The sequence below is a fragment of the Xenopus laevis genome, chromosome 3S (assembly GCF_017654675.1).
Source record: "Xenopus laevis strain J_2021 chromosome 3S, Xenopus_laevis_v10.1, whole genome shotgun sequence".
NCBI classification, from domain to species: domain Eukaryota; kingdom Metazoa; phylum Chordata; class Amphibia; order Anura; family Pipidae; genus Xenopus; species Xenopus laevis.
Window position 1 is genome coordinate 120,743,503 of NC_054376.1, and position 72,089 is coordinate 120,815,591.

Sequence of the window (72,089 nt, forward strand, 5' to 3'; positions counted from 1 at the left end):
GGGTGGAGTATGGTAACCTTAGGATTGTTTTGCTTTGTAGCTAAAAGAGAGAGTTAAACAGTGCTCCTTCCAAATCATTTCAATGCTTCATACACAGGGCCGCCATCAGAGGGGGACAGGGGGGAGAGTTGTAGGGGGCCCCGAGGTAAAGGGGGGCCTGGCCACGCCACACTTACCTGATTAGCCGGGCCCCCAATCTTTCTGAGAGCTGCTGACTTCGGGAAGGCATGGACGTTTAAGGGGCCCTGACCACCAATTTTCTTATAATGTGGGGGGGCCCTGGCCACCAATTTTTTTTTCTCATGTGGGGTCCTAGCCACCAATATTTTTTAATGGGGGGGGCATGGACACAAATGTTTTTTATGGGGGAACCCTAACCACCAATATTTTTTTGTTTTTTTTACTGTGTGGTGGGGGGCGGACCTGTGGGGAGGGCGGACCTGTAGGAGGGGCTTGCGGTGGGCACAGCCCAGGGGGCCCAGGAAATGTAATCGTATGGGGCCCTGCGATTTCTGATGGCGGTCCTGTTACATATATAAAAGTTACTTGTTAGATGTTAAAAAGTTCCCACAGTTCTCTTGTCACTTATGTGTGCATGAGATATCATCTAACAAGGAACTTTTATATATCGTATATACTCGAGTATAAGACGAGTTTTTCAGCCCCCAAAATATGCTGAAAAACTCTACCTCGGCTTATACTCGGGTCAAGCGCAAAAACGGTCGCCGGCGTCTAAGAATAGTCGCCGGCGTCTAAAAATAGTCGCCAAGAATATTCACCGGCGTCCAAGAATGATCGCAGGCATCCAAAAACGAGACGCCGGCACCTCCAATGGGAGCAGAAACCCTCAATTTTTTGATTGAAACTTACCAGAAGCTGCTGCATTTCTCACCCTAGGCTTATACTCGAGTCAATAAGCTTTCCCAGTTTTTGGAGGTAAAATTAGGTACCTCGGCTTATACTCGGGACGGCTTATACTCGAGTATATACGGTATGTATGAAGCATTGAAATGGTTTGGAAGGAGCGCTGTTTAACTCTCTCTTTTAGCTATTCTTTTACCGAGGTATATTGGTACAATATATATTTTGAGAGTATAAGTGAACCTGTTGTCTATAAAAGAGGGGAACACACACAATTCTTAGAAAATGTAATTTGTTTTGTAATCCAATCATGCAATTCATTAAAATTAGTACTGAGTTACTTGAGTCTATATGAATATTTATTTTACATTGGGGAATGTGTAGGACAACTCCAGCTCATATAAAAATATATAGATAAAAAGGCTCTCTGTGCACATATATACCTGGGTCTTGACAGAAGCAACAGACAGTGTTTAACATTGGGTGGGTTTGGTGGGACCCCCCCACGCACGCATCAACACAGTCATGTCATTTTAAAGCTCTCAAAGGATACTTGCATTTTACTCGGACCTTCTTCCCCAACCGGTCGTTGCATACAACCTCGATCATCATTTTCCTTTGAGAGATGGGAAAACTTAGTTATTTCTATACTAGTCAAACAAATGTTTTCCCATAATGAAAAAAAATGGTCTCTATTCATAAGTTCAACATTTGAAGTAGTGTTTCAGTTTAGTACAGGAATTTGCAACTGGAAGCAGCATCTGTCCGGCTGTTCACATTCTCTGCACTGTTGATTCTGACTCCTGAAACACAGTACTGCCGGAGTCAGCTGATCAACAGGCACAACACAAGAGTCGGGACCTAATAATAAGATATAACCAAATAATGGTTTATACAGCAACTAAAGCATTGTATCAAAGGGGTTGTTTACCTTTAGATTAACTTTTAGTAGGATGCAGAGAGTGATATTCTGAGACAATTTTTTATTTTATACAGTTTTTGAGTTATTTAGCCTTTTATTTTGCAGCTGTCCGGTTTGCAGTTTCAACAATCTAGTTGCTAGGGTCCAGATTCCCCTAGCAACCATGCATTGATTTGAATAAGAGACTGGAATATGAATAGGAGAGGCCTGAATAGAACGAGGAGTAATAAAAAGTAGCAATAACAATACATCTGTAGCCTTACAGAGCATTTGTTCTTTGGATGGGGTCAGTGACCCTCATTTGAAAGATGGCTAGTGTCAGAAGAAGGTGCTAAATGATTCAAAACCAATAAATATAAATAATGAAGACCAAGTGAAAAGTTGCTAAGAATTAGCCATTTTCTAATATACTAAAAGTTAACTTAAAGGTGAACCACCGCTTTAAAGTATAATCTGTTATGCCAAAACAGTTTTTTTGGTGGAAAAATAAGACACAAATACACAGCAATGTCCCATTGAGAGAAGCTCAGCCCCGAGGCCTCCAGCCTTACCTGCTTATTAAGGAGAATGCCCGCGTCGGCGGCAGTAATAGTGAGAGAATGAGGCCGTTTGTACGGGACGAATAATCACAGCAGAGATTGAATCAGGACGTTACCGGATCAAAACATTTGCACATAACCTGCTTTCAGCTCGGTAGCGTTGCCTGCCCACCAATGAAAAGCGTGAACACTTCCTCCCTCACTTCCGGGTATTATCTATACCCCCAGCCTGCTCTCTATGATACGTTGTGGCTTCTCTATAGCACGTGGCGGATACATAGTGACATGACGCTACGTCACACGCTTGTCATCGTGAATTCCTAGCTCGGCGCTTTGCATGTCGCTGTTCTCTGTCGCTTAAACTCAAATAAACGTCCCTTGCTGCGTACAAAGATCCAGTGGCGCCCAGCGGTTTCTTTGTTCTGTTAGTGTTTCCCATAGAAACAGAAACTTCTGGAACTCGGTTTCAATATCGTCCGTGCAATTTAGCGCACATGTTTAGGGACAGAGAAGTGTGTGGTTTGCTCGTGGGGACAGTCTTACCTTTGTTCAATGTGTTTGAGGCGTGTGGGGACACAATCTAATAGTGGATAGTGTGGGCTTCTGGGGAATCACGTGTAATGCATTTTAGGGGCAAAAACATAGTCTAAAAGTTTGCTTTTAGACTATGAAGATTTTCAGATACACAGAGGCCCAAACAGCCCACTAAATACTGACTTTCTATGGCATCTTATAGCAGCCCCTCTGGCATTTGCCAGAACCTACAGATTGCCAGTCCGGGCCTGTTGTACTGTTACTGAGGGTTTAGGGCTTGGGCAGGAATTAGAGTTGCCACCTTTTAATAAAATTTCCACCGGCCGGTGGAGGGGGCAGGCCGTGAAGGCAAAGGGTGGGTTGTGATGACAAATGGGGCAGAGCCATGGCACACAATTTGATGGGGCGGATTGTGCCTTCAAAGGCGGCGGAGCCATGGCACGCAAAGCTGTCAAAAAGGCAAGTTTTGCCCAGACTGGAGGCAGGCCAGGGGCTTTTGTTTGGTGTATTACAAATTTACCAGCAGTTACATTGCCGATAAATTTGTAATACCGGCCTCAGTCTTGCCAGGTGTTTTACCGGTTAGGCCGGTAAAATAACGGCCGGGTGGCAACCCTAGCAGGAATGCTTGTTGCCTTTTGCCTGGTCATTGAGTCAATCCAATATGGAGCTGCGGAAAAATCAGATGGCACTTACGTGTAGCAGTTGCGCTTATATTTTCCGTGCTTTTATTGAGATCTCCCCTTTATTGAGATCTCCTCCCCCCGAAACATTGTGTGGAGATCTCAATAAAGCACTAAAAATGGCACAACTGCTACGTGAGTGCCATCTACCCGGCCAGTGGTATTTTACCGGCCTAGCCGGCAATGTAGTTGACAGTAAATTTGTAATATCCCTAACTAAAGCCCTTCGCCCACCCCAACCTGCTCAAAATTTACCTTTTCTTCGCCGCCTAGCCAACCGCACGCTGCAACTCCGCCCCATCTGATGTCATGCCCCACCCGTTTTGAAGTCACACCTACCCCCTTTGATGCCCCGCCCCTTTTACCATCCCCATCACTGGCCGGTGCAAATTTTATTGAAAGGTGGCAACCCTAGTGCCATCTGATTTTCCATAGTTCTTACTGTCTAATGAAGCTGTCCTATGCAACAGAGCTTCCAGATTGAGCACCACATTATTTGCCACATGGAAATTGGGACTATATTATTGTGTCAATGTGGAGCTGCTGTCACATAGTTCTGAAGTAGACCTCAGAAAACATGCATCTCATTCCAGTTAGCAGGGGTGCATGTAGGGTCGCCACCTTTTCTGATAAAAAATACCGGCCTTCCTATATATTTTTCTTTTTTCCCTATTAATAACATTGAGATCAGCCATCATTTTTACTAGCCAGGCTGTTAAAATACCGGCCAGGTGGCAAACCTAGGTGCATGTTATTAGCACCCTACTTCCCGCCTTTCTCTCCTGGTAGAAATGGAACTGGAAAAAATGCAGACTAAATAGCACATTATACCATTCAGACCCAAACCCACCCACTGTCCTTCAAACCTCACCTTATGAATCTGATCTCTGCAACTGTCTGGGCACCCACTGCTACAGGCAGGGACCAGTGGTGTAACAAGAGGACAAGGTCTCCCACCCCAGAGGGGCCTGGCAAGAACCTCTATACCCACCTGCTTGAACCCCTTACTCCCAGCCTGGCCACTCGAGAGGAGGAAGGGAGAGGGGATTTCTCTACCGGTATAGAGGAAGCAGTCCCTTTGGTCTGGGCCCCTCTTTCCTCTGGGCCCTCCCGCGAACATGGGGTCTGCTTCCATAATTAATTTGGGTTGAAAAAAGAGTCCATCAACTTCAACCCCTCCATATGAAACCCAACATCCACACATAAACACACTGACCCCTCCATACACTCACATACACTATATATACTCATACTTTAGTATCACAATAGCCTTGGATATTATTCTTGTCCAAGAAATCTTTCAAGTCATTCTTATAGTCATTAACTGAATCAGCATCACAACATCACCCGGCAGTGCATTCCACAACCTCACTGTCCTGACTGTGAAGAACCCCCTACGTTGCTTCAAATGAAAGTTCTTTTCTTCTAGTCTAAAGGGGGGGGCTCTGGTACGGTGATCCACTTTATGGGTAAAAAGGTCCCCTGCTATTTGTCTATAATGTCCTCTAATGTACTTGTAAAGTGTAATCATGTCCCCTCACAAGCGCCTTTTTGCCAGAGAAAACAACCCCAACCTTGACAGTCTCCCCTCATAATTTAAGTCTTCCGTCCCTCTAACCAATTTAGTTGCACTTAGTCTCTGCACTCTCTCCAGCTAATTTATATCCCTCTTAAGGACTGGAGTCCAAAACTGCCCCCATACTCCAGATGAGGCCTCACCAGGGACCTATAAAGAGGCATAATTATGTTTTCATCCCTTGAGTTAATGCCCTTTTTTATGCAAGACAGAACTTTATTTGCTTTAGTAGCCACAGAATGACACTGCGCAGAATTAGACAACTTGTTCCACTATTTGTCTAGTGACCCACAGCAACTTATCAGCAAGTAGAATTACTTGTCACCTAGTTACAAACAAACATCTGATTGGTTGCTATGGGTGATAAGACCTGGCTTAGCTTTGAGTTTTTTTATTTCTCATTCTGTTAGACCATTGCTTCTATGTGTATGTATGTATATTTCTATTTGTATAGCGCTCCTTTAGAGCAAAACACAGTACAGCAGAACATTACATTAGTAGAACAAGCAGGGGTCATTGCAATAGTTAATACAAAGAAGAACAAAATACATGCTTTTTTTTGTAAATACCCTATGTTGCAGAACATAGCTTGTCAGCTTTCACCGTGAGTGTGATATATCCCAGAGACTATCTCTAGATTCCCCAGGTCACAGTATGTTTGGGGAATATGACAGAAAAATGTCAACAATGCAAAATTCAGTGCAAAGGGAAAGAGGGAGGAAAAGAACACAAAGGACCTAATCCAAACTCCCTAATGATGTATCATCTCCTATCTGAGCTTGGCAATACCACATGCAGTGATACACTGGGGCCCAAGGGACACAATTACTTTGCTATGATTAGAATGTTGTGGGAGTAAATGGTGCAACAGAAGAAAACAATACTTACTGATGTTTAACTCATATTATTAAAGAATGCTGACTCTTTATAAGTATTTGCCTTGCAAATTTTGTATGCTTTTTGAATTAACGCTGATCCTATTCTGCCAATTTCCCTCCTGCAATTATAAAACCTTTTCTGTTGCCAGGGTCAGTGATCCTGGCAACCAAATCCAGAACTCTGACTCTCTACACTAAACTGACTCTCTAAACTGTTACAGTTTGATATAATAGTTGGAGACTTGGAGCAGAAGCATATAAAGTACATCCCTACTGAGTATGCTCAATGAATAAAAACTTGTCTGCAAATAATTCATCAAAGCCCGCAGGTTACCAGGGGCAGCAAAAAGCCACTCCTATTAACTTAAAGGAGACATATTGGATAAATTAAAAAACCCTAATTCTGTAGGCAATTATAAGTAATATATGGTGCTAAAAATTTATATTATCTTTAAAAATGTGCCCCTTTATTAGAGCTCCCTATAGATGTTCTCTAGTCGTATCCTAGCAGTCACGGCCAGAAGCACAGTAGGAGGGGGACAGCCAATCACAGCCCTGCTGTCACACAAGCACAGACAGACTTCGGTTCCCTATCAGGTTCTGCTAGCTGCTGATTGGTTCCTGTCCTACAGTACAGTGAGCTGAGAGCCGCCGGCTCCCCTGCACAGCCTGGGAATTCAGGGAGCAGGAAGTGGAAGGGAAGGGAGAGATTATTAGGATTTTTGCAGAAATATTCAATAAATCAGCCTGAAACACTACTTTTTTAAGCACAATTCTTCTATATCTAAATGAGTATAATGTACTAGTACGTTCTTATTTTTTACACAAAATGTCTCCTTTAATCATTTATTATTTGTGGCTTTTGAGTTTTTTCGCTTTCAATTCAGCAGCTCCCCAATTTCAGGAGGGGGAGGGAAGTAAGCCAATATCATATAGGGTAACATCCCACTGAAAACTAAGCTATTCATGACCTAATTATGCTAATTTATATGGTAATTTATTAATACATTCCTAGCTAAATTCATTTTTATTTATGAAGAAATGTACAACTCTTATTGTTATTTAATGCTACTCAGCATAGGTGGTATACTCAGTTTTAATTAAAATGTGCTTTTCAAAAGATTAATTTAATAGGAACACAACTTCTCCTTTCCTTAACTCTCCCTCCTAAGCCCTCCCACTAATGTAGTAACAACCAATGAACACTCCCTACTAAGGGAATGTACCTAGCTCAGCCAATCCCCTGCAAATGCTACAGGTAAGCTGCTGCCTACCAATTAACTTTATTACTGCCACTAGAATCCCTTCAAAACCTCCTTAGTCCCTGGCAATATCACTGTGCAAGTAATAGATGACCAAGGCTTGCCTTGGGGTGGAAAGTTTAAAAAAGTTTTATATTGTTGGGAATCAAATTTACCAACAATGTCCTGGAATTAGCCAAATAAGCCAGGGTGGGGCAACTGCCCCTCTTGCCCCCTTCTACAGATGCCTTATATTGAATGGCCACTCCATATTTCATAGAATTATTTATTTATTATTGTTTTCATTACAGAGCTAGGGGGAACAACAAACTCAACACAAGGAAAGTTTCAGGTAATTTCATTTATTTGGACTACATCATTCAACACTCAGAATAGAGATATATATTCCCTAAAGAACTCAGTGCCGTTGTTGCATTTACAAAACCTTTTGGAATCTTGAAGCCAACCACAGACAGAGGCAAAGCCCAAGTCCAATGGAATGCTATGAGGCTTGCCAGGCAAGATCTGTCTTGTATGAAATGATGTTGATTCACGTTTTTAGTTTCGTTATGCAAAACGCATTCCTGCTTATTATTGCTAAGTACCCTGATACATTAGTTTATTGTTATATTTGTTACACACTTACCAGTAAATCAGCTGGGGGAAGGGCAAATACCAATTTAGGATCAGTAAGGAATATTTTTAGAAAGGTTGAACTTGATGAACTTACTGTATTTCAGAGGCTGCCAAACCCCCTACATGGGTTTTTTTCTGGACACAATGCCACCTGAATTAGCTGACAGTTTGCTACCTCACTCCTTGTTTACCTCCTCTGAGCTCTAACCAGGGCAAGGGCCACTGCAGAGAGCACTCAGTTTTTATAGGTTCTAGGAATGGCTTTTTGGTAGCGCAGGTGCAGGCTGATGACTTTGCAGCCAACTCTCTAAACGGTTGTAGTTTAAGCCAGAATTTTGATTTAAAAATCGGAATTTGAGCTCTTTAAGGGAGACATTTTGTGTTAAAAATAAGAATGTACCAGTGTGTTATACTCATTTATAAGAATTGTGCTTAAAAAAAGTAGTGGTTCAGGCTGATTTATTGAATATTTCTGCAAAAACCCTAATAATCCCTCCCTTCCACTTGCTGCTCCCTGAATTCCAAGGCTGTGCAGGGGAGCCGGCGACTCTCAGCTCTCTGTACTGTAGGACAGGAACCAATCAGGAGCTAGAAGGACCTGATAGGAAACTGGAGCCTGTCTGTGCTTGTGTGACTGCAGGGCTGTGATTGGCACAGGGAGACACCGACAGGGACCACAGAACATCTATAGGGAGCTCTAATAAAGGGGCTATTTTTAAAGATAATATTAATTTGTAGCACAATGTGACACCAACACCACATATTATTCATAACTGCCTACAAAATGAGGGTTTTTCCCTTTATCCTATATGTCTCCTTTAAATTGCAAATTGTCTCAGAATACCACTTTCTACATCATGCTACGGGGGAGGAAGATGTATTTTCTACTTCTATACAAGTTGTTCTGTGCTAACAACTCAACACTGCCAGTAAATCAAAAAATAAAAAAAGGAAGAAGAAATTCAGCCGAATCTCTGCAAAACTTTTATTCTATGCTGTGGTTACACAAATATACAGTAACATAAAAGTTCCCCTTTACAAACACGCAATGTAGAACTTAAAAGGAAAACTAAACCCTAGAAATGAATAGGGCTAAAAATGCCATGTTTTATATACTGAACTTATTGCACCAGTCTAAAGTTCCAGCTTGTCAATAGCAGCAATGATCCAGGACTTCAAACTTGTCACAGGGGGTCACCATCTTGGAAAGTGTCTGTGACACTCACATGCTCAGTGGGCTCTGAGGAGCTGTTGAGAAGCTAAACTTAGGGGTCGTCACTAATTATCCAGCAGAAAATGAGCTTCCCCTGTAATATAAGATGATGCTACAGGTTTGCTGATTATTAAATTCTGATGCTAATTGTACTGGTTTCTGTGCTGCCATGTAGTAATTATCTGTATTAATTACTAATCAGCCTTATATTGTGACATTTCTATTCTATGTGTACTGTATATTGTGAGTGGGTCCCTAAGCTCAGTAAGTGACAGCAGCACAGAGCATGTGCAGTGAATCAGCAGAAAAGAAGATGGGGAACTACTGGGGCATCTTTGGAGACACAGATCTTTAGTGCTTAAGGGCTGTGGTTGCCTTGGGCTGGAACAGAAGCACAAAACATAATGTACAACATTTCTAGCTACTTCTTTAGTTCTTTCCTTGTCCTTTAAAGGGCACCAATCATAACTAAAATCATTTCCTAAGTAAATACACTATGTGAAATTTCAAGTAATCTGATTTTTAAAACAGTTAGAATTGTTTGTATAATGTAAATCATCAGCTCACTATCCCTTCTGCAAGATCTCCCCTATCTCCACTGCAGTTCTAGCTGAGGCAGGCATCTTGGATTTCACTGGCTCCTCCTACCTTTATCTTCCCAGCCAACTGCAGCTCTAAAATCTCCACACATGCTCAGTTGAAATTCCTTGTTCCTTATCAACCCTTCTAAGCTATTTTCAAATCAGCCAAACCTGTGTGTTAGCTGCTGTTCAGTAGTGCTGCCACCTGCTGGAAGTTAGTGTGTGCCCTTCATTTGCATAATAACATCACCAGCAGGGGACAAGATAGGGAAATCTCCTGATACTTCTAGTGGAGGAGTTTACTAAAACAAGGCATTCTGGGTAGAATACTCAAAGCAGTGTTACAATCTGAGCATGCTCCTGAAATTTGCATATTATAGTCTCTGTTATAGTCTCAGTATGGCCTCCCTCAGTGAAAGAACCCATTTGACAAAGTAAGGGATTTTTTAAAACCTGCAGTTTTTTTACAAAAAACTGTATATGTAGTTTGATTAAACGTGTTTATGTTGTACTGGTCAGATTGTTAATATATGTTTGATTTTGGCTATGATAGGTGCCCTTTAAAAAAAGTCTGAAAACCACTGGGATATCCTTTGATTCTCTTTGTTTCTTTGCTAAAAACATCGTCTGCATTGCTGCCATGGGGGCCAAGAGAGCTGGAGGACAACAGAAGTAGTTCACTTTTAGAAAACAGGCCAGTTTTCTTTAAGGGCAGAGAAATGCTCAGATTTGGGGAGATTATTCACCAGGCGACAAATCTCCTCTTCTTCAGGGCAACTAATCTCCCGAACTGCCTTCCCGCTGGCAAGAATGTAAATCGCTGAAAGGATGGCTCTCCGGTTTCCAAAGTCGCCCGAAGTTTCCTCGTGAGGCAACTTGCGGAGTGCTCCGAGTGCCATCCCACTGGCAATTTACATTCTAGCCGACAGGAAGGCAGTTTGGGGAGATTAGTCGCCCCAAAGAAGAGGAGATTTGTTGCCGGGCGACTAATCTCCCCAAATCTGAGCGTGTGTCTCTGCCCTAAGAGTGTTTCACTTTGTGTTTTGAAATACTAAGAAAAAAGGAAGTGTTAAATGACAGCTCTTAGCTAATGCTTAGCTTGCACTTTATAGTATCTATTATTATCTGCACCAATGCACATGCCTTCATATGTAGAATTTGTGGATTTTCTCTGCTTGTTGGGTTTCATCCAACTAACTACATTTTTCATAGCCATTATAGTGAGCATGTTAAATTTTCTTTATTCACTTTGCTGCCACACATGGGGGGGGGAATTATTTACTAAATTTGATTTTTTTGTAGTCAGACTTTTAAAGGGGAAAAAAACACAATTTAAAAAAAAAATAAAACTCAAATTTTTCATTATTTATTAAACCCCAATAGGTGTTAAAAGTCTGAATTTTAGAATACTCAATCTCAGACCTGCGGAGTTCATGTAGAAGTCAATGGCAGATGTCCTGTTTACAATTGGAAGATATTCTGATCTGCGCTGGGTTTTGTTCAATAATCAGATTTTGTGGTTTTCAGGCGGTTATCTGAAAAAGTCGCAGTTTTCTGCACTAATTTTTCTGGATAAATAGGGGGGAAAAGGCTGTTCGGATTTGGTCAGAATGGTTTTCAGAAGATAGTGAGAAAATTTGGGATTTTGATAAATAACCCCCTAAATCTAACAATCTCTTGGAGTACAACATGTTCTTTTAAGTGACGGAAACTTTGCTTGCTGGACAAAAAGTCACAAATATCCTGTAAATTATAGCTTTATAAATGGTGCTTAGTGATGTCATCGTTAAAATTGGAGCTTAGTGATGTCATTTTTGTCACACGACTCACTAAAACTTGTGTATTATAATAAATAAAGTATCCTCTGTTGCAAAATATAAGGATATTATAAGTCAGCTTGGAGTTCCATGACCTGTATAAAAACAATTGGACTTCAACCTCATACTTTTATATGGTCATGAAACTCCTTGGTAACTTATAATATTCACTATATAATCTAAAATGTCCTGCTTCATTTTTTCAACTCTTCCCCATAGAGTAAGTTGATTGATTGATAAATTAATTTCATTAAAAATGAGAGTTGCCCAATAATATTTCTGACCATCAGGCCCAGACTGTCTGTGGATTCTGAGGGGCTGCTGTAAGATGCCGCAGACGTTTTTATTGGGCTGTTTGGGCCTCTGTGTACTTAAAATACCAGGGACCATTTTAAATCCAAGTCCAGATCTGTTGGCAACTGTCTGTATATAGTGCCGGTTAAGCACCATCCTGGATGCAGACCTGACACAGGAATCTGTTTTGCATCATTTCACCAGAGTTATGTAACAATTGATCACATGTTCATCTTCGATTGAGATGGACCTTGGTTATTCTAATGGCCTGGTTTGGGATCCCAAGCACAAAGTAATTGGCAATCCGTTTGGTCTAAACCAAATACTCCTGTGTACGAGTCATGATTTGGTTTCTTCTCAGCCAGAATAATCCATTTTCTACAACCATTGCTCAGGTCTCCCCCCCCCATCCTGTATTTTATAGGGGTTACTTTTTGCCTGTATCTTGCTTTTCTAAAACCTGAGCACAGGGAGATAATCTACAGCTACACTGCCAATGGGACTCTTGCCGTTAAATGTTATTTTTACCTTCTTTGTAAATGCTGAAACTATGCCCAATCAGCTACTTATCTATATTCTATATTAACATACTGCAATATCAGTTATTTATTAGCTGGTTATTTTTGGGAATGCACCATTGAACACTGGACTTCAGGGTGTATTTAAAGATGTATAACAAACTGTTCCTCATGCTGAAATACAATGTAATTTTTGCTACCGCACACCTGTAGTTCACCAGTCCTGCAATGGTGGTGCGTTCTTCCGTTGCCCCGGCCGGGAAACCTAGCAAAGTACACGTATAGAGATGGATGGAGTATCCCCTTTTATTTAGCCACCAAACATTCAACGTTCCGGGAGGGGGGGGGAACACTCACCCTTCATCAAGATACAATTCTAGTGCAGTAACACATTTAAACCCAACTTCCCATGCCTTCTTTTCCCATCATGCAACCGTCTCAGACATTTAACCCTTATGTGGAATACAAGAATACTTATTAATCCAATTTGAAAATCCAATTTAGAAAAACGGTTAACAAAATAGTCATCTTCAATATTAAAGTTTCCAAGTGCAGTCCATATTAAGATAATAAATATTGTGTATAAAACTTTTTTTTACAAATTCACATCCTTAATTACATTGTTATAAAAATCCATTACTGCACTAAGAATTGTACCCTCATGCTGAAATAACATTTGCCTGGTTAGAATAGCAGCTTTGTTTCTGTTCTTTCTTTTTCCTTGAACTAGTTTTATACTTGGCATCCCATAAAAAAAGATCCTGTCCTGGCTGCACAAGACAAAGGATCATTATAGTGGCCAATGCTCTGGCTCTGCTGTGATATAGATGTTTACCATAAAGTATAATAAGCAATGAGATAATAACCCAGATAGGATACCAGGAAACACAGCTGTGATTCAGTCATGACCAGTCGTGGGTTCAAGGGGTAGTTCACTTAAATTCACTTCTAGTAGGACGTGGACAGTCATATTCTGAGACAATTTGCAGCAGGTCTTAAATTTTTTTTTTTTTTTTGGAATGTCAACAGCTGCCTGGTTGCTAGGGCTGACCATCAAAAGCTGCGCCCGGTTAGACTTAAAGTGATATCTTTTCAAAATATCAATCTACATTAAAAGTTACATATACATCAAGTTGATCGTTTTTTTGTGGATAGTTCTGCTTTTGTAAATAATTATTACTTGAAGTTGCTAAACCTTATTGTTTTGCCAACCTGTCTGTCCCATCTCAGCCGGTCAGTTAGAGATTCTAATGCTAATGGACTCCTGCTGCACAAATATGGCAGCTCCCTCATAGAGGAACATGGTGGTAAGCAAGGTAATGTAAAAGCATCAGGCTAATACTTTTATGGCAAAATTATAAATAGCATTCAAAGATAATGTTATGATGGATATAAAAAAGGGTTATTTTCTGGTGTATGTATCTCTTGAACCCCCAAACTGCAAAAATTACAAGTCATTTTAAAATAAAATATTAAAGGAGAAGGAAAAGTACTGAAGCAGTTTATTGTCAGTAGATTAGCCACAATAGTGCAAGCTATAACACTATATTTATTCTGTAGAATGCTTTACCATACCTGAGTAAACAGCTCTAGAACCCATATTAACTTGGTGTGACATCACATCCAGCATGAGCTTCACTGCTCAGTCATAGCTCTGGGCTCAGATTATAGCAAGGAGGGGAGGAGGAGAGGAGCAAACTGGGCATGCTCAAGCCCTGCCCTGGAGGTTTAAGATGAAAACAGGAAGTCTGATACAGAAGCCCAAGTGTACACAACTGAAGGACAGAAATGTGGTGTTTCTTTTGACAGAGGACTCAGAGCAGCATTACTTTGAGGGTTTACTGGTGTATTTATATAGACCTTTCAAATAAAGCTTACTTCATTTTAGCCTTTCCTTCTCCTTTAAAGGAACAGTTCCTGCCTGGTAACCAGTCAGTGTAAACCAAGAGAGCTGAAAAGCAGGAAGTAGTGTTCTGACTATTATGTGAGACATCCAGTCACTCCAGCCTTTTTGCATTTTTTGCTACCTAACTATATCAGAAACATTTTTTATTTTGCACAGCCTATTTACTCAGTTTTTATTTTTACACTGAACAATTCCTTTAAGCTTCATAGAAATGAATGAGTGTCATGTGATTGCAATGTAAATTAATTTGGTATTACTAGCACTTTAAAACATAAAGCACAAGGCCAGAGGGGAATTTATGCACTTTTAGGCCCCCATGCATAAATGTCCCATTCATTATTAAGCCCTAAGGCTTCGGGTCCATAGCAGACCATGTTCTCGAAGTACTAGAGGTCAACAAAAGGGTCATTAGCAGTGATTAAAGGGATACTGTCATGGGAAAAAAATATTTTTTTCAAAATGAATCAGTTAATAGTGCTGCTCCAGCAGAATTCTGCACTGAAATCCATTTCTCAAAAGAGCAAACAGATTTTTTAATATTCAATTTTGAAATCTGACATGGGGCTAGACATTTTGTCAATTTCCCAGCTGCCCCTGGTCATGTGACTTGTGCTCTGATAAACTTCAATCCCTCTTTACTGCAAGTTGGAGTGATATCACCCCCTCCCTTCCCCCCCCCCAGCAGCCAAACAAAGGAACAATGGGAAGGTAACCAGATAACAGCTCCCTAACACAAGATAACAGCTGCCTGGTAGATCTAAGAACAGCACTCAATATTAAAAACCCATGTCTCACTGAGACACATTCAGTTACATTTTGAAGGAAAAACAGCAGCCTGCCAGAAAGCATTTCCCTCCTAAAGTGCAGGCACAAGTCATATGACAGGGGCAGCTGGAAAATTGACAAAATGTCTAGCTCCATGTCAAGATTTCAAAATTGAATATTAAAAAAATCTGTTTGCTCTTTTGAGAAATGGATTCTAGTGCAGAATTCTGCTGGGGTAGCATTATTAACTGATTCATTTTGGAAGAATTTTTTTTTCCCATGACAGTATCCCTTTAAGTTATTTAATCCCTTTATCTCCCCAAAAAAAGCACAAGTCAAGTGGAACCACACAAAAAAGGGTTTATATAAAAGCGGACAATAACAAAATATATATTATTTCATAATAACTGCATTGCTGGTCCCTTTTGCAGTCACAGGTTCAATTCTCTGAATATACTTTTTTTCATACAGTCAGACTGTAAACATTCAGTAACAATGTGCTTAAAGCCATAATAGAGGATACATGCTATTCCCTTTGAGCACATTGTGGTATCACTTAGCCTCACCTTGCCTTCCCAAGATTCAGTTAACCATTTTCTAGTTTATGGAAGGTGATCCATGGTGAGTAATGGCAGAACATTGCACCCACGTTTGCCATTAGGAAAAGGGCAAATAAAGTCATACTTTAATTTCATTATTTAGTATAGTTATAGGGTCAACATGCCATATCCCAAAGACTACAGTCCTATGGAATTTAGAAGCCTAAAACCATTTTTGATCCCCCTTGTATTGCCCTCTTCTCCCAAGTTAAGGACATAGTAGAAGAACAGGGTACTCCACTCATTACTGTGCACCAATACTCTATACCTCAAGTTGGGACAGTGCACAACACCCAATAAAAAAAGAAGCAGGGCTCCCCTGGAGGATAGCTGAAGGCGAGTTTAGTTAATCAAGTAGAGATGACCATAGAAAGCAGCATAGCAATCCCCTATGACTATAGTCCCCCTTCCAAGCATGGCTGGCAATGTCAGGCCGGAATATCTAACAAGACAAACCATGTGAGATATAGTGTGATCTCAAGGCACTTTTTCAAAATGGCATGTGGTGGTCAGAGAGGAAGGCCATAGTTAGCCAGACTGCCCTCCCAAATGAGACCCTTAACATCCAAGTCCTTGATGACACATCTCTATATTAGCACATCCCATTGAGACATGGTGGCTACATGTAATGATTAGCCATCTTCCACTGGAAGATGGTACTGTTCATCCATTGGGCACAAAAAAAAAGTCCGCTACAATGTTTTCATCGTAAATTACACCATGTTTTTAAATGTGGCTTAGCCTAGAGAAGTCTTTATGAATCTTAAGGTTCCCAATAGTGGTATGGATATATAAAGGTAGTTTGAGAAGCCTCTGTATGTGTCCATACAAAAAAAAATAAGGCAGCACCATTGGCTCAGTCATCAAATGTCCTTCCATGGAACATTCCAAAGATAAACGACAATGCATCTTGAAGAACGTTACTTTGTGTCCACATGAAATCCTACTTTAGATTTGTTATGGGCTGGGCCGCACTCCAACTGGTAGTATCTCATGTGGATTTAACATTTTGGGGCTCCTGACAGAGAGCATTACAGAAGACACATGCCTAAAGACTGCATTCTCTCATTGAGTGTCCATTGTCAGCCAAGACTCTCCTCTCTGTATTAGTTGACTTAAGGGAAGCCGGTGAGTATTTGGAGCCCCTGTTGCAGCAGAAGCAAAGAATCTGCTTGAATGTGAGTCTCATCTCATTGTCCCGATAAGAGTATACAATAGGATTGATGACGGAATTGATCTCAGCCAGGAGCAGGAAATACTTCTCAACAGCCAGAACGTTGCAGCTCTTACAATTTAAACCATCCAGGAGGAGGACAACTTGGCCAGGTGTCCAGCAGATCACAAAGGCACCTGGGGAATGGAAAAGATACAAATAAAGATAAGGACCATCTCTTTCCAAAACCAATATCATTTTATATCAGCAAAGACTATTGTGCTATATTAGATATAGGGTTACGAGCAGACCTTTTGAGAACTACATGACTAGAAAAATCTGATCATGTGTAACAATGCTGTTTGCCAATATCACACTGGGCAACATTACAGAGTTGAACATGCCCTAAGGGCAGAGACACACGCTCAGATTCGGGAAGATTAGTGGGGGCAAATATTTGCTAATTAGCCTTTCTTCACTGGAGGGTGATGTGTTAGGCCAGAGACAGATGAGACATAAGAAATCTCCTCTTCTGTGGGGCGACTAATCTCTCCGAACTACCTCCTACCAACAAGAATGTAAATCACCGACGGGATGGCAATCAGTGTGCTTAGTTTTCCGAAGTCGTCGGAAGTTGCCTCACGAGGAAACTTCGGGCGACTTCAGCAAAACAAACGCTCCGAGTAACAGCTAGAATCTAAATCATCGGAGGGAGGCAGTTTGGGAGATTAGTCGCCCCAAAGAACAGGAGATTTTGTGGTAACACTACTGTGTATTTCTCTGATGGAGATGTGACTAGCTTCAATAGCTTTGTTTCTAAAGGTGCCATAGACGCAAAGATCTGCTCGTTTGGCCACATCGCCAAACGAGCGGATCTTTCTCCGATATGCCATTAACGAGCATGGCTATATCGGGGGTAATCTGAACGATCCAATTACGATGCACAATAGGCTCCGGCGGGATGGGTCGGGTCAAAATCAAACTGCCTGTGTGTCCATAGCCTATCAGCCTCTATAGCAGGGATCCCCAACCTTTTGAAGCTGTGAGCAACATTCAGAAGTAAAAGGAGTTGGGGAGCAACACAAGCATGAAAAATGTTCTTGGGGTGCCAAATAAGTGCTGTGATTGGCCATTTGGTAGCCCCTATGTGGACTGTCACCCGATATTGAGTCTCTGTTTGGCAGTACACCTGGTTTTTAAACAACCAAAACTTGCCCCCAAGCCTGGAATTCAAAAATAACCACCTGCTTTGAGGCCACTGGGAGCAACATCCAAGGGGTTGGAGAGCAACATGTTGCTCACGAGCTACTGGTTGGGGATCACTGCTCTATAGAGATGTTAATTCCAGTCAGCTCCTTCATTGTTCTACAGAAGTCTTGCCAGAGCCTTATATTAATCTCCTGTAGTGCGCTGAGGGGCATGATGTTTGACCACTCTAGACTATGGCAGGTTCAAAAATCAGAGACTGCTCATACAGACAAATAAGGCAAACAGATTGAAGTATAAAGAATAATGTGAAAAATTTGCTACAGGTCTAGTGACCAATCTGCTATTTACTGTTTAAAAAAAGAAAACAAACATCGGTTTTCCTAGGCAAACGTATCTTCTATTACTTTTGTCTGAGGCTTTTTAAGGGAGTTGTCGTGGCACCCAATGGCAGCTGGGGGAGTTTAAGAATAAAGACCAGTGTTTTGCTATATCAGGTATGATGATAAGTTACCTGTTAGGGTGAGAGCTGAGGATAACAGTGGCCATTGACACACTGATAATATCGATCAAAACTAATTTTCGTACGATATTTGGTGCATGTATGGTGGGAGACTAGCCGACCGTTGTCAGCAGAAGACTCGGATATTGGTCGGCTTGTCGACTGGGCTGTCTGGAAAATTTTGATTGTGAACCTTTGAAGGCACCCGAACATCGCCAATCATTCTCCTTCATACTCCTGGAAGCTCATTTTAAAGGTCATTTAGGGAAAGATTTTGGGTGAACACTTATTTTAAACCCTAGAAGGGGTTTAAGGTGAATTACTTTGACATATATGTATAACCTTGTCCAAATGTTGAACCACAAAGCAGGGCTTAAAACAAAAAAAGCCAGAGACTTGTTTTTCCATGTCTCCAAGAGTGAATCTATGCATAATTTAGAGCATAAAAGGACACTTGCTTGATGTGCTGGGTGTCAACTCAAAATATTTCACCATTACAGATTATGCTGAAGATTAGCATAAAGATCCTTGCCACTCCTGCAATTAGCTGTGCTCACTGTTTTACATTCATAGTAATGATTCTTATCTTTCTCCCTGTATGCATAGTTATGCTAAAGCTTGTCAGTGTGCTACAACCAGAAGCATTCCAGATAAAGAATCATTGGTATTTCCTAGTGGGCTGCAATCATAAAAACTAGTTTAGTGACTCTGTCATACAGTAGATTGACTCTGTTTAACGTAGGGCGAAGCAGATAAAAAAAAGGACTGCAGGAATTAAAGGGATATGTCTCCAATTTTGTAAAGTACATTTCCCCAATCTTCATTATTCTGACCTGTAACCGTCACATTTCAATCATAGGGGCTGCGTGTTTAAAGAGAAAAAGCAAACATAGTGGAGTGGACAAAGGCGTTATTTCATGAACAGCAAAATGCTGACTATTGCTGGGCTGCATTACAAGATGTAAGGTCACACTCCCTTAGATGTAACCTTTATTACCGTGACTCATGTGGTAATGGGTCATCCAGGGACAGACTGCACAATCCATTACTCTGGCACAGACAGACTTAAACATCTATAACTTTTACTGCCAGCGCCACCAGGTTAGGGGAGCCAACCAGGCGTTTATATACATGGCTTGCTAAGGCTGAGCTACCTCCAGCTGTGCAAACATTTGGCTGATGGATTGATTTCACAGAAGTAGCCCTGAATATCCAGATGTTGCCGCTTCCTGTTCTGGAGGCACAAAACCCACCGTGACCCAGATAGCCCCTTCATACTTTTCTTTCAGCTGATACTGTGGAATTGCTTGAGGCCAAAACGTACCCTGCGTCTGAGTTAGATTTAACTCCAATATATTTTACTGTTAAGTGGACATACAGCATTTTATAAAATCTCTTATTATAAATAATATATGGTGGCTTATTTAAATTTGGGCTAAAAAGCATTGTTATATATTTACTGTGGCGCCCCATATATCCTCACTTAGTTTCAGAAGAGCAAGTCCTTCCCAAGAATTACTGTAGGATACCGGGGTATACAGATAAACGTCAGTTCTTTGTTAGGTTTACGTGACACTTTCTCTTCATGTAATTCCAAAGCAGGCACCATGGGCCTTGCAGCATGTTTATTTAGGTGGTCATAGACACACCAATAATATCGTACAAAGTTTGGTGCGTCTATGGCAGGAGAAGAGCTGACCGATATTAGCAGAAGACTCGGATATTGGTCAGCTTGTCGATCGGGCGCAATTGAAGACATCGAACATCGGCCACTGTTAGTCAGATATTGGTCAAATTCTATTGTTTCTACCTGTATATCTTGACAAATCCTGCTCTAACAGTGTTGAAAATGTACGATCTTTCCTGTGACCATTAGTCGCAGTAAAGATCGTACTTGTAATGTCTATTGCCACCTTAAAGGGGACCATACACAGGCAGATTAAAGCGGTGCCGATGAAGGTTCTTTAGACTCATTTGGCAACGTATTTGCCTGTGTATGTGGGGTTCAGACTGGTCTCCCCGATCGATATCTGGCTAAGACATCGATCGGGTTGTTTTTTTCTGGCAAACGAGGACCAAAACTAATGGTTGGTGGGCATTTTGGGGAAAGATCTTATCGTGTATGGCCATCTTAAGACATCCATATGTAGCTGGCCATACATGGTAATATCTGATCCTTTCACAAGTCCACCAAATGAGCAAGTCTTTAGGTGGCCATAGACACACAGATAATATTGTACAAAATAAATTTTCATACGATATTCGGTGCGTGTATGGTGGGAAAAGAGCCGACCGAATTCGGCAGAAGACTTGGATATCGGTCGGCTTTTGGGTGCCTTTGAAGGAACCCAAACATCGGCTATTGTTAGTGCTTAATCGTCAGATACAGGTAGAATTCTGTTGTTTCTGTATATATATAACCGTCAATTCAGCTCTACACGTGTGTATTGAAATGAAAGATCTTTTCCAAGAATTGTTACATCTATGGCCGCCTTTTGTCTCACGTGATGGGTCAAACTGTGCTGATAAGGACATATGCTTATGCCGATATAGATCTGGCTGATCCCTGGCTCAATATTAGTCAATTAGTATAATCACTGGGGCATGCTGGGAGTCTGCTACAGTTGCAAAGTTACCCCTGTCTCTGCATATTGCTTGCAAAGCTTAGCAAATGGGTGATGGTCTGGCTGCAGCATGAACCTTTCCCTCTCCAGCACATTCTTCTCTTATCAAGAACATTTTTTATGAGAATCCTCCTTTGTGGGATCAAGTAAACATGGGACCAACCCCAGGAGGATATAAATCCTCAGGACAGAGTGAGACAGAGAAGCTGCCTGTATCTGTGGGACTGAATTATTTGTTGTCATCTCCTCCCTTGTCTTTCTTCAGATGTCTCTTCTCCTCCCCTTTATGTTATATTCATGTCACCTTCTTCTGTTTCTCATTTCCTTTACCCTTCAAAACTCTAGAACCGCAAGTATAACATTTCCCTGCATTTCACCATTGCGCTTTTCTTTCTATGCAAACATTAAAGGGCCTCTAAACATGAATCATCCTATAGCCTTCCTGTAGCATTACAAAGCCTAACAAGGCAACTACAGTATGGCTAGAGTAGTCCAAGTGCAGCAATCCCAGCATAAAAAAACCTTAAGACTGCAAATTGACTGTACAGAGAGATACCATAAAGCTATACCAGAATATCGGCTCAGGTTATGCGTGCGTTTTATACATCAAATTTATATATCAAATTGGGCCATTTTCGAAGGATCCTCAAAACTGAGGTTGGGCGAATTCTCTGCCATGTGATTTTGCTGATGGCAAGTAAGATAATCACAGTCACAATGCATTTGCATTACAGAATCAGTTTGACACCCAATGCATCCGATACCATGCAAAGTCTTGAACGGATAGGCAAAGCAAAACATACATAAAAGATACTGAAACCATGCACCATAATCCTTGCAAAGAGACTCAGCATGACAGGAAACCTTCTACTTGTACCGAATTCATTAAGTAGCAGTTTCTGCTGATTAATCATGGAAGTCCATATTTGTAATGGTGATATAATGGCCTAAGAGATTGCCCAGCCATTTGTTGGAATGCCACATTGAATTCAAGGGTAAATGGAGCAAGAAAGATAACCTAGTATCCTTCGGGTTGAGCGGGTTAGTAGCCCTGGCAGCTTGACAGTGACTGTATTTTTGTTGCACTGTGAAGACAGACAGAATAAAAAGGTAAATTTGCTGTACAACTGAGACAGCGTTACCTGTAACCCCATGTCTTTACCCATTCTTGTCCACAGAAGGGACAATCATATTGGTCAATTTGTCAAGCATCACTGTAGAGGTTTGAAAGCAGCCACGTTCCATTTCTAGTTAAAGGAGATATTTTGTGTAAAAAATAGGAATGTACCAGTGCATTATACTCCTTTAGATATAGAAGAATTGTGCTTTAAAAATAAGTGTTTCAGGCTAATTTATTGAATATTTCTGCAAAAACCCTAATAATCCCTCCCTTCCCTTCCACTTCCTGCTCCTGAATTCGCAGGCTGTGAAGGGGAGCGGCTCTCAGCTCACTGTACTGTAGGACAGGAACCAATCAGCAGCTAGCAGGACCTGATAGGGAACTGAAGCCTGTCTGTGCTTGTTTGACTGCAGGGCTATGATTGGCTGTCCGCCTCTTACTGTGTTTTTGGCAGGGACCGTTAGGACACGCCCACCCCTCATTTGCAACACAGACAGGGACCAAAGAACATCTATAGGGAGCTTCAATAAAGGGGCTATTTTTAATGATAATAATTTTTAGCACCATATATTACTTATAATTGCCTACAAAATTAGGGTTTTTACATTTATCCTATATGTCTCCTTTAAAGGTTATTGATCAAATGACTAGGAGGTTCCATGTTTGACCTGAGTGGAGATGGTCTGTACTACCTTTGCAGACCAATGCATTTTGTTAATCCAAATCATAAATTCCCCATACACAGATTAAGTCGGCAGTTTATTGGGCAGTGTATGGGGCCCTCCGACGAGCTTCCCCAATCGATATCTGTCCGAAAGTTGGCCAGATGCCGATCGTGCAGGTTTAAAAATCCGGTCAGATCGAGGACTGCATTGATCCGACCGCCTGTATTCTCAGCAATCTGATCAGCCTATCGCCCACCTCAAGGTGGGCATATCGGGTGAGATCTGCTCGTCTCAAAGACCTTGTGGAGCGGATTGAGGGGATCTCTGTATTTATGGCTTCCTTTACACCATCCAGTCTTTTCAGCCAACCATCAGATCACCACCTGTGTGGGTTTAGTTGGATAGCAATGTTTTATTGCATTGGAAAGTAGCTGTGATTAGATTGTAAGCTCTGTGTGTGACATGTTCATACTGCTTTTCATCTGGTTCTCATAAATCAAATGCAATCAATAAAATGTACACAGCGGGGACTGAATATTGCTTAGTAGTGTAATATGCTTATTCAAGATTATTAAGATTAATATAATCTTATTCAACATCTCACTCAACAGGCTTGGAGCACTTTGAGGGCCACATCTTCTAAAGGAACATCAATAAACCTTCCTGTTCTTTCTAGTAAGGCAACATCATTGTCAAAATTGACCCCCACCACTATCAATTTTTAGGCTTTGTGTGTGTGGTAAGGTGAATCCTTGCATCCAAGAACTTATTTAGTGAATATAACAAAAACAATGAAAGTGGGTTACATCTGTACAATAGGCAACACACTGGTGCTTTTAGTATTCAAACAATAAGAAATAAGGACAAAAGAAAAGTCTGAAGTGCTTTGCGAGAGGCAGATTTTTTTTGGAGGGGGGAGGTTTAAATAAACAATAGTTTGGCCAATTCATTAAAGGACCAGTAACATCAAAAAAAAAAGTGTTAGTATACAACGAAAAATAAACACCAAGACAAATTAAACTTGTAAATTGCAAGAAATAACTTACCGAAACTCCAGGGATGACTGGGGCAGCTGGGAAACTGACAATATGTCTAGCACCATGACAGATTTCAAAATTGAATATAAAAAAATCTGTTTGCTCTTTTGAGAAATGTATTTCAGTGCAGAATTCTGCTGGAGCAGCACTATTAACTGATGTGTTTTGTAAAAAGCATGTTTTCCCATGACAGTATCCCTTTAATCAGCAGCTCTGCTGTTTGCAATTTCAGCAATCTGGTTGCTAGGGTCCAAATTAAACTAGCAACCATGCAATGATATGAATAAGAGACTGGAATATGAATAGAAGAGGCCTGAATAGAAAGATAAGTAATAAAAAGTAGCAATAACAATACCTTTGTAGCCTTACAGAGGAATTGTTTTAGATGGGGTCAGTGACCCCCATTTGAAAGCTGGAAAGAGTCAGTAGAAAAACAAATAATTCAAAACAATAAAAAAAGAAAAAGGCCAGCTGAAAAGTTGCTTAGAATAAGCCAGCCATTCTATAACATACTAAAAGTTAACGTAAAGGTGAACAACCCCTTTAAAGATGAGCCAAGTTAGCCATTGAGCATTATGATTTACAGACCGCTCTGGAGTATTATTAGACAGATCCTCAAAAAACTATTTTCTTGCAGAAATAAACAGCTTTGCAGCAATAGAGTTTAGTGGCCCACTTTACTTCTTGTATTGGTTATCAGTTGTTTTTGTATGTTTCCTTGTATGTTTTAAGTATACGCCCATTCATTTTATCATGCTGCAGAATAGGTTGGCATTTTAAAAATACGTGTTAATAATTATAGTCGCATAGGTCCTTAACCCTTTAAGTGCCACAGAACGTAGAATCTACGTTCTGTGGATCAAAGGACCAAAGTGCCACAGATCGTAGATTCTACGTTCTGCAGCACTTCCGGGTTTGCGAGCGGAGGAGCGGCTGTTAGAGCCGCTCGCTCCGCTCCTTCACGATCCCCTGCCCCTAGACAACGAGCAGAGCAGGGGATCGTGTGGCCCCTGGGGCGCGATCGCTCAGGGGCCCCAAAGCAGCAGCAGGGACGCGTTTCCTATGCGTCCTGCTGCTGCCTGCGCTGCACTTCCGCCCAGCTCCGCCCCCACATGGCTGATGACCGTTGGAGCTGCAGATCTGCTGCGTGGAGCCCTCTCTCATCGATCTGAGGCATCTACCCCAGGTAAGTGTAACATTTACACACACAAAAACACACAAACAGACCAACACACACTTATTACAGTAATATACACTTACATTCACACTTACACACACTCACACATAGATTTTTGGGGATTGGGGGGGTCACACACACTCACAGCACCCATGTACACTTGCACACGCGCAAATAACATGCAATTTACCCGTTGTGCACACGCATATGTACATATATGGCTTTGTGGCTTTTTTTTTTTTTTTCTTATCGCATCGTCTCTTTTTGGGCTAAAAAAAATGTTTTATTGCCGTTCCGAATAGCGTATTCGCTAACCGTACTGTGCAATAGCATTTGTATGTTATTTTGGTGGTTATATTGCAATTTTGGGTATTTTGGTGCATTTTTAGCCATTTTATTGAATTTTTTGCCATTTTATTGCATTTTCAGCTCTGCATTTGTGTTGTTCACTTGTTTCTGTCCGTATAATCGATTTGGCCCAGCTAAAATATTCAAACGGTAATTCTGGTGGCCGATTACACTAGTGTGAAAAAAAAAAGCATTGATTTTTGTGGTTTTATTAGTTTTTGGTGATTTATTTGCATTTCACACTGTTCTGTGTTATTTTGTTTTGCCTATGTAAATTTTATCTACTATATATCCATTTGTGGGTCTCTGTGCGCCACATAGTTTGGTATATCTATGCATATTGGGCATCAAAGTGTTCAGTAGACCCCTGGCGTTCATATTTAGGATGTTTTATGCTGATACGTTACGAAATGTGGGGCACATAATGGGGTAAAATTCAAGCTTTGTGACGATTTTCAGAAATTTGATAAAAACCGTTATGTTCAGCATTGCTTTGCAGTTTGGCAGTTTGCAGTAGAAACACTTATTTACCCATATTGGATTCGTCAGAATGTGTACTTTCTGAAAATATATGGTTTTCTGGGGTCTCTGTACTGTTAGGGGGATCTAATGTCGCATATTACACACACCAGGTGCTTATATTGCAGCAGCCAGCGCGTCAGCTGTGAAAATGTCTATACATATTGTCATTTGGGGGTCTCTGTGCGCCACATACTTTGGTATATCTATGCATATTGGGCATCAAAGTGTTCAGTAGACCCCTGGCGCTCATATTTAGGATGTTTTATGCTGATAAGCTACGAAATGTGGGGCATATAATGGGGTAAAATTCAAGCTTTGTGACGATTTTCAGAAATTTCATAAAAACCGTTATGTTCAGCATTGCTTTGCAGTTTGGCAGTTTGCAGTAGAAACACTTATTTACCCATATTGGATTCGTCAAAATGTGTACTTTCTGAAAATATATGGTTTTCTGGGGTCTCTGTGCTGTTAGGTGGTCTAATGTCGCATAATACACACACCGGGTGGTTATATTGCAGCAGCCAGCGCGTCAGCCGTGAAAATGTCTATACATATTGTCATTTGGGGGTCTCTGTGCGCCACATAGTTTGGTATATCTATGCATATTGGGCATCAAAGTGTTCAGTAGACCCCATGCGCTCATATTTAGGATGTTTTATGCTGATAAGTTACGAAATGTGGGGCATATAATGGGGTAAAATTCAAGCTTTGTGACGATGTTCAGAAATTTGATAAAAACCGTTACGTTCAGCATTGCTTTGCAGTTTGACAGTTTGCAGTAGGAACACATATTTACCCATATTGGATTCGTCAAAATGTGTACTTTCTGAAAATATATGGTTTTCTGGGGTCTCTGTACTGTTAGGGGGGTCTAATGTCGCATATTACACACACCAGGTGCTTGTATTGCAGCAGCCAGCGCGCATCAGCCGTGAAAATGTATACACTATTGTCATTTGGGGGTCTCTGTGCGCCACATAGTTTGGTATATCTATGCATATTGGGCATCAAAGTGTTTAGTAGACCCCTGGCGTTCATATTCAGGATGTTTTATGCTGATAAGTTACGAAATGTGGGGCATATAATGGGGTAAAATTCAAGCTTTGTGACGATTTTCAGAAATTTGATAAAAACCGTTACGTTCAGCATTGCTTTGCAGTTTGACAGTTTGCAGTAGGAACACATATTTACCCATATTGGATTCGTCAGAATGTGTACTTTGCGAAAATATATGGTTTTCTGGGGTCTCTGTACTGTTAGGGGGGTCTAATGTCGCATATTACACACACCGGGTGCTTATATTGCAGCAGCCAGCGCGCGTCAGCCGTGAAAATGTATACACTATTGTCATTTGGGGGTCTCTGTGCGCCACATAGTTTGGTATATCTATGCATATTGGGCATCAAAGTGTTTAGTAGACCCCTGGCGTTCATATTCAGGATGTTTTATGCTGATAAGTTACGAAATGTGGGGCATATAATGGGGTAAAATTCAAGCTTTGTGACGATTTTCAGAAATTTGATAAAAACCGTTATGTTCAGCATTGCTTTGCAGTTTGGCAGTTTGCAGTAGAAACACTTATTTACCCATATTGGATTCGTCAGAATGTGTACTTTCTGAAAATATATGGTTTTCTGGGGTCTCTGTACTGTTAGGTGGTCTAATGTCGCATAATACACACACACCGGGTGGTTATATTGCTGCAGCCAGCGTGTCAGCCGTGAAAATGTCTATACATATTGTCATTTGGGGGTCTCTGTGCGCCACATAGTTTGGTATATCTATGCATTTTGGGCATCAAAGTGTTCAGTAGACCCCTGGCGCTCATATTTAGGATGTTTTATGCTGATAAGTTACGAAATGTGGGGCATATAATGGGATAAAATTCAAGCTTTGTGACGATTTTCAGAAATTTGATAAAAACCGTTACGTTCAGCATTGCTTTGCAGTTTGACAGTTTGCAGTAGGAACACATATTTACCCATATTGGATTCGTCAGAATGTGTACTTTCCGAAAATATATGGTTTTCTGGGGTCTCTGTACTGTTAGGGGGGTCTAATGTCGCATATTACACACACCGGGTGCTTATATTGCAGCAGCCAGCGCACGTCAGCCGTGAAAATGTATACACTATTGTCATTTGGGGGTCTCTGTGCGCCACATAGTTTGGTATATCTATGCATATTGGGCATCAAAGTGTTAAGTAGACCCCTGGCGTTCATATTCAGGATGTTTTATGCTGATAAGTTACGAAATGTGGGGCATATAATGGGGTAAAATTCAAGCTTTGTGACGATTTTCAGAAATTTGATAAAAACCGTTATGTTCAGCATTGCTTTGCAGTTTGGCAGTTTGCAGTAGAAACGCTTATTTACCCATATTGGATTCGTCAGAATGTGTACTTTCTGAAAATATATGGTTTTCTGGGGTCTCTGTACTGTTAGGTGGTCTAATGTCGCATAATACACACACCGGGTGGTTATATTGCAGCAGCCAGCGCGTCAGCCGTGAAAATGTCTATACATATTGTCATTTGGGGGTCTCTGTGCCCCACATAGTTTGGTATATCTATGCACATTGGGCATCAAACTGTTTAGTAGACCCCTATGTTTATATTTAGGATGCTTTATGCTGGTAATGATACATGGACAATACGATGCTGGAAAGTTGAAGCTTTGAGGCAATTTTCAGAATATTTTACCAAAACCGCCAAATTTGGCAAAGCCTTGCGACTCAGTAGTTTGGGGCAGAAAGGCATGGGTACCCATTTTAGATTCTGTATAATGTGTACTTTCCAAAAATATATGGGTTTGGGGGGTAAACATATATTTCTGTGTTTTTACCCCACAAAAATGCAGTCAATGTGTTGATTTTTCATTAGCTGAAGTTACCCACAGGACTATTTGTATGCGCTAACTTCATTTTGGGGCCTCTAACTGCCATATACTTTGGTAAACCTATGCACAGTGGGCACCAAACTGTTTGGAGGACCCCTGGCAATCATATTTAGGGTGTTTTTTTTTGGTGCGTAACGATACATGGGTGATATGGTGCTGAGAAGTTGAAGCTTTGAGGCAATTTTCAGATATTTCACCAAAACCGACAATTGTGGGAAAGCCTTGCGACTCAGTAGTTTGGAACAGAAAGGCATGGGTACCCATTTTAGATTCTGTAGAATGTGTACTTTCCAAAAATATATGGGTTTGGGGGGTAAACATATATTTCTGTGTTTTTACCCCACAAAAATGCAGTCAATGTGTTGATTTTTCATTAGATGAAGTTAACCACGGGACTGTTTGTATGCACTAACTTCATTTTGGGGCCTCTAAATGCCAGACACTTTGGTAAACTTATGAACAATGGCCACCAAAATGTTCAGAGGAACCCTGGCAATCATATTTAGGGTGTTTTTTTTTGGTGCGTAACGATACATGGGTGATATGGTGCTGAGAAGTTGAAGCTTTGAGGCAATTTTCAGATATTTCACCAAAACCGACAATTGTGGGAAAGCCTTGCGACTCAGTAGTTTGGAGCAGAAAGGCATGGGTATCCATTTTAGATTCTGTAGAATGTGTACTTTCCAAAAATATATGGGTTTGGGGGGTAAACATATATTTCTGTGTTTTTACCCCACAAAAATGCAGTCAATGTGTTGATTTTTCATTAGATGAAGTTACCCACAGGACTATTTGTATGCGCTAACTTCATTTTGAGGCCTCTAACTGCCAGATACTTTGGTAAACCTATGAACAATGGCCACCAAACTGTTTGGAGGAACCCTGGCAATCATATTTAGGGTGTTTTTTCTTGGTGCGTAACGATACATGGGTGATATGGTGCTGAGAAGTTGAAGCTTTGAGGCAATTTTCAGATATTTCACCAAAACCGACAATTGTGGGAAAGCCTTGCGACTCAGTAGTTTGGAGCAGAAAGGCATGGGTACCCATTTTAGATTCGGTAGAATGTGTACTTTCCAAAAATATATGGGTTTTGGGGGGGTAAACATATATTTCTGTGTTTTTACCCCACAAAAATGCAGTCAATGTGTTGATTTTTCATTAGCTGAAGTTACCCACGGGACTGTTTGTATGCGCTAACTTCATTTTGGGGCCTCTAAATGCCAGATACTTTGGTAAACTTATGAACAATGGCCACCAAAATGTTCAGAGGAACCCTGGCAATCATATTTAGGGTGCTTTTTCTTAGTACGTAATGATACATGGGTGATATGGTGCTGGGAAGTTGAAGCTTTGAGGCAATTTTCAGATATTTCACCAAAACCGACAATTTTGGGAAAGCCTTGCGACTCAGTAGTTTGGAGCAGAAAGGCATGGGTACCCATTTTAGATTCTGTAGAATGTGTTCTTTCCAAAAATATATGGGTTTGGGGGGTAAACATATATTTCTGTGTTTTTACCCCACAAAAAATGCAGTCAATGTTTTGATTTCTCAGTAGCTGAAGTAAAGTCCTGAACAATTTGGATGCGCTAACTTCATATTTGTGTCTCTAAATGCCAGATACTTTGGTAAACCTATGCATAATGGGTATCAAACTGTTCAGTGGACCCCTGGCAATCATATTTCAGGTGCTTTTTCTTGGTACGTAATATAGTTTGGGATATGCGGAGCAGCAAAATAAAACCTTTGAAATGATTTTTCAAAATTTTGAATTTTATTTTGAAAAACCGCTATGTTCAGACAAGCTTTTCTGTTTGGTAGTTGGGAGTAGAGAGACATAGTTACCCATTTTGTAATCGGCAGAATGTGTACTTTTCAAAAATGTATGGTTTTCTGGGGTAAACCTATGGTTTCAGGATTTTTTTGCCTTGGAATCTAAAGCATGCCGTTTTCTGCCTTAGTGCTTTCAAAATTCAGTAATATACTGCCGGGAGTTTTTGCTGTACAGAAATCCTAAATCTCCCTAAAACTATACATATCTGGTATTGGCACGTTCGAGAGACATAAGGCTTTCCAAATAAGTTGGATTTTCATCTGTAAAATGAAATATTTTTCTGGTATAAATTGATATACGATGAAAAATGGTAATTTTTCATTTTTTTTGTTATTTAGCACTATAAATTTTTTTGCACAGGTGGAAATACATGAAAACTCAGGCAGATTTAGAAAGCTCAGTTTCTACCGAAAAAAACAATGTATAATTTTCCTAGGTAAACTATAGGTTTCCCCTCAGAAAATGCCCCTAAAGTGAGAGAGCACAAAATGCTTAAAAACGGCTGGCATTTCGCGTAACCAAAATGTGAAATTCTGCTGGCACTTAAAGGGTTAAAATGTGAACGGGTTAATAATAATAATAATAATAATAATAATAATAATAATAATAGTCCTTAAAGTGTGAACGGAATCTCCAGAAGCACTTGACCCTACAATCAGATCAGCACTCCTGCAAACTTCACCCCAAAAAGGAGTATTTGATTAGCAATTTAAATAGATATGTGATGGTGTTGCTACATTTCTACTGCCATGCTGTATTGCTGAAAATACCATCCCGAGGTTTTAGTTATATCTAACACCAAACCGGGCAAAATCTAAAATTGAATGTAAAGTCACATTCGAAGCCCTCTGTATAAACAAACACCTGTCTTGTCACAGCAACAGCTTGCTAGGCTTTTAAATAAGGATCAGATCATTATACATAGGGCTTCTAAGTAATGGCATCTGTTTCACCTTCCCTGGAATAAAACAATTTAATTTAAACAGCACTGATCCCTTGAAATCACCCAAAAACAAATGATTGGCATTCTACTCACTTAAGATAATGAAGACAGTTTTCATTAGGTTTATCATGGTCTCCCGATACTTGGGTTGAGACGACGTGTGCTGGGACATCCTTGTCATCTTCCTCTTGACGTAGATAAAGATATGCAAGTAGACCCCCATCATGATCAGAAAGGCCACCAAGTTGGATACTGCCCAGAAGATCAGGTAGCTCCTGCTATAAAGAGGAGCCATTCTGGAACAAGCACTTATGTTGCAAATACAACTCCAACCAAAAGATGGGATCAGACCCAGCAACAACGCTATAATCCATATGCAGGCAATAAGGATGAACACTCGTTGGTTTGACATCTTGCTATGGAGCTGCATGGTGAATATTGTCTGGTGCCTTTCTACAGCTATGGCCAGTAAGTTGGCCACTGATGCTGTCAAACTAGTGTCCAGTAGACTTTGTCGAACGAGCCAGGTCTTTATGGTTAATTTAGATGTATTTGGCCCCGTGTGGAACATGAGGTAGGTATAAGCAACCCCAGCAAACAGGTCGGCTGCAGCCAGGTTCCCCAGGAGATAATAGATTGGATAGTGGAATCTTCTGTTGATGATAATGGCGGTTATCACAAGCAGGTTGAACAACATCACAAAGACACACACTGTAAGTCCCAAAACCACCACCAGCTTGTCCTTGGTCCTCCATGTGTCATAGAGTTCTTTCCCGCTATTGTTGTAAAAGAACTTAATACTCTCATTATAAAAGCACTGATTCATCTTGAGTGCTTACACCAGACCTAGAGGAAGAGAGAGAAATATACATTATTACAAGGAAATTTAACAAGAAATGCTTTATAATCAAACTGCAACTCCATTTGTTGTCGTTTACTCCGAACACAAAGCATGTCAATGGTCTTTCCACTATTTGCCTGCTATGCCCATCTGCCTTCTCTAGTTCTAGGATGCAGTCTAACAATTGGTCTTAAAGGAACAGTAGCACCAAAAAAAAATTAGTCTTTTAAAGTAATGAAAATATAATGTACTGTTGTGCTGCATTGGTAAAACGGACATGTTTGCTTCAGAAACTCTATAATAGTAGTTGTGTTGTGTTAGATATGGGGGCAGCCATTCAAATGTGAAAAGGCACAGGATACACAGCAGATAACAGATAAGCTCTGTAGTAATCAATGGGATTCTTCAGTACTTATCTACGGTGTATCCTGTGCTTGAATGACTGCCCCTATGGGTACACAGCAGCTTGTTTATATAAACTATAGTTGTGTTTCTGAAGCAAGCACATCAGTTTTCACCAGGGCACTACACCAATTAGTGATGGATGGGTTGGTAGGCCTACAAAGAAGTCAGTTCTAAACCTCCCAGCAAGGATCACACATATCAGATTTTGGGAACCAATAAAGTAAGATGTCCTTAGTCACCCAGTGACAAATCTCCCCCAAATGCCTTCCCATCGGCGAGAATGTGTATATTAGTTGCCCAAAGAAGACAAGATTTGTCACTAGGCGACTAATCTCCCCAGAATTGTAGCATGTGCCACCACCCTTAAGGCAGTGATCCCCAACCAGTGGCTCATAAGCAACGTGTTGCTCTCCAACGATTTGGATGTTGCTCCCAGTGGCCTCAAAGCAGGCACTTATTTTTTAATCCTTGGCTTGGGGGCAAGTTTTGTTGCATAAGAACCTTGTGTACTGCCAAACAGAGCCTTGTGTGGGCTGCAAGTCTTTATAGGGGCTACCAATAGTCAATCACAAGCCAGGTATGGCATCCCCTAGAATTTTTGTATGCTCATGTTGCTCTTCTTTGATTGTGGCTCCTAGGTAAAAAAAAAAAAGGATGGGGACTCTGGACTTAAGGTATGATCCAAATTACAGAAAGATCCATTATCTGGAAAACCCCAGGTTCCAAGCATTCTGGATAACAGGTCCCATACCTGTATTTGAAAGTGACCCCTGGTGATTTTGGTCTCTGTTGCAGGCTGGAGTGAGTGAGCCAGGTTAGTGCTGAATTGGATTTAGATGCATTTCCATGACCTCAGGTTAGTAATAATTTGCATTCAATTATTTTACGTGTAACTTGTGATTCTGCTTCCATGTCAGCATACACACATTCAAAACCGTCTGCAATTAGCCTATTCTTTCTGATAAGAGCAGTGGGAGAATCTACGGATAAGCCTTAAATATGACACTATGAAATTAAACACTATCAGGGAGTTTGAAGTTCAATTGCATCATAAAACATTCAGCTGGCTCCTACTGCTGGACCTACTAGTATGCTCGACTTTTACATAGCACAAATAGACGCATGAGGCAGATTTTTTTTAAGGTTCGAAGGTTAAATTCTAATTTGAAAATTTGTGTGTGTCAAAACTTTATTTAAAGCACCAGCTTGAATGTAAATTTGAGTGTGAGATTTATCACACCTCGACCATGGAAACAGCTTTAATTTGAATACTCGGCACCTAAAACCTGCCTAACTTCATGTAGAGCTTGGAAAGGAAAAATCCCTGCCGCAGCAGCCAGAGAGACCCAGATCAGATATGTCGAGAGTGGCAGTGCTGCTTGAAAGGATTTTCCAGGGAGAAGAGAAAGGAAAGGCTGTGTTTTGCTCTGCTTTGATAAAGTATCTGAGCATTAGGGAGAGCCAGTTTCTATCTCCTGCCTGTGGATACTTTTCTCCAGGGTGAGGACAGGTCTTGTGCATGTACCTGCCACGAGGGAGCAGCTACTACTTTCAAAGGGAAAGGTACCATGGGACAGGTAGCGCTACCTGGGGACATATGAGCTCTTGGGGAAGGGACATTGAACTGACCGGAGTGATTCTGCATTTATCCACCTGGTGTGGCGTGTGGGACTGTGGCATTGAGAGATTTTGCCAGGGGTTTGATAGTCCACACAGGTTCCACCGAGTAAAAGCTTTATTGTGTGGTTTGCATTATAGTTACTAAATACAGTTTATATTTGTTTTATTGCAACTGTGTGTTTTATTTTTCCTAGTGAAAATCCCCTGAGGTGTGCTCTGTGTTCCATAGGTAGAGGCACTGCACTGTAAATCCCAGTTTCCAGTACTTTTCATACGCAAAAGGGACTCAGGGCCCCTGGATTGCCATGGGTTAATTGCTATTTAGACAGACACGAAATTAGGGTTACAAGTCAATGTCAGAGGCCTGTTGAACCATTTCAATATGCTAATTGCCTTCCTGACATTAGGGGGTTTTTTTTCCAGAGGAAAACTTGATTCTGATTCAAAATTTTCAGTCAGGACTAGGATTTTCATAAATAACCTCCCATTTGAGATGCGAGTACATTCCAATTTATTAGAGGAAAAAAGAATTCACATAAATTTGACCTTTGATAAATAACCCACATAGCATGCAGTTTTCCCCCTCAAACCAGATTACTCTAGGGATGGGCGAATTTAACCTGTTTCGATTCATCAAAAATTCGCTGACGCCCATGAAAGTCTATGGGCATCAAAAAAAATTTGACTCCATTCATTCAAGTCTATGGGCGTCATTTCCACGACAAAACAAGGCAAAAATTTGCCCATCCCTACAGATTTCATTTGATATACTGGGTTAACTCGTGGCATGTAGTTTTCTGCTGCATAAAAGAACGTGGGCAACAAAATGTTCCGTGTATTTTTGCCTTAGAGCACCAGGGCTTTTGCCTAGCTAAGGGCAGAGACATATGCTGCGATTCGGGGAGATTAGTCGGCAACAAATTGCCTCTTCTTCGGGTGACTAATCTCCCCGAACTGCCTTCCCGGCTGCTAGAATCTAAAATCGCCAGTGCAACTGCCTGGGCAACTAATCTCCCTGAATCACAGAGTGTGTCTCAACCCTAATAAAAGACACTGTTACAAAGACAACGAATAAAGAGCTTTTTTCAGTATACTAAAGCAAAACGAAAGCAAAACATAGTTGCCTGTGTGTTTTCCCTTTGTCATTTGGCATAAAATTCTGCTTTTTTAAGATAATGGGCACTTGTTTGCTTCCTTAACTCATCCATTGTTCCAATTCCATTAAGGGCTCCCCCTGTGTACTGTGCCTTTAACAATAGAATTCCAGTATCTTGCAGATTGCCCTAATCTCTGCAGCCTCAGATAAAAAATTAATTATATCTGGAAACTCAAAACATAAAATCTGATTACCCTTTTTTTTTTTTAAACAGGAAGAACATTTATATGTAACATGTTATGTGTAAAACATGAATAACCAAAAAAAAAAAACCTATACATTTATATTAATGGACAACCCTGCAACCTCCCGCTGTGCCACAAGTTCATTTATTTTTTAAAGAATTCAGTCACATGCCCATAACATTGTCACCCAACCTATACAATTCTGCCTACTGCCACATTGTAAAACAGAAACAAAAGGCAAATCAATGATTAGCATTTCTTTCATGTTCTGCAAAGTTTCACATGAGAACCAGAGAATGTCAGGACTTGTTCAGCCTTAGGCCTCAGCGCAGCTATATTTGTCCCCACGTTGTGTCTATTCACATGAAAGCTAGTGGCATCACACAATTAATTTTAATGCATTATTACTGATGTGGGAACAAGGTGGCCACAAGGAAATCTGGGCTCAACCCTACTTTCATTTGATCAGCCACATTAGTCAGACCAGGCTGAAGTTGTCTGTAGCAGCTTCTATTTCTAAATTGCAGGGAGTGTAAGAGGCAGTGCAAACGCCATGTCAGTGCAAATCTATCCAAACAGACTTTACTGATGCAAATATTAAAAATAATATACAACCAACTACAGGTATGGGACCTATTATTTAGAATGCTTGGGACCTGGGGCTTTCCGGATAATGTCTTTCCAAAACTTGGATCTTCATACCTTAAGTCTACTAGAAAATCATGTACATGAATGAACCCAATAGGCTGGTTTTGCTTCCAATAAGAAATAATTATGTTTTTGTTTGGATCAAATACAACCTACTGTTTTATTATTACAGAGAAAAAGAAAATATTTTTTTTTTAAATTAGGGAGTATTTGTATAAAATGGAGTTTTTGGGAGATAGCCTTTCAGTAATTCGGACCATTCTGGATAACAGGTTTCCGCATATTGGATCCCATTCCTGTACTGAGTTTTTAGAGATTAGAAGACTCTAAATTCTTCAAAATATGTTTTGTTTTTTTTTTTGTCTACTGCTGGACTACAACTCCCAAAGAGAATTCAGAAAACCTCTGACACACATGAAGATTCAGGGAGATTAGTCGCCCGACGACAACTCGCCTCTTCTTCGGGCGACTAATCTACCCGAACTGCCTTCCCGGCTGCTAGAATCTAAATCGCCATTGGGATGGCACTCTGAGTGCTTAGTATTCTGAAGTCGTCCGAAGTTGCCTCAACTTCGGAAAACGAAGCTCTCTGTGTGCCATCCTGCCGACGAGAAGGCAGTTCGGTGAGATTAGTCGCCAGAAGAAGAGGTGGTTTGTCGCCAGGCAACTAATCTCCCCGAATCTCCACGTGTGTCTCTGCCCTAAGGGGAACGATCGCGAAAATGAAAATGTAATATAACCTTCATCATACTGAAATAAGAAAATTTATAAATACAATCAAATAAATATTCTGCATCATTTCTGAAATAATCAAGTTCATGTTCACTATCCCTCTCTCATCATCTGCTTTTCTTCATTCTCTCTCTTTATGCAGGAGTTGGATATCAGATAAATGATTCAATATATCTTATAGGGGGGCTCTCTCTCCTAGCAGATGTATTAGAGCTCATTCAAATAAGTGATTCCAGTACAGGTATGGGACCTGTTATCCAGAATGCTCAGGACCCGGGGTATTCTGGATAAGGGATCTTTCTGTCATTTGGATCTCCATACCTTAAAGCGATACTGACACTTTCCTATAAAAATCATAGGAATGTGTCAAGTATATGATGCACCAGGAATATTTTCCCTCAAAGCCACCCGCAGGCCCGCGAACCTTTGCGCAGCAGACCGCTCACACTACTAACTGATCTTCTGCCTTGCTTCTGTGACGCTGGGCTGGGGACGGAGTGATGCTTCCATGGCTAAAGTCCTGTTTTGATTCATAATTAGCCTATGGAAGGATGGCGCCACCCCCCCGCCCAGCATCACTGAAACAGTACAGGTGGTCTTTCAACAGTGACAGAGGGTCGGGTTAGTGCAGGTGCGCGGGCGGCTTTGAGGGAAAATATTCCGTGTGCAGCACATATTTGATACGGACACGTTCATATGATTTTTATAGGAACGTGTCAGTATCGCTTTAAAATAAAAATTTATATTTTAAATAAACCCAATAGGCTGGTCTTGCTTCCAATAAGGAATTTTATCTTAGCTGGGATCAAGTACAAGGTACTTGTACTTTTATAATTACAGAGTAAAAGGAAATCCTTTTTAAAAAAATTAGTTATTTGATTATAATGGAGTCTATGTGAGATGGCCATCCCGTAATTCGGAGCTTTCTGGATACCGGATCCCATACCCGTACAAACAAAATAACTGTGACAATCCTGCATGTAGAGAGACATGATGTGATTTAAATAGAATGAGCTCTAATATGTCTTCTAGGCAAAAGGAAGCCCCCATATAAGATACATTGGATCTAACTGTCAATAAATATCTGACAGCCAACTGCTGCATGAACATGAGTAATAGTTTCTTAATATGTTATATATAAATGCACTTTAATACATTTCAATATTTATATGGTTAATGCACTTTAATTTACTACACTATTTATTATGAAACAATTTTACCGTGAATGTACACTTTGAAATGTGAAGGACTCCATTTATAATGGACATTTTGAAAAGGACTTATGGCAATATTTATGAAACTAAGGAATTGACATATTTAAGGGGTTTGTATGGTACAGCACTGAATTGTGGGAAAAAGGTGGGGCTTTGTGTTTATAGGCTTGTGCAGCACTTGAGATTTTATCCTGATGAAGGGAGGTTGAGCCCCCAGAAACGTTGATCTTTGTGGTGAAATATTAATAAAAAGAGGGGCCATGTTCCTGACTTCAGATATATGGTATGTGTGCGGACCCGTGAATTTACTGCTATAGCCAACTGCTGCATGAAGACAGAATGAAGAGAAACAGATGCTGAGAGAGTAATAGTGAAAATGAACTTAATTATTTCAGAAACAGTACAGAATATTTAATTGATTTTATTTAGAAAGTTTCTTATTTCAGTATGTTGAAGCTTATATTAAATTTTCATTTTTGTGATAGTTCCCCTGTATTATTTCCAGTTCGTCACCTCCTGCTGCCTAAATACAGATCTGCTCAGAATGCCTCAAGATGAGGGCAGTAACTACAGTCTACCCTGGCTGGACCTAATCAGTTCATGTTGATTATCTTGTTTAGATTAGTTGTATACACCCTGCATATGCAACAAACCCACATGTTTCTAGACATTCGCCTGTAGTTTCTGGCACATGTAACTGAGGAAGTGGTAAAGATGCTTTATTTAGAGCAATATATGCCCAAGTCTGTCTGCTGCACACATCTCTATGCCTGCTCTCAACCACATCTCATTGCGTGCTGCTATACAGCTGTGCAACCTGATAACATCTTAAAGAGATACTGTCATGGGAAAAAAAAAAAGTTTTTCAAAATGAATCAGTTAATAGTGCTGCTCCAGCAGAATTCTGCATTGAAATCCATTTCTCAAAAGAGCAAACAGATTTTTCTATATTCAATTTTGAAATCTAACATGGGGCTAGACATTTTGTCAATTTCCCAGCTGCCCCAAGTCATGTGACTTGGGGCACACCAGCAGCCAAACAATAGAACAATGGGAAGGTAACCAGGTAACAGCTCCCTAACACAAGATAACAGCTGCCTGGTAGATCTAAGAACAACACTCAATAGTAAAAACCCATGTCTCACTGAGACACATTCAGTTACATTGAGAAGGAAAAACAGCAGCCTGCCAGAAAGCATTTCTCTCCTAAAGTGCAGGCACAAGTCACATGACATGGGGCAGCTGGGAACTTGACAAAATGTCTAGCCCCATGTCAGATTTTAAAATTGAATATAAAAAAATCTGTTTGCTCTTTTGATTAATTAATATCAGTGCAGAATTCTGCTGGAGTAGCACTATTAACTGATGTGTTTTGAAAAAAACGTGTTTTCCGGTGACAGGATCCCTTTAAAGCCTCTCCACGTGCCCCATGTGCAATAGATTCTCCACAAGTACTCGGATGTTGTTTGTGATCAGTCTGCTCATTCAATAATTATGTGTGTTACTTTAAATGAAAAAGGGATGTGTTGTAATAGGGATATACTGTAGTGTTTCCAGATGAGTAAAGGGAACGTCCACCCTGTATAATGTAACGGCCTACAATAAAATATCTTATGTTTTCATCACCCGGAGGAATTCTACAGATATATCTGATTCTGGCAAACAAAAGATATAAATACATCATGTATTCAAAAGCTCACTATACATGGAATGATGTACCCCCCTAGTAAAATACAAGGATACTCATCCCATAACCAGATCAAACGTGTGAAACTCCAGGGTGACTCCTAACAAGCTCATATTTTACAACAGAAGGTGCAACTTTATCTGTTTATATATATATATATATATATATATATATATATATATATATATATATATATATATATATATATATATATATATATATGTGTTTGAATAAGGAGGATTTGTTAGATGTCGCTATGACAAAGAAAAAAAAACAGAAACGCAGGCAAACAAAGTATAGAAATATTGTTTAGTTCAGGAGGGAACTTCTGCTGAACTACATCTCCCAGCATGTGACATTCATACAGAGCTCCAGGAACCTGTTGCCAGAGGAGCTGCTTTCAGATTCTATAGAAAGTGCTGGTGGGGCTGTTTGTGTAGTAGCAATGTCCCAGCCCAGTCATGGGGTTACAGGCAGCAGCATTGCTCCTATTCGCTCTTTTATTTCCAATCTGCTCTGCCTCGCGTTTTCCCATCAGTCAGTCCAGACACACTTATTCCTCTCCGCCCTGTTTTCTTCTCAGAGGAACATACATGGAACTTGCCTCTGTCTATACGTGCACTGTCCCCAATCATTACATTCCCAGACAGCAAGTGAAACTCTCCGCAGTTTCTATTCAGTTCCGCACCCCGCGGTTCCCTGTCCCGCCGCTCCCGTTGTTCCTTACCTCCAATGTTACAGCTCAGCCTCCGCCTGTCCCCTCTCTCCCTCCATTACCAGCAGCCCTTGGGAGACACACAAGCTTTCCCTTGAGACAAGCCGCAACGTGCCTACACAGCCCACTCCAGCAGCCAAATAGCAGGCTCAGTCATACATGGGCGGGGCAACGCTGCACCAGCCAAACACCTCTGCGTAAGGTGTAACTGTGGGGCGGGGCCACACTAAGGTGTGCCAGGAGGAGGCGTGGCCGTGCAGCTGGACTGACTGAAACTGGTTGCAGCTAACCACTTCTTTCCCAGGGCGTAAGGGAGAAGAAACACAGTAATTATATGTATGTGATTGGTTTTACTAAGGGGAGGGACTATATGTGCTAGTATTTAAGGAACTAAATAAGAGAGACTAGTTGGATTCTGCCTATGACTAAGTGCTGGGTAAGCATGAAACGCGTTAGGCGTTAGAGGGATTACTATACATGTTTTTTAACTACTGATGTGAATAAAATATTTTTTTATTGAATAGCATGTTTTGGAGAAATTATTGAGACTATGTTTTCATAGACACCTGCCACAGGTCTTGATGTTGCATGATCTCTTGCAGAGGTTTTAAAATTTCTCAAAAGGGTGTCTTACATACAGCACCCTCAATACAGCCCAGGCATATATTGTGTATTATCCTACAGATTTGGAAAGGCACCACCTGACTGTGGCCTCTGCAATAGCTGGAAAAAGCCACCATGGTCCCTATAATGCACTCATAGCCTCTTAGCGGTCTTCACCTATATTATCTTGTAGTTTGGGAGACAAAAGGCAAAGTTAAGCTGACAAATGCTTTTTTGGATTTTGAAACAAAAGCCCTTAGATAAACATCAGAGAAGCAATCCTAGGCCTTTGTTTATAATGGAATGACATTTTAAATGAGCTATAGAAAATAACGATATTAAACGCAGAGTATTGATTCCTTCTGACCTGATCAAATCTACATAGCTGATTAATAAATGTAGTATCAATGCTACATGTCTGAAAAGGTATCAGCTTAGTCTGCAGCGTGCCAAATAAGCAAGACTTGTTTTTAAAGGGATTCTGTCACGATTTTTATGGTGTAGGTTTTAATTCTAAATTACACTTTTTACACTGCAAAAAAAGTCACTCTACACTATAAAATTTCATTAATGAACCAGTAAGTGTATTTTTTTAAATTTATAATATTGGTGTGTAGGTGAATCTCAGGTCATTTTGCCTGGTCATGTGCTTTCAGAAAGAGCCAACACTTTAGGATGGAACTGCTTTCTGGCAGGCTGTTGTTTCTCCTACTCAATGTAACTAAATGTGTCGCAGTGGGACATGGATTTTTACTATTGAGTGTTGTTCTTAGATCTACCAGGCAGTTGTTATCTTGTGTTCAGGAGCTGTTATCCGGTTACCTTCCCATTGTTCTGCTGATGGGCTGCTGGGGGGGGGGAAGGGAAGTGATATCACTCCAACTCGCAGTGCAGCAGTAAAGAGTGACTGAAGTTTATCAGAGACAAAGTCAAATGACTGGAGGCAGCCGGGAAACTGACAATATGTCTAATCCCATGTCAGATTTCAAATTAAATATAAAAAAAAAATCAGTCTGCTCTTTTGAGAAACGGATACAGTGCAGAATTCTGCTGGAGCAGCACTATTGACTGATGCGTTATGAAAAAAACATGTTTTTCCATGACAGTATCCCTTTAATATTGTGACCTCAAGGGGCCAAAGGTAACTGTAGACTATGTTCATACATGGTAGCTCCTACATGTTTAAAAAAACAACAACAGATTATGACCAGCAAGTTGTATGAAAAAGCCGCTGCTGAAGTGGGTTTCCTGGCTGATGAGCCATGGGGGACAATTTATCAGAGCTTTCTCTGACTTCCCTAGGGAGCTAATAATAAATAATGGATGGACAGGTGCCCGGTGTAGCATACGACTCACCACTCTGTATGTTTTTCTATGGAAGTTATTCACTGAAGTGGCTCCTACTTTACGTAGAAGAGCTTTGAGAGTGGTTCCCAGGAAGACATTTTATTCTCATTAGTGTTCATCTCTCTGCCAGAAACATCTGAAGGGAGCAAACTGGGCCAACTGCAGAGATGCTGTTATAGGCAGGAAAAAAGTGTGGAAAGTTTAGTCAAAAGCCACGAAAGTGCCTCGCAGCTTTGCGGGCAGAGCCTTTACCGGTGGGGGAATGGGGACTCTGGCATTGTTTATATAGTATTACTAACAAATGAGGTTGAAAGTAAAGCTTTGCACATGTTAGCATTTTGGCTGAGCTTTGTCTAACTAGCAGTTCCAAAATTTTGGCCTACAGCTTTAGGATGGGGGTCTATGGAGAATCGTGGCTGTAATCACTCATACACACACTTTCTTACTGTTCCTATTTATGCAGGACAGTGTATCAAGCTGAAACACTAAACAATTTGGGGTTGAATGGGGTTAGGAAAGATTTAAGGGACTGACTGAAAATAAAGGGAACATGGTCTGAGTACAACAGTTATGCATGCTTTAAAAAAACATACCTCCCAACATATCAGAAATAAAAAGAGGGACAAAAAAATTTGGTGATTTTTTTTGACCCCACCAATTTTTTTGGCCACACCCCCTAATAATCATGTTCATTTTACGAAATTTGACAGGTTATGAAAGTCTGAACACATTTCTGTTTTTATAGTTTTGCTAATGAAGGTGAATTGACCTTTAAGCTGTGAGTCTAACGTCTCCCAAGAGACCTCTTATCTTATAATGTTATAATTACTTATTTGCTTATCTCGAAATTGTAACAAAAGTATCTTATCTGCTGCTGTGACTGTTCTGGGCTCTCTGCCAAAAGCCAATTAAGTTAGAAACAATTTATCTTTTTTGTTGCTGTTCAGTGCAGTGAAAATCTGGACTTTCCAGTACAAAACCCATGACTGTGGGTTGAGCTGTCAAAAGAGGGACTGTCCCACTGAAAACGGAACAGTTAAGAGGTAGGAAATAAGGAAGACCCTAGGGTTGCCAGTGGCAAAACCCAGACAAAGAATACATGACTAATGACGTCAGGGCAGTGATTTTGGGGCATTCATGATGACATCAGGGTGGGAGTATGATGTTGGGGCAGGTTTATTGTGTCATTGTTATTGTGTGACGCAATTAATTTGTTTTTCTTGATGTTAGGAACTAGATAGAAGTTAACAGGACACCCCTTGAAAACTGGGCTGTCCAGTTCAAAACCGGAAGGGTGGCAACGCTAGATGACCCTCACTTTATACTCCGTAAAACCACTGCCTGGTTGCTTAGCAACACAATATCTGCATTTCCAAACTGTAGAGCTCTTTAACAAATAACAAAAAAAATGAATAAAAAACAAAAATGTCTCAGAATATCACTGCCTGCACCATACTAGTTAATTTAATGTGATTGTAAAGGTGGATGGGTGCTTCCTGGTGTTACATAACTCTGACACTTAGGGGCATCATATTTATCAAGGGTCAAATTTCGAGTTTGTGGAAGTTTCCCAATCGAAATGTATTAAAAAAAATTGGATTTGTTATATTTGGGTAAATAGGATTACCCTGCAAATTGGAATCACATTTGAAGCGAATTTGATCGAATTCGATTCGAGTTTTTTCACCAAAAAAAATTAAATTCTTTTAAAAAAAAAACAAACATTTTTTTTAAAAAAAAGGAATTACACTAAAATAAACTTGAAATTCGAATTTTCAATTCGACCCTTGATAAATCTGCCCCTTAGGCATTGTAAGGAATAACACACCCTTACAATATAAAGATATTAGAGGTTGAAGTTCTGAAATATTAAAGGGTATAAAAGTACTTGACCTTCCATCTTGTACCTTCATGTGGTCACCAACGTCCTTAATGACATTAAGGGGCAGATATATCAAGGGTCGAATTGAAAATTCAAAGTTTTGAATTCGAATTTTGATTTTATTTTATAAACTCCCATAAACTCTTAATTCGACCCTTGATAAATATGCCCCTAAATATTCATAGATGTTTTTTTATAGGGCACTTTATTCTCTATATAATACACAAAACTCATGAATAACCTGTTCAATGTGGTGATAAGTTCATGACCTGTGTAAAAATACTGGGCCTGTGGTCTCATGTCTTTATATGAGCAAAGAACTGCTCAACCTCTAACTTTGTTATAAGAGGTACATTCATTTATATGCCTGTACTTTTGCACAGTGAGGGTCGAAACATTATGGGTTGTTCCTCTTTAAAAGGTTTATGGCTCCGATTAAAATAATTCCTTCGGAGCCAAAACCCACAGAGGTTCCATCCAAGATGAATCCTGATATCCCACAGTCCAGCAAAATCCTTCTGCACAAATATTCACAAGACTTGGCGAGATATTCTGGATTCACACTAAAAAGAAAAACAGACAAGAGTTTCATCTGAAGGTCACCCTCCTATGAATGGGCCCCCCAATTAGCGCTTTCAGCTTGATATTAATACAGAGCAGAAGCCGGGGAAACAATGGCACATTGTGAGAGGAAAGAACAATCTACTCTTGCAGGAGACTGGAATGAGGAACTCGTGCCACATTCTGAAAATAACATACCAACACTTGTCTGGTGCCAATCTAGTAAGACAGAAGACCTATTAAAGGGATTCTGTTATGATTTTTATTATGCAATTTTCATTTCTAAGTGACACTGTTTACACTGCAAATAATTTACTCTGCGATATAAAATTTAATTCCTGAATCAGCAAGTGTATTTTTTAGTTGTAATATTGGTGTGTAGGTGCATCTCAGGTCATTTTGCCTGGTCATGTGCTTTCAGAAAGAGCCAGCACTTTAGGATGGAACTGCTTTCTGGCAGGCTGTTGTTTCTCCTACTCAATGTAACTGAATGTGTCTCAGTGGGACCTGGATTTTACTATTGAGTGCTGTTCTTAGATCTACCAGGCAGCTGTTATCTTGTGTTAGGGAGCTGTCACCAGTAACAGAACTAGATGGGGGCGGGCCCTGGTGAAGGATAGACCTTAATGTTACATTATTCCCTATATAATCTACAGGTAGATTTGCCTCAGAAAGTAGACTTTCTTTCTGTTATTGTCCACTATCTCAGACCAGATACACATAGGGGCATATTTACTAAGCTCCGGTGAAGGATTTGAAGTAAAAAAACTTTGAATTTCGAAGGTTTTTTTTGGGTACTTCGACCATCGAATAGGCTACTACAACCTTCGACTACGACTTAGAATCGAACGATTCTAACTAAAAATCGTTCGACTATTCGATAGTCGAAGTACTGTCACTTTAAAAAAAACTTTAAACCTGCCGAGCTACAATGTTAGCCTATTGGGACCTTCCCCATAAGCTTTCTAAGCTTTTTTTGATTGAAGGAAAATCCTTCAATCGATGGATTAAAATCCTTCGAATCATTCGAACGATTTTTCATTCGATCATTAGTATTTGCGGTAAATCCTTCGACTTCGATATTCGATGTCCAAGGATTTTACTTCGATGGTCGAATATCGAGGGTTGATTAACCCTCGATATTTGACCCTTAGTAAATGTGCCCCATAGGGTTGCCACCTGGCCGGTATTTTGCCACCTATTGGCTGATCACCATGTCAATCAGGGGAGATCCTGCCTGGTTTTTCTTATTTGGAAAATCGGACAGACTGTCTTGACCCGGGCAGCCCTTCTGAAAACAGGGCTGTCCAGATCAAATCCAGACAGGTGGAAACCCTAGTCTTTAGCATTTTACAGCAGACCCTCTTTCATTTGTTAGAACCCACAGATTGCCAGTCTGGGCCTGGTGATTTCAGTTTCAAGGCTTTGTGGCATATTCAGAGAGGAGTGACATAAATGCACTTTTTGCAGCATTTTTTCAAAGCATTTTGCAGAAAGCTGGCATGAGCCACCTTGTGGCAGAATGCAAAATCTATACACACTACATGGGGGCCTTATTTATCCAAATTTATCGGACTTTTCAAATTACAAAAAAGTCTGACCAAACTAGAATTCACGATTGAACCTTATTTATTATTAAAAAATTACAATTTTATTGGATCGGGGACGAACTAGAAAAAATTTAGCAAAAATTCAAATTGTGCGGTTTTTTTCCATTTTTTCCTCCGAAATCGCTAGATTTTTTCAGACTTTTTCTCAAAAAGTCAGAATTTTTGTCTGAAAAATCCAAAATAGTCAGATTTTCAGGCTAATTCCAGCGCAGACCACGGAAACTTCCAAATAGGATTCCAATTGACTTATACAGCAGGTCTGAGATGCCGGATTTTCCGTTTTGGTCATTTTCCATCCTCAGGGTTTAATAAATCTTGGAAAATGTGAGTTTTTTCCCACTAAAAATTTTGGATTTTTTAGGAAAAAAAAACCTCAGGTTTCTCCAGTTTTTGACATTTGGACTTTAATAAATAACACCCTTTATGAAGTGTGGGTTAAAATACAATAAATAATGCTTATAGGGGTTGTTCAACTTTAAATTATCAACTAGTATGATGTATGATATTGTGAAACATTTGGCAATTCATTTTTTCATTATTTATTTTATGTGGGTTTTTGCATTATTAATCTTTTTATTCAGCAACACTTTGGCTTGCTATTTCAGCAGTCTGGTTGCTTGGATCCAAATTATCCTAGCAACCATCCTAGCAACCGTGAATTGATTTGAATAAGAGACTGGAATGTGATTAGCATACCTCCCAACTGTCCCGTTTTCAGCTGGACAGTCCCGCTTTTGACAGCTCAACCCACAGTGACGGGTTTGTACTGGAAACTCCCGGTTTTCTCTGCGCTGAACAGCTAAAAAAGATACAATGTTTCTAACTTAATTGGCTTTTGGCAGAGAGCCCAGAACAGCCACAGCTGCATATAAAATACTTTGTAACAATTTTGAGAAAAGCAAATAAGTAAATGTAACAATTTAGATAACAGGTTCCTTGGGAGAAGTTAGACTCACAGCTTAAAGGGCAATTCACCTTCATTAGCAAAATTGTGATAAAAAAAAACACAGAAATGTGTTCAAACTTTCATCTAGGGATGCACCGAATCCACTATTTTGGATTCGGCCGAACCCCCGAATCCGTTGTGAAAGATTCGGCCAAATACCGAACCGAATCCAAACCTGAATTTGCATATGCAAATTAGGGGAGGGGAAAAACATTTTACTTCCTTGTTTTGTGACAAAAATTTACGCGATTTACCTCCCCACCACTAATTTGCATATGCAAATTAGGATCCGGATTTGGTTCGGCCGGGTAGAAGGGTTTGGCCAAATCCGAATCCTGCTGAAAAAGGCCGAATCCTGGCTGAATCCCGAACCAAATCCTGCATTCGGTGCATCCCCACCTGCCAAATTTTGTAAAAAACATGGTAATTAGGGGGTGTGGCCAAAAAATGGGCATATCAAATTATTTGTCCCTCTTTTTATTTACAAAATGTTGGGAGGTTTTCAAAAAGAAAAAATGAAGACCAACTGAAAACTTGCTTAGAATTAGCCATTCTAGAACATACTAAAACATAACTTAAAGGTACAAACAGTATGAAGAAAATAGTGTATTGTACCCAGAGATAGTAATTGTCACTACTGTTCCTGAAAATAAATGCCTCCCAGATATCTTTGATCTTGTGGGGGTGCTATTAGTATATGTTCTAAGAATATAACCCACTACCCCCCATGGTGATTCTGACCAACTGTAGCATTCGTTTTTTAGAAGAAAAAAAAATGTAATTCCTCCCACTGCTTTAGTTTATTAGTACATTCCATTGGGATTAACAGAGATGCCAAACATGTTCCTCCAGCTGTTACAGGATAGTGGGACTTCACAGCCAATGGAAAGAAGAGAGTTTGGCCTCTCTAAATTAAAATCCCTGCTGTGAATCTAGTACTTGGTAAAAGACAAGCTGAGTCTTTGGTAATTAATTAACTGAGAGAATAGATTAGAGTCGGTTGGCGAGGGGTAGCAGGGACAAGAGGTACTTGCTTTTGGTGCCAGTACTTCTTGGTCCAGCTCTGTTGAGTCATACTTGGCTCATTAGCAATTTATTCTGATGCATATTGCATGGCTGGTCAGTAAGTATTCCAGTCTGCAGCAAACTGCTAATTGCCCATGAAGGATGTATATTCAATATGTATCTGCAGCAAATTCACATTAAGATGGTTTTTCCCCCAGGGCAGTGTATTGTGCTCAGATTGGTAAAAAGAGTAGAGAGCAATGCAGCAAGCTGAAGTTACACGGCATGTATGAAACATACAGCTCTTGGATGATGGAAGCAGCATATCAACCCTACACCCTTATATTTCAGTAAAGAAAATGAGCTTTATTTGCCCTTTAATATAGAAATACACAAATCCTACCTGCTTTTTAAACTTATATTACCTTTTTTTTTTGTGGTCCTGTTCAGTTTCCTTTGCACTTGTGCAACACCCTCTTGTGCTGAACTACAACTCCCAACACCCCTTCCCTCCAGTGCTGCGGGTACGATTTTGCAATAATCGGAGCTGCAGTTGGCCGTATTGCACAACAATTAAAACTATGGTGACACCCCATTAGTAGTAGATCAATAAGAAAAGCTGAACTAACATTATTTCATATCACTCACCCAGGAAATGCCTTCAGTTCAGATTCTGCAGGTTGTGACATATAAGTAATCCTACACCACCAAGCAGGTCTCCACCAGTTGCTGTAGAAAAGTGCCAATGTGCATGATCAGAAAGTTTTGTTTTGGTCCTGGTCCCCACTCGTTTGTTACAGTGTATATAATATGTGAGTGCTGTATCATAAATATATATATCCAATATAAAATGTATGTCTGCGTGCATTCAATGTGTATGGATGTAAATATAGTTGTATGTGTATGTGCCAGCTGTAAGGTCTCCACGCTGTATTCCACACATGGAATGTATCTTGTCTGCTAATAGAAAAAGGGGCAGAGAGAGACAAAGGAGGCGGGGGTGAGATACTCAGGAGGGGGCAAATTAAGGTTTTACATCCTTTCAACATCACAGAATCAAGTTACAATATGGGCTGGATGGGTGGGGGGTGCTGCAAACACCATTAGTGCTCCCTCCTCTCACTGTTTGTGACAGTCCAGTGGGTGTCAGTCTGCACACGCAATCTGGTGGGTGGGGGTTAGTCTTGAAGTCATTAGTTATCAGGGAGAGAGAGATCTGATTTTTCTTCTTGCTTTATCAATGTTTTAGTAAAGATTTCCCTGCAACAACAGAGGGTTGTCTGGTGCAGGGTTTGCTGATACAATGTAATCAGGAGACTTTCACACTTATCATGTGTTTAAGGGCTAGTCCACACGGGGAGATAGCCACGCGTTTGCGGTCGCGGCGACAAAGCGCCGCGCCAGTCGCCGCGACCGGCGCAGGCGACAGTTTTGTATGGGCGCCTATGTAAAAACGCCTGTGCTAACCACACGAGGCGATGCGCTTTTCAACAGTCGCCTGAAAATGCCTCGCCAGGCTTTTTCAGGCGACTGTTGAAAAGCGCATCGCCTCGTGTGGTTAGCACAGGCGTTTTTACATAGGCGCCCATACAAAACTGTCGCCTGCGCCGGTCGCGGCGACTGGCGCGGCGCTTTGTCGCCGCGACCGCAAACGCGTGGCTATCTCCCCGTGTGGAATAGCCCTAAGGGTAAGGGTTAGTTCACACGAGGAGATTCGGGGAGATTTAGTCGCCTGGCGACCATTCGCCTCTTCTTCGGGGAGACTAATCTCCCCGAACGGCTTCCCCCTGTCTTCCGCCGGCTATAATAAAAAAATCTCCTGCGGCATGGCACATGTGGCGCTTTGTTTTCCGAAGTCGCCTCATGAGGAAACTTCGTGCGACTTCGGAATATGAAGTGCGGCGTGTGCCATGCCGCAGTCGAGCAGTCGATTTTTCATTAACTTCGGGCAACTTCGGCAAAACGAAGCACCACGGGTGCCATGCCGCAGATTTTTCATTATAGCCAGCAGAAGACAGGGGGAAGCTGTTTGGGGAGATTAGTCACCCCGAAGAAGAGGCGATTAGTCACCAGGCGACTAAATCTCCCCGAATCGCCAGGTGTGCCCTTACCCTAATGCTTGTACAGGTACGGGACCCATTATCCGGAAACCCGTTATCAAAAAAGTTCAGAATGTTTACATGATTTTCTAGTAGACTTAAGGCGGCCATAGACGCACAGATAATATCGTACGAAACAAATTTTTGTACGGTATTCGGTGCGTGTATGGTGGGAAAAGAGCCGACCCATATCCGCCGAAGATATCGGTCGGCTCGTCGATTGTGCTGGACGGAAAAATTTGATCAGGTGCCTTTGAAGGCATCTGAACGGCCATTGTTAGTGCTGAATCGTCAGATACAGGTGGAATTCTATTGTTCCTGTCGGTATATCTGACGATTCAGCTCTACACGTGTGTATTTAAATGAACGATCTTTCTTGGAAACATCTTCTCCAAGAAAGATCGTAATTCTTACGTCTATGGCCACCTTAAAGGTATGAAGATCCAGATTACAGAAAGATCCATTATCCAGAAAACTCCAGGTCCCGAGCATTCTGGATAACAGGTTCCATACAATTGATTGTGCCCTCAGTATCACCCTGGTGCTTCCCGAGCAAGCTTCAGTCTCTGCTAGAGGGAGCGCTGCAACAGGAAGCCGTGTGCTACATCTCTCCATACTAAATAAATATCCCCCCTATGTGGCCCTGCTTTGTGCAGAACATCTCTCTCATCATCTCCCTATTAAGCAAGGGTTGTTTTGGGGCAAAAGCAGAGAGGACATTTTTCATTCCCACCCTGAAAAACCCCTATCTGTAAATAAATGTACCGAGCAGGAAAACTGTGCTGTTGAAAAATGTGCTTAATAAAAATGATATTGTAGTACAGTGTGCTCCAATTGTTGTTAAGCAACATGCCCAGCAACACCTGAGCAAGGTCTCTGGGAGTTGTACTTAAGTGGCAGCTGGTGAGGAGCTTAGGTCCCTGCAAAGTACCCCTTTTCCAGCTTCAATATCAGAAGTTACTGGGCCCCACAGCAAATTAATTTTAGTGTCCCATATCCAGAGCTTGACCTGTTTTACTAATATAAAACTAATACTAATATATATGGTACGGTGATCCATAAAGTGGATCACGTACTAGAGGCCTCCCCTTCAGACTAGAAGAAAAGAACTTTCATTTGAAGCAACGTAGGTGGTTCTTCACAGTCAGGACAGTGAGGTTGTGGAATGCACTGCCGGGTGATGTTGTGATGCTGATTCAGTTAATGATTTTTTGAACAGACATAATATCAAAGGCTATTGTGATACTAAACTCTATAGTTAGTATAGATATGGGTAGATAGAATTTAATTAAAGGTAAGGAAGGGTTGTTTGTATGGATGCTGGGTTTTCATTTGGAGGGGTTGGACTTGATGGACTTTGTCTTTTTTCAACCCAATTTAACTATGTAACTATGTAACAAATAAAAAAAAAAACAAATACAAAAAGTATTTGTAGAAATGATACCTATATTGGCTAACAATAAAAATACATTGGAAGCTTTCGGAGCACCAAGGCCCTTTCGTCAGGCAAAATACAAATGAAAGCTAGAAAGGCACAGCATAGATACTGTTAGGGCTGGGACACACTGGGCGATTTGGGGAGATTTAGTCGCCTGGCGACTAATGGCCGCGACTTTCCGCAACCAATCTTCCCCGAATGCCTCCCCTCGCTCTGCGCCTGTCTAAAATGAAAAATCGCCTGCGCTAATCACACGCGGCGATTTGTTTTCCGAAGTCGCCCGAAGTTTCCTCGTGAGGCAACTTCGGGCGACTTCGGAAAACGAATCGCCGCGTGTGATTAGCGCAGGCGATTTTTCATTTTAGCCAGGCGCAGAGCGAGGGGAGGCATTCGGGGAGAAAAGTCGCGGCGATTAGTCGCCAGGCGACTAAATCTCCCCAAATCGCCCAGTGTGTCCCAGCCCTTAGATCAGTGAAAGGTATTCATGGGCAATAAACGAGGACGTTACAGATAAATAGAGATCAAATGTAGAGATAATACAATGAATTAGGGTGGGTTGTAAATAGTCCAAGAGTCTGGATTCAGTCAGGTCACATAGTGTGACATGAAACCTGACCCTAAATTAAGGCCCTGTCTTGATCTGTTAAATAACTCCACACATTTGAATTCATAAATCTTTTTTTCCCATTCTAATAAATGTTAAAATTGCTTTTTATTTGGGCCTATACCTATGCCCCCCCCCTGTAGCCAGCTGTGATAGGCCTACAACTCCCATCATTCCCCACTGTCAGCCCAGTTAAGACATTAGGTATAATTTTCAAAGCAGTGTGTACAGTGCAAATAAAGTCGTCCCGTAGTTTTTAAAAGGAAGTCGCGGCGACAAGGCCTTTGTACGGAAGGAAAGTTTAGAGCGACTTTTACCAGGAAGCGATTATCATCCCATAGTGCTGTGCGCTACGTCCATACGCTGTGCATTACGTCAAAATCACGCAGAAGGTCGAAGTCGTCTCAGCGTTTATGCCTCAGCGTGTTGTCTCAGCAGCGTGTTGTCTCCCAGTCTTCATTATGGAAAAAGAGATAGCAGTTTTATTTATGCTTATATACTTATATTATTATTTGCTACAGGAAGAAAGAAAAGAAAGAGCAGCTGCTAGAAAGTATTGGGCACATCCCATAACAAATCAGCGACTCAAGAGAGGACAGTTTCATGTTTTATACGGTGAACTGTGCAGTTATCCTGAAAAATTCAAATTTTTTTTCGAATGTCTACATCTAGCTTTGATGAGCTGCTGACCATTTTAACGCCAGGTCTATGTCGTGCACACACATTGATGAGGGACGACTATGCCTAACTGTTAAGGTTTGTGTGTTGTTTTTATGTATGTGGGCATTTACAGGCAGGCCTTTATCATTGGAACATAGATGTATGTATTTATACTGGTATGGGCATGTGTCTAGTGGGCACATTTACAAAGCTCGAGTGAAGGATTCGAATTAAAAAAACTTCGAATTTCGAAGTGTTTTTTGGGCTACTTCGACCATCGAATGGGCTACTTCGACCTTCGACTACGACTTCGACTACGAATCGAACGATTCGAACTAAAAATCGTTCGACTATTCGACCATTCGATAATCGAAGTACTGTCTCTTTAAGAAAAACTTCGACCCCCCAGTTCGGCAGCTAAAAGCTACCGAAGTCAATGTTAGCCTATGGGGAAGGTCCCCATAGGCTTGCCTGTGATTTTTTGATCGAAGGATATTCCTTCGATCGTTGTATTAAAATCCTTCGAATCGTTCGATTCGAAGGATTTAATCGTTCGATCGAACGAATAATCCTTCGATCGTTCGATCGCAGGATTTGCGCTAAATCGTTCGACTCCGATATTCAAAGTCGAACGATTTTAGTTCCTAGTCGAATATCGAGGGTTAATTAACCCTCGATATTCGACCCTTAGTAAATCTGCCCCTATGTGTCTGGCATATGGGCATTTAAATATGTGTATATTTGTATAATATATAAATATATGTATTTAGGTATATGTATGTGCCTGGTATTTGGGTATTTAAAACTCAGTGTATGTGTGTGTGTATATATATATAGAGAGAGAGAGAGAGAGAGAGAGAGAGAGAGAGAGAGAGAGAGAGAGAGAGAGAGAGAGAGAGAGAGAGAGAGAGAGAGAGAGAGAGAGAGAGAGAGACTCACAGGTCTTAAGATGCAAAAAATCGGTGAAATTTATTGAAAATAAATAACTGAAGTTGAGATAGGCTATAGGATTAGCTGAAACATCAGTCATTCATTTTCAATAAATGTCACGGTTTTTTTTTGCATCTTAAGACCTGTGAGTGCTTGCCTTTCTCCAGGATATATATATGTCTTAAATATATTGTTAATGGGTTGAGTGCAGAGGAATCTTGTATTTGTCTATATGTATTTTGTGGTCACAGCCTCATTGCACCCCCACCTGATGGTTTTTAAAAATTAGTGGTGAGCACAACTTTCCCTTGTTATATATAAATAAATACTTTAATTATAAAAAATACTTTTCCATCGTTCTGGCTGTTGTTGATGCAAATTATTGCTTTTCACTCATTGATGTTGGAGCCTATGGAAGCACTGGCGATACTTTCAGGAATTCATCATTCAGATGCCGACTCTCAGAAGGAGCACTTCAACTACCTCCTCCAAAACCATTGCCTGGGACTGCTGCACCTTGTATGTCTTATGTTTTTGTGGGTGATGAGGCGTTTGGCAGAAAATATACCCAGAGTCACAAAGGGCCATTCAGAAGCGAGTTTTCAACTATAGATTATCAAGAGCAAGGCGTATGGTGGAATGTGCTTTTGGTATTCTGTCAAACAAATGGTGGGTATTCCATACTGCTATACAGCTGGAACCTGATTTTGTAGAAATTGTAATAAAAGCCTGTTGTGTTTTACATAACTTTTTTCGGCTTTGGGATGGCTATAATTACCAAGACCCCCTGACTGATGATATACCAGACATTGATTGGGCCCCTGTTAGAGGTCCTACCGGAGGAATGAGAGTGCGAAATCAGTTTGCCAATTACTTTATGTCTCCAGATGGAGCGATACCATGGCAGTTAAACTGCATTTAGTCTGTAGCCAGTCTAATTATGTCCTTGACATGTTTTATGCTACCTTTAATAAATTTGAGTAAAATCCTAAGGTTGCTGTGTTGTTTTTCATTCACTTTTTTGTTTATGTTTGTATTGAGAAGGGCTCTTGTTCCTTTTGTAGAGTGAACTGACACACACAAGTAAAAGAAAGATACAAGATTGTTGAGACTTAGCACAGTTGTTGATTGATCCTCCATAAAATAAAATAACTCTGCAGTAATTCCAACAAAACCAGGCACTCTGAAGTCCAGGCCAAAGTTATAGAGCCTCCCCCAAACCAAGCTTTATATATGTTTCCCTCACACAGAATACAAGATGGTCCAAATACATCATTATTGAGCAGGCCCGGACTGGTAATCTGTCCGTTCGGGAATTTGCCCGAACGGCCGCTCTATCCTGTGATGAAGTGGGCCGGGCGCTGCACTTATCTGCTATTAGAAGGAAAATATATTTTACGAGCAAGGAGCGCACAGTTCACATAGTTGAAGTGCGCACGCCGAAGCTATTTCCAGAGGGAGGGGGAGAGAGAGCGAGTGAGCGTGGAGGAGGTAATACTTTATTTAGCTTTACTGATAAGAGTGTTGCTACGGAACGCATTTTAGGATATCATGCGTTTGGAGCATGCGTGACTACAAAGGCAAACAATGCGCTATGGAGAAGGCATAGGACAACGCATGCAGCAAAGGTAATTAGGCGCATGATGTCCTAAAATGCGTTCCGTATGTTGCACATCTCTTTCCCTGCCTCTGACTGCTCCGTTTAGGGTCTCTCTCACAAGCTGCCTCCAGTTGTCTGTTTGATTTCGGACAGTCCCTCTCCAGTCTTGCCCCCCCCCTCACAGTCACCCACTGTCTCAAGTTTCACAGCTCCTCATGTCAGCTCTGTCCAGCTTCCTCCTTTCACGGTGCTTCTCCAATCTCCCTCCCTGCTTGCAGGGTCCCTCTCTGCTCTCAGGCCCCCCTCCCTGTAACACATTCTCTCGCTCCCCCCTCCTACTTTCAATCCCGAGTCTTGTTCTCTGTCCTACTCCCCCTCCTCCGATCTATCTCCTTTACCTGCTGCAACTGATGACATAAACCATGGCAAGCAAGAAGGCAAGGGCAGAACACAGCAAAGAAATTCAAATAAGTAATCAGCCCCCCAAAAAAGAGGGAAACATAAGCAGAAAGCTGAAATCAGGGGAGGGGGGTGGTCTTGGCAAAGGCATAGCATATTAATAAGTGTCGTTTAGTAATATGTAAGCAAAGCCATTCTTTACATTTTAAGGCACCTACAAACTGTAAATTATAATTCATAATGTACCCCCTAATTTATAAAGATAAGTGATCACCTCGGAGTTATGCGGTGCTTTTATATGGTCACATAACTCCTCGGTGACTTATAATATCTTTATAAATTACAGTAGGGGGTACATTATCCACTATATAATATATATGTATAAATATATATATATATATATATGCATATGAAATATGCGTGTGTGTAAGTAAAAGACCAGCACGCATTTATGTGTGGGCTGCTTTGATTTTTTTGCCAGGGCTGCTTTTTACTCCCAGTCCGGCCCTGTTATTGAGTACATCTTATCAGTTAGCATACTATATATGGTGAAAATTAAGCATTACATTTGTCACATTACCTGAGCTGCTAGTGTTGCTCAATTCACTCTATCTCTACATACAGATAAGTAGAAATTAGATTAGATTAGAGAAAATTAGGGGAAAAAAATCAGAAGTATGTACGTATATATACGCATGCCAGATTAACCGGGCGACTTGTCATACATGCACTTGGCGGGACGACTTGACGCTGAGACTTCAGACGTCATTTACCTGGCAACATATGTCCAGCATCAGGTATTAGCTGCATTAGGTAGTTTAGGAAAATGGTTGGAATTAATTCCTTGACTGACCAACAGGCATGGGACATAGCTAACTTTCTGCTGGCAGAGAGCTTTGATAATCTGCCTGTTTGTGTCAACCAAAAAAGGTACCATAACCATCAGATTTTGCGGCGGTTGAGGTGACGATTACACCGCAGGCACGGTGTCACCTTTGATCGCCGCAACCGACAGAGACTCTGGTCGGACCTAAAGCGTAGGGAGCTCGAGTTCATTATGCAAGTACAGCTGCATGAAAACCGTGAGTATTTCTTACTTAAGTAACTAAGAAACATACACTACATTATCTATCTATCTCTAGATATATATATATAATACACAAAAGCCATAAATATCCTGTAAATTATATCCTTATAAACGGTGAGTTCTGATGTCATAAGTTATAAACGGTGAGTTCTTATGTCATTTCTGTCACGACTCACTGAAACTTGTGTATTAAAATAAATAACATACCCCCAGTTGAAAAATATGAGGATATTAGAAGTTACCTCGGAGTTCCATGACCTGTATAAAAACACTCGGCCTTCGGCCTCGTACTTTTATATGGTCATGAAACTCCTCGGTAACTTATAATATCCTTATATTTTACAAGAGGGGATACTTTATTCACTATATATATATATATATATATATATATATATATATATATATATATATATATATATATATATATATATCTATAAAGGTTGGAAGTATCAGCACACTCCATTTTGCGATGAAAAAAGTGTTTTTTTATTAAACACACATAAAAACACTTTTTTCATCGCAAAATGGAGTGTGCTGATCCTTCCAACCTTTATCTATGATTTATTGATCGTGCACCTCGAGTTCACAAGCTAAGGAGTGCGGACACCACAGACAATTCTATATATATATATATATATATATATATATATATATATATATATCTCAATAGATATGTTTTATTTAAAGATATATTTATTTATTTATTTAATTTTGTACAGGGGCACGTGTATAACCTGAGCCTGAAGAGGAGAAGCAGCAGCTACAGGAGGAGCTGCAGCAGCAGGAGCCAGAGGAGGAGCTGCAGTTGGAGGAGCAGCAGTGGCTGGAGGCAGAGGAGGAGCTGCAGTCACTGGAGCAGTTAGAGGAGGTGGAGGAGCCAGAGGAGGAGCAGCAGTGGCTGGAGGCAGAGGAGGAGTTGCAGTCACTGGAGCCTAAGGAGGAGTTGCAGTTAGAGGAGGAGGAGCAGCCTGAAGGTAACTGCAAATCAAAGTGCATACCACTTCCCCTCTTTAAATGAAATATTAATAATAATAATATTGCAATTTATTTAATATAGGTCGCCAAGAAGTGGAAGAAGAACATTGGGACCATGCGCGCCTGGTCGCAGAAATCAGGGACCTTGAAGAAAGGGTTCTGGTCCTTGAAAACCTTTTGCACCAAGCTTAATTTTTTTTGGTGTTTTTTTTATGAATTGTAAATATGTTTATGCTTATAATGTTTTATACTGCTTACTGTATAAAAAAATGTAACTACTGCAATATCTGTCATTTCTATTAAAAATTGTAGAAAGAATAACATTTCAGTATAAAATAACTTTTTATTATAATAATTATGTAAAAAAAAACATTGAGGGGCACATTTACTTAGCTCGAGTGAAGGAATAGAATAAAAAATACTTCGAATTTCAAATGTTTTTTTGGCTACTTCGACCATCGAATTGGCTACTTCGACCTTCGACTTCAATCGAACGATTCGAACTAAAAATAGTTTGACTATTCGACCATTCGATAGTCGAAGTACTGTCTCTTTAAAAAAAACTTCGACCTCCTACTTCGCCACCTTAAAGCTACTGAGCATCAATGTTAGCCTATGGGGAAGGTCCCCATAGGCTTTCTAGCAAATTTCTGATCGAAGGAATTTCGTTCGATCGATGGATTAAAATCCTTCGAATCGTGCGATTCGAAGGATTTAATTGTTCGATCGAACGATTATTCCTTCGATCAGAAATTTGCTAGAAAGCCTATGGGGACCTTCCCCATAGGCTAACATTGATGCTCAGTAGCTTTAAGGTGGCGAAGTAGGAGGTCAAAGTTTTTTTTAAAGAGACAGTACTTCGACTGGCTGTTTGTTGTCAGCCTGAGAGGGTCGAAGGGGAGATGAAGTGTTGCTGGTACTGGTACTAGGGCTGTCAAAATCTAAACAAATTGAGGATTTCTTTTTGGTTTTATGTTCTACATGGTAACCACAACACAGCTATAAATTATAGTATAACATAAAAATAATCAAATTATGAAACCAGATTATTAACACTTACTGTCTTGAAGTAAAAGTGGGGACTAGAAAAAGCAACCTGCCAGCATAAATATATTTAATTTGCGTTGAGGGTGAAGCGCCGCTACGTGAATCTGTCTTCTGTAAAGAAACTTCCCTACGGAAGCATTCCTTGATGTTCTTCCAACGTAGTTGAAGTTCTTTGGCTGTAAAAAAAAGGAGATAAAAAAATAAATAGTTACATGTACTCACACACTTAATGCAACATGCGTCACATAGTACAAGACTAAAAATGACTGGTCTGAACTAGGTCTAGACTGGGAATCAACATAGGCCCTGGCATTACCATTCCAGGTACACAAAGGCCTAAACAGCTCACACAGAGGCCCCACCAGGCCACTAAATAATGACTATGTCTATGGCACCTTAAAGCACCCCCTATGCAATTTGCTAGTCCGGGCCTGTTCTGAACCCTCCACACACACAGGGTAACCACCCCCTCAACAGAAACAAATGGTATGTGTACCCACCACAAACAATTATGATAAAAATGGTGGCAAACAGTTACCTTTCTTGCTCATTTCATCCTCTGAAAGAGATTCCCAGTCTTCTATTAGTTGGACTGCCACCTCGTCCCAGAGATTCTTCCTGGTTTGCCTATTATGATATGCCGTCACGTCGGTCATATATAGAGCTGGCCGTTCCTCTACCAGATCAATTAGCCTGTCTGTAAAGCTACAGGAGATCTCAAATCAGAGCTGTGTACATATTAGCTTGCGATTTGCATGCACCTTTATGTGTCGACAAAACGAACGACTTTTAAAAATCACGGGCAACTTATTGCCCAGTGTGACCTTATCCTTACAATAAGCCATTCTGTAACATACTAACTAACTGATAGGCGAACCACCCCTTTAAGGGATAATGTACCCCCTACTGTAAATGATAAGGATATTAGAAGTCACTGAGGGGTTGTTCTGTGTCTATATAAAGGCACAAGGCTGCAGGCTGAGTTATACAGGGAACTCTGAGTATCACTCATGTATTATAAAGGATAATGTACCCCCTACTGTAAATGATAAGGATATTAGAAGTTACTGAGGGCTTGTTCTGTGACTATATAAAGGCACAAGGCTGCAGGCTGAGTTATACAGGAAACTCTGAGTATCACTTATGTATTATAAGGGATAATGTACCCCCTACTGTAAATGATAAGGATATTAGAAGTTACTGAGGGCTTGTTCTGTGACTATATAAAGGCACAAGGCTGCAGGCTGAGTTATACAGGTAACTCTGAGTATCACTCATGTATTATAAAGGATAATGTACCCCCTATTGTAAATGATAAGGATGTAGAAGTCATTGAGGGGTTCTGTGACCATATAATAATGTAACCCCTACTGGCTGAATTATACAGATCAGGGAACACAGAATATCCCTCATATTAGCAGATAAAATGGATCTCATACAGTAAATTATAACTGTATTATTAGTGGCTAAGGACTCATTGTTAAGGAACAAGGCTGCAGGATACAATACACAGATAAGTAAACACTGAGTATGATAATTGTATTCCGAGCAATAATGTACCCCTAAGGCACTTGGGTGTCTGGTCTGTGCCCCACAGGGACTGGTTTATGAAACACATTTTTGGCTCAGTGTAAATAGCCAAATACACTTTAATTCAGGGTGCAGCAAACATTTGCTGCCACATGTCTGCATTTGCTATTTTTGGCTTTGTTATTAAAAACAACACAAAGAGGTATGAGAGCACTGCCTTTGCTTATTTCTATTGGGAGACGAGTAATCCATATTCTGTTCATTGGGGGGGGGGGGTGATGGCCTGGTGGGAGGTGAAGGGTGAAATGAACAAATGTAAGAGGTGTGTTTTCAAGGTTGACTTTGAAGTGGCAGGAGGCAGATGTCCCTTCAGCTCTACAATGAGGATAAACAGAATCAGTTCATAGCAACAACAGCGTGTGTCACCATTGTTATGCTGGGAGCATAGGCCAATTCCTGATCATCTTGAATCTCCATGGGCAGGGGACAAATCTCTTGAAATTATGATATGCATCACATGGCAGCAGGGTTGCCAGGCTTGTGGCTTTCTAACCAAATTGGGCTACTAATTTAAAGCCCAGGCAGGTTTTTTAAAGTACAAACTAGCCAAAGTAAAGATTTGGGCTACTTTTTGGGACTTTGGCTGGTTTGTACTTTGGAAAGTTTTTTCTTGCCCCCATGTGCCAAGCCTGTTTCACTCAATGCATGTTAAGGAATGTAATTTTTAATTTTTAACAATTTGCCATCTGCTAAGTTGTACTATTAAGTAAGACTACAATACCCAGCATGCAATGGGACTGGTGTAGAAGTCGGGAGGTACCAGATTTTGGGCTCTGTACCCCAGTCTCCCGTCACTCTTAAGCATTCTTGCATTTTCCAATGACTTTCCCCAATTTCAGACAATTTTGGGGCAAAAATCTACTGGCCACCAAAATGTCTAGAGCTGTTTTGCAATATTTATTGAAATTGTATATGTATTAGAGTCTTATGGGTCCCCTATACCTCCTGGTCCCACTTTGTAGTTACAACCCTGTTGACGGGTGAATTTGTCCCATTTTGCTTCATGTAAAAATTTGCAAAAGTGAAAATTTTAAAAAGGCATATTTTGACATATATTCATTTTTTATGGGCTACTATTGAAGTGCCTCTTGGCTAGTTCTGGGCTGGTTTTGTAGCTGAGTTTGGCTGGTTTTAAGAATTAGACCTGGTAACCCTGCCTGACAGTGCCCAGTGCAGTCAAATGCAGTCAAATGGTGGCAAGTATCGAGCTTTTATCTCAGGGCAAGCTGATGACTGTATTATGGTGTTTCTTTCTTACTTTACTGTTTTATATCTGTCATTTCTATACCACATATTATATAAAATAGGCATGGTTTGTTTTTTTTTCTCTGTTATTTCAGGGGAATTTTATTATAACCACAGCTTCCTGTATTACATGATGAAATATAGACTGGCTCTTACATATTTTGAAATATGATCTAAAAATAAGGTTAGCTAAAGGGTAAAGTAATTGTTCACCTTCCAAACACTATTTTCAGTTCAGTTGTTTTCAGATTGTTCCGCAGAAATAAAGACTTTCCATTATTTATTTTTTACTGTTTTTCCAAAATCTAATTTTAAACGGAAAACAATTAGTTGTTTGAAGGTGAACCACCCTTTTAACATCAAGTCTGTCTATGTGACTTGCTCATTCCTTGTATGTGCTTTGCGTGTGATACTAAGTAAATAAGGCTGCTCTTTCACTGGCAGAGAACCTCTGTTCTAATAATCTGAGTTGGACAAGAAACGTTCAACTGATCAGAGAAGAAGATTGATATAACTAGAACAAATCTAAACCACTGAAGGCTAGATCTAGCAAGGATCGGTGCCGTAACTAGATATTATTGGGCCCCACATCAAATTATTTTTCAGGCCCCCCAAAATGTCTAGAGGGTGACCAGTTTTAGTAATATTTATTAAAATTGTATATGAAGTAGGGCCTCATGGGGCCCCTATACCTCCTGGGCATGTAACAATACTGGAAGAAGACCCATGGGGGGGCAGAAGGTATAGGGGACACTGGCTGATAAGTAGCCTTAGTATAGGTTTAGAAAAAATGACTTTTCAATTACATTTATGGGTCTTAAAATGATTTTACTGCAGGACACACTTAGGGGCAGATTTATCAAGGTTTGAATTGGAAATTCGAATTTGAGATTTATCATACTTGGACCCTGGGAACAATTTGAATTCGCCACCTAAAACCTGTCGCTTCATGTACAAATCAATGTCAGAGGTCCAGTGACCCATTTGAAGATGTTAAAGCAATACTGACACGTTCCCCGCAAAGCCCCGCCACCCCACAAACATGTGTGCAGTAGCCACTAATAGATCTTCCGCGTAGCTTTAGTGACGCTGGGCTGGGAGCGGAGTGATCCTTCCATAGGCTGGATTTCTGTTTTGATTTGTAATCAGCCTATGGAAGGATTGTGCCGCCCCCAGCCCAGCATCACTAAAGCGATTCAGAAGATCATTTAGCAGTGTCGGAGGGTTGGGTGAGTGCAGAGAAAAAAACTTTTAGTCGGATTCAATTCAAGTTTCAGGTCATTAATATTCATTCGAGTTTTAGATTCAATTTTTTTTCTTAAATAAGATACTATTCAAATTTTAAGTTCAATCGAAATTTTTTTAAAAAAACTCTAATATTCGACCTTTGATAAATCTGCCCCATAAGTTTGGCCATTTTTTGCACTTTACACGTGGCATGTGGCTATAGGAGTGCAGAAGCCTATGACATGCCTCTTGAATGGATCCAAGAGTATTGGGTAGGGTTGTGGTGCGTAATGACGTGACGTCACACAGATGCGCAAGTAAGGGAGCGTCTGGATTCTGCTCTCTGCATTGCGCCGTGTTTTTGATCCACTCTACAGAGACCAGTCCCAAAGGTGCAAGTGCTAGTGGCTTCAATAGCCCCCCCCCCTGCCCAGTGTGCAAGATATATAATACCCACCACAAACAACAAACAAATCAATTGAATGGAGACCTTCTTAGACACAAATCTGGCTCATGTGGGGGCCTAATCCCTGCAAAAAGATATAGATCTGTTGCTTACTGTAGTCACAATTAATACTGATAAAACATTGACTCATTCGATTCACACTAACCTCAAGATTATTTGATGGATTGGTTGGATTGCACTAAAATCCCCGGGCCAACCACACAGGTAACTTTGCAAAAAGGATGTGCTCAATCCTGTTGGAAGGAGTAGGCGACCGAGGCCTTTGGGTGCCATCTTGGGTTGCCACCTTTTCTGGAAAAAAATACTGGCCTTCCTATATATTTATCTTTTTTCCCCTATTAATAACATTGGGATCAACCATCATTTTTACCGGCCAGGCCGGTAAAATAAAGCAGCCCTAGTGCCATCAGGGGAAATCCAGGCCTGATACCACCTTTATTAGACATATGTGGTTTCCTAACCACATGCCATTCTAATGTTTTTACATAAATATAGTCACTACTTAAATAGTAGTGCTAAAATAGTGCTCCCCAACCAGTGGCTCATGAGCAACATATATTATCACCAACCACTTTGATGTTGCTCCCAGTCGCCTCAAAGCAGTTGATAATTTTTTAATTCTTAACTTGGAAGCAAGTTATGGTTGCATAAAAAAGAGATGTACAGCCAAACAGAGTCTCCTGTAGGCTGCCAGTCAACATAGCCGCTACCAATTAGCCAATAATAGCCCTTATTTGTTACCCTCGGCAATCTTGTTCATGCCTGTGTTGCTCCCCAACTTTTGAATGTGGCTCATGGGTAAAAAAAGGTTGGGGACCCCTGGGAATAGGCAGATAGTGCACACAGATAGAGGGAATAGATGCCATTAAATCAGCCTTTAGCCAAAGCAGCAAACTGTAGTCATTACACTTTTTCAATGGTTTTCATTACCAATCTGTGCTGTTTCACTTCGCCGTAAAATAACTGTGAAGCAGCAAAAATTCTCAAAGGGTTTTTTTTTACAATACATTGGAGTCTATGGCGTTTTTTTGGCGTCAAAACCTGGTGGAAAAATTTCAGCCATCACTAGTTTGCAAATGTAGTTGCCGTTGAAAGCTGTGTCTGTCTGTTCCTTTCTATCCTCTGCTCTGGTGGTTCTGACTTTAGAAACTATGTAGCCAGCTGATAACAGGCCCATGATAAAGCGGGCAAGGCTGATTTCTGCTACATTGTTTCACGATACAGAACCAGCAGCTCAGAAAGAGACAGACACTGTTTTCAATAGCAATTACATTTACACGTAACTGTAACACCACAAGCTGTTTAAAATGGCAATTTATTTCATTAGGCAAAATTTTATTGGTTATTTTACTTCCATTCGTTAACAGCATCTAATAAGTCTCACAGCATTGTTCCTTTTTGGCACCTTACCGTCACCTTGTAACATGAACAAAGGCTCTGACATATGGTTTGTGTACATTCTTTTATCCATGGCCCTTTAAGCACATTCAGAACTCTGTGCCTGAGGACATTGAGGGCATTTCGCCCATAAAAGCAGTTTTGCAGTATTGATGGTTTTGCTTTCACTACAATACCTTTATGCACTCTGCATAACTGATGGGCAAATCTGTCCAGAAATGGCGAAAAATTCACGAAACGCATTCTCAATGGGCGTCAAAATAATTTTGCTGTGCAACAATTTTTATACGTGCAACTATTTTGTCCAAATGCATTAAAGTTAATGAGCGTCCGAATAATTTTAACATTTTTATGCGCACAACAATTTTGATACGTGACAATTTTTTTTGTTGCAGCGTTTTTTTTTGTCTGTGAATTTTCCCTGCAGTTAGGCGAAAACATTTGGGGGAGTGAAACATGGAAATTCGCTGCGAATCCATGCCTAGCAAATAAATTCGCCCATCAGTACTGAAAAACACATAAACACATAAACACTGCTTGTGTGTAAGAGCCCTAAACATAATTTTCTTCACAAAACAGGTTGTGTTACTTTGAATTTTAACTCAGATGTCCTGGCAGCATGGGTGCTACAAGTAGAATTTACAAGATTTGAGAGCTCAAACCACTTGCCTTAAAGGAGAAGGAATAGCATTTTACAATTGGGGTGGCAAAAGTCAGGCACCCCAAGTGACTATTTTTCTTACCTGACACCCCAGGCCGGTGCTCCAATCGGCAGAAAACCGCACCAGCCCAGGGTTTTTCTAGCGAGGACCACAGATCCTCTTCCAGATTTATCGGTTTTCAAATTTCTCAGGGCTGACGCATTCGCAGTAAAGCTTCTAAGTTGAAGTCCAGCTTTTTGCTCTACTGCACGAAGAAGCAGGAAGAGGACCTCTCCATATTGGCCGCTAGAAGAACCCGGCACAGGCCTGGGGTGTCAGGTAAGTAAAAGTAGTCACTTAGGGGTGCCTAACTTTTGCCATCCCAATTGTAAAATGCTATTCCTTCTCCTTTAATCACTTGTGATGGTGTCAGGTGATGATACTGAAAGCCCCTCACTTGCTATTTGGGTCGAATACAATGGACAGGAGCTAGAGATGGGGCAACACCGTGGGGTACCCAAGGCAAGCCCCACTCCTCTGAGTAATTTGGCTCTCCTACCCTGTCCCTTCTTGGCAACTCCTTGCCATAGCTGCTGATCCAATGCACAAGGAGTTAGAAGAGGCAGAAGACATACCTAGGGCCCCCCCATCCTTGCCCCCCTAGGGATGTGCCTCTTCATATATCTCTAATTCTAACCCTGCCAATAGCACACTGCCAGTAAATGTAATTTATTTAGCCCAAGAGATACAGAATAAGTGTAATGTTTCTGGCCCCAATGGGCCCTTTATCATCTTTATCTTTATCTTCATTCTGTGCAGCCCCTGTGCTCGATCCAGGGGTGGAACTACCTCGTCCCGCACCCCCTTGGGGCCCTCTGGACGCTCGCGCCGATGCAAATACATGCTAAAAACTGCGTCATCCGGAAGGGGGGTGGGTTGCTCTGCCTGGCCCCTGGCCCTGGTGATGATAGTTCCATTACTGGCTGGACCCAACTGTTGTTAAAGGACAACTATACCCCCCAACAATGTAGGTCTCTATAAAAATATATTGCATAAAACAGCTCATATATAAAACCCTGCTTCATATAAATAAACCATTTTCATAATAATATACTCTTTTAATAGCATGTGCCATTGGGTAATCCTAAATAGAAAATTGTCATTTTAAAAAATAAGAGCTGCCCCCTGAGATTCTAGGATTCACGGTGCACACAAACAAACCATACGTTAGGTCATACGAGCCAATTAACAGACAGAGTTGTTTCTTTTGCTTCCACACGTCTTCCTGTTACAGTTAGAGCTGCAGTATTTCTGGTCAGGTGATCTCTGAGGCAGCACATAGACCATCACAAAATGGTGGTTCAAGGCAAGCGATGTAAAAGGGCAATATTTACTTAAAGATATATTCCAGTTTGATAAGAGTCTTTAATATGCCACTCAATGTGATATAAACTATCCGTTGCTTAATTATTCATTTTGTGGGTATAGTTTTCCTTTAAGAGTATAATGTTAAACCTGGAAGTTATTTCCCCCTTAAAATCTTATAGTTACTTCCTACATAGCAAACAATAAAAGCATGTATATTTTAGCAGTATCAAACTGAGTCTCTTAGGGCCCACCAGAGACCCTGACATAGAGAGTCCACTCTCACAGCAATTAGATGTAGACAGGCCCATATCTACCATTTAAGGTACTCGTGGGCCAGTGTCTAGGGCAGCAGCTTTCAGTTGACTGATACGGGTATTTATATGGCGAAAAAAATACTTACTGCTAAATCCCTAAGCAGAACACCAGACCTAAATACAGCCATGGCTAAATTTCCTATGGTGCATATAAAAAAAGGGTTTATGGAAATTTTGATGATGCCCAATAGGAGATGCCTTAGTAATCCCCAGTCCAACTCTGCCGAAGCTGCACTGTACATTCCTATTGACCCAGCAAACCATTTCTAAAAATTCACAACCACAACTACACTGTACATTCTGTTCTGCTAAGCACAGCCTTTATAATTGGTCCCATTAATGCACATTTCCAGTGGATTCTCTAATGGAAATCACTCGCTGTTTGCAGTTCTGTCTGGGTAAATCAATGTTTATTCCTTATCAGACAGTGTTAATCTGTACACAAATACAAGTATGCAAATACATCTATCACAGTAAACCATGCACTAGAACACACATGCTCAGTGCAGCCACACCCTTGTACAAGAAGATTGCCTTTGCTAAACTAAACCGTATTATATGCTATTCTCCTTAATTGCATGTTTTGAGGGGGGGAAAAATGAAAAATTGCCTCCGGTGATGCGCATGCGGCGCTTAGATTTCCGAAGTTGTCTCACAAGGAAATTTCGGGCGACTTCAGAAATCAAAGTCGTCCCGAAGAAGAGGCGATTAGTCGACAGGCGACTAAGTCTCACTGAATCTGCACGTGTGCTAAAGTCCATAAATTAGACCTGTCACCTTGAGAAATAATTCCAAATCCTTTTCTATCATGTTAGTTAAACAGAATAAACTTTAAACAATATAAATTATTTAAATGTTGTTCCCTTCAGTCTTGGAATTTACAATCACTGCATACTGGCAGGGGCCATTTTGTGAACACTGTTATTAATTCAAACTTTCTATGATCCCAAAATCTTGTTTATGTGCCCGAATAGGGGACCTAATTCCCATGCACTGGCTTCATAAATAAAAACTATGTGCTGGGAAGGGCAATGGGCAGCGCCCTCCCCCCCACCACGGCCCCCTTCCCTAGCCACAAATGCGGCTCTGCTGATGGGGGTCAGAAGTGTAGACAGGCTTTTTGGAATGGGCCTGGGCCAGCAGAGTAATTGACTGTCCCATCTCTATGAGGAGGTGCAGTCAAAATATGATTGACAGCTCAGATTTTTAAATACATTTCTAACAGGTACGGATGTTTTAATTAAAAAAAAAAAGAATTTGGGATTCATGTTTAATTTACAAAGGACTTTTATTATACAGCTTTTTATGTCTGGGTGGCAGGTCCCCTTTAAGAGTATGGAACATGTGACTTTCATTACAATAAGGAGAAAAGTGAATCCACATTTGTACTCTTTACTCAATTCATTTTCTCTACGTTTCTGCATGGGGCAAGCCTAATGTCACAACAGGCCAGTCCAGAACGGTTAGGAAATGAGAGCAAAAGCTGCTCAGATTATGACCAGTAGCAAAACGCACAAACCATTGTCAACCATGACACTTTAGGGGCAGGTTTTGCAAGGGTTGAATTGAAAATTTGAATTTTGAGTTTGTTTTAGTGTAATTCAATTAGGGCTGAAGGCAACAACAGCTTTAAGGAGTAGACGATAAAGCAGGTTCAGCCAGGCTGGTGTTGGTACAGGCAGAGTTCAAGAATCGTCAGGCAGGTGGGGTCTGGGCAGACAGGGATCAAAACCAGAAAATTCACAGACAAAAATAATAACCAGGAACTAATCAAATTAGACCTAAAAAAGGGCAAGGAGTTTGTGCTTGAAGCCCATTTAAATATTCAAATTTCACACCAAAGACGTGATGATGTCACACACACACCACATAAAACCCAGAAGTGCTTGCTGCACGTGCCATAGGAGAAGCGGCACCTGAGGAGAGAGGATCACTGCGGCGAGCATCCCTGCCGGCTCACAAGACCACCAGGATGAGTCCTTATACTATCTTTACTACAGAAATGATATGTTCAGATCTGATCCCAGACACTGATGGAAAGTCTATCAATATTTGAAATATGTTCGTTAAAAGGGGCCACTCAGGCTAGGAGGTTTTTTAACCCCATTAGATATTATTTTGTGAGGAATAAGGCATGTGATAGTGCAAGGTGGGATGCGTAATAGAAAGTAAATCTTATTGCTGAAGCATTCATGGAATTCAGTTCCCCCACCAGCACTTACAAATTCAGAGGGTGTTGCTGACCAGGCTGATTTAAGGGGGGACTGCAGTCTCTCTCTTCTGGATTTCTGGCCTTTTTGATAAATTGCTCTGTGATTTCTGAAGCAGATAATCCTCTTTTTTTTAAGCTCCTCAGGATTCCTTCATTCCAGCATCTGGACAGACAATAGTAAATAGGGACAAAGCAACAAGTATTTTACCCACAAAACCCAGTTTGGATGTTCATAGATTTGTACTTGGCAGTGAATGTTGTGCTGCTGGGGGGAAAGTGCAAGATGCATATTCTCCTGCTGAATTTGGACGATATTGCTTTAAAGGAGAATTAAAGCCTAAAAATGTATACCTGTATGGTTAAAAATGTCATATTTTATAGACTGAACTTATTGTACAATCCAAAAGTTGCAGCATCTCAATAGCAGCAATGATCCAGGACTTCAGACTTGTCACAGGGGGGTCACCATTTTGGAAAGTTTCTGCAGCACTCACATGCTCAGTGGGCTCTGAGCAGCTGTGGGGAAATCTAAGGGGCAAATTCACTAAGCGCCGATCGCTAGCGTCAATTCGCTAGCATTGGGCATTTTCGTTACTTCGCAAATTCACTAACGAACGCTGGCGTAGATTCGCTAGTGTTACTTCGCACCCTTACGCCTGGCGAATTTTCGCTACGGACGTAACTACGCAAATTCACTAATGTGCGCAGTGTACTGAACGCTACCTTTTACGCTAGACTTCCTTCGCCACCTCAGACCAGGCGAAGCGCAATAGAGTAGATAGGGATTTTTCCAAAAAAGTTCAAATTTTTTCTAAGTCCCAAAAAACGCTGGCGTGTTTTCTATATTATGGGTGATAATAGATCGAAAAAAATTTCGATCTAAATTTCGATCTAAAAAGATCGAAAAAAATTTTGGGGCTCCCCTCCTACATTTCCTAACTCATGGCAACTTAACTATACAGTGGGCACATGTGTAGGGCAAAAAAAAAAAATTATTTGATGTTTTGAAGGTTTCCCAGGCATTTGTAGTGATTCTACGTATTCCTCCATTGAAATTTGAATTTGGCGCCGTATGCAAATTAACCTTCGCTAGCACAACTTCGCAACCTTACGCTACCCCTGTGCGCAACTTCGGATTTTAGTGAATTTGCAGAGCGCTGGCGAAACTACGCCTGGCGAAGTGTGGCAAAGTTGCGCCTGGCGCAACTACGAATCTTAGTGAATTTGCCCCTATGTGTAGGGGATTAGACAAATTCTTCCCCTGTTTTTCTGTCTGTGACATCATCCAGCCTAGTTACAGGCTGGAGAGCCATCCAATTTGCTGGGAGACCCAGTGCATCATTGGAAGAGGGGGAGTGCCTGACTTTGGAGCCAAATGTACAGGGTTTACAACAGAGTTTATAAAGGGATCTCTGCTGCAGTTTATAAAGGGATCCCTCCTGCAGCAGCCAGTAGGGATGTAGCGAACGTCGGAAAAAAAGTTCGCGAACATATTCGCGAACTTGCGCAAAAATGCGAGCGGTTCGCGAACGGTTCGCGAACCCCATAGACTTCAATGGGAAGGCGAACTTTAACATCTAGAAAAGACATTTCTGGCCAGAAAAATGATTTTAAAGTTGTTTAAAGGGTGCAACGACCTGGACAGTGGCATGCCAGAGGGGGATCAAGGGCAAAAATGTATCTGAAAAATCTGCCTGTGTGTGCTTGGAAGAGATAGTGTAGGGGAGAGCTGTTAGTGATTTCAGGGACAGATGATAGTAAGCTTGCTGGCTAGTAATCTGCTTGATACTGCTCTGTATTGGAGGGACAGAAGTCTGCAGGGATTTGAGGGACATTTTAGCTTAGGTAGCTTTGCTGGCTAGTAATCTACTGTTCTCTTTAAACAACTGCCATACGTTGACCTTGTAGGCATTGTTTGCCCAGTTTTTTTGGACGCAGCCACTGAAGCACAGTTGCCAGAAAAAATATGCCATATAAATGCTGAAAATAGTAATTTTTCGCCATACGTTGACCTTGTAGACATTGTTTGCCCAGTTTTT

At 40.8% G+C, this 72,089-nt stretch overlaps 2 protein-coding genes and 1 long non-coding RNA gene across 5 annotated transcripts in view; 1 reads left to right on the forward strand and 2 right to left on the reverse strand.

The window, feature by feature from the left end:
* ubl5.S (ubiquitin like 5 S homeolog) overlaps positions 1 to 2,511 on the reverse strand; it is a 7,860-nt gene extending 5,349 nt beyond the window's left edge. The window contains exons 1-2 of the mRNA NM_001095584.2: positions 2,335 to 2,511; positions 1,415 to 1,477 (exon numbers count right to left, since the gene is read on the reverse strand). Of these exons, the coding sequence (NP_001089053.1) occupies positions 1,415 to 1,470 (56 nt within the window). The 5' untranslated portion in view covers positions 1,471 to 1,477; positions 2,335 to 2,511. The remainder of the gene's footprint in view (positions 1 to 1,414; positions 1,478 to 2,334) is intronic.
* A 12,797-nt stretch (positions 2,512 to 15,308) lies between these two features.
* lpar2.S (lysophosphatidic acid receptor 2 S homeolog) lies at positions 15,309 to 49,715 on the reverse strand. Of its 3 annotated transcripts, XM_018241955.2 has the most exons (4): positions 49,399 to 49,715; positions 47,496 to 47,598; positions 31,687 to 32,439; positions 15,309 to 16,913 (listed from the first exon to the last, which is right to left on the reverse strand). In XM_018241955.2, the coding sequence occupies exons 3-4, from the start codon at positions 32,417 to 32,419 to the stop codon at positions 16,612 to 16,614; spliced, it is 1,035 nt and encodes a 344-aa protein (XP_018097444.1). In that variant the 5' UTR covers positions 32,420 to 32,439; positions 47,496 to 47,598; positions 49,399 to 49,715; the 3' UTR covers positions 15,309 to 16,611. The 3 variants fall into 3 exon arrangements, with proteins under 3 accessions (XP_018097444.1, XP_018097445.1, NP_001087636.1); XM_018241956.2 differs by lacking the exon at positions 47,496 to 47,598; NM_001094167.1 differs by lacking the exons at positions 47,496 to 47,598; positions 49,399 to 49,715 and adding an exon at positions 40,809 to 40,871.
* A 6,054-nt stretch (positions 49,716 to 55,769) lies between these two features.
* Positions 55,770 to 58,860, forward strand: LOC121402251. Its single transcript, XR_005966701.1, has 3 exons — positions 55,770 to 56,109; positions 58,287 to 58,541; positions 58,625 to 58,860. It is a non-coding gene; the product is annotated as an uncharacterized LOC121402251 (long non-coding RNA).
* Positions 58,861 to 72,089: the final 13,229 nt, after the last annotated feature.

What these genes read in the sequence shown, in the direction of transcription:
- lpar2.S (XM_018241956.2), bottom strand. Translation starts at nt 32,419, where the DNA reads ATGAATCAGTGCTTTTATAATGAGAGTATTAAGTTCTTTTACAACAAT. An exon ending in AACTGTCTTCATTATCTTAA is followed by an intron (nt 16,914 to 31,686) that starts GTGAGTAGAATG and finishes TCCATTCCCCAG; the next exon opens with GTGCCTTTGTGATCTGCTGG.